The following is a 72089-nucleotide window of genomic DNA, read 5'->3' on the forward strand; positions in this document are numbered from 1 at the left end:
CCTGATGTATGTGATACTGATATGATATAGTTTTGTACAGGGGTGATGTAGCCCCTATTTGATTGATGGTTGTATGACACACTTACTACACTTTATGGTCTCGATATATGTAGCAATCGCGGTATTCTCACCATATCTGATGCACTTGATTTCTTATTTATATATTTGCAACATGGGATGTTGGGACATGGGATGTTGTATATATGATATTTGCAACATGGGATGTTGGGACATGGGATGCTGTATGTATGATATTTGCAACATGGGATGTTGGGACATGGGATGTTGTGTGTGATATATTGATAACATGAGATGTTATATGCTATTACTATTACTATATACGTATGTTTATTATGGCCTAATCGACATACGCATCTTTAGAAGATGGCACCAAGACGTCAACCGCAGCCGATGCCCACTACTCAAGAAGAACTACAGCAAGTTATCGCTAACGCCATTGATCAATATGCTGCCTCGCAAGGAGGACCAAGCGGAAGTAGCTCGAACATTAACGGCAACCAAAATCCTCCTCATGGTAACCCTAAGTCATTAAGACATACCATGGCCTAAATGGATTCCTTTAGCAGATGCTAATGCCGTTCCTATGATGTAATGTATGTGCAGGGTGCACCTACAAACAATTCTTGGACTGCAAGCCCATAAACTTCGATGGCACAGGGGGTGCTGTTGCTTTCGTCCGCTGGGCTGAGAAGACCGAGTCCGTACTTCGCATGAGCAAGTGCGCATTGGATCAGCAAGTCACTTACATCTCAGGGCTATTTGTGGATGGAGCCCTATCCTGGTGGAATCTACAGGTTCAGACCCTAGGAGAAGCCGCAGCTTACGCACTGACCTGGACTGAGTTGAAAGATCTTATGCGCAAGAAGTACTGTTCTCGCGCTGAAATCCAGAGGTTAGAGACCGAATTCTGGCACCTGAAGATGGAAGGTTCCAAGATAGCTGAATATGTTCAGAGGTTCCACGATTTGTCGCATGTGGTACCCTATATGGTTACGCCCGAGTTCAAAAGGATTGAACGCTTCATCTGGGGATTGGCTCCTCAGATAATCAGCATGGTGACTTCTTCCAAACCTGCAACCATCACAGAAGCCATTGATCTGAGTGTGGCTCTCACCGAAGAGGCGATTCGGTTGAACAAGTTTGATGAGGTTGAGCCCAAGAAGAAGGAGACTCATGTGGAGTCATCTGGTGGTAATAAGCGAAAGTTTTCGAGTTTCAAGCAAAGCACCGGGATGGTGGTTAAGAAGGGAGAATCGAATGCGCCAGCTCAAGATACGGCTGGTGGTAGAAAGAAAGGGAAGGGATACATGGGTGCACACCCCAAGTGCAACTCATGCCAAAAACATCACTCTGGTCGTTGCAGCCTGAGAGTTTGTGAATCATGTGGGAAGACTGGTCATACGAAGGATTTCTGTTGGGCTAATGCTGGCCGGGGAGGCCAAGGAGGAAATGGGAATAGGAACAACCGTGGTGGTGCTGGGAACCACCCACAAGGAAATCAGGGAGGTGATGGGAACTGTGTTAATAATGCTAACCAAGCGGGCGCCATGAATCGGAACCAGGGAAACCATCAAGCTGGAAACAATGGTGGAAACGGGCAGAGGCCCGGATGTTTCAATTGTGGAGATCACGGGCATTACAAGAGGAATTGCCCAGAATTAAACCAGGCACGTGGAAGAGTTTTTAACATGGAAGCCAGGGAAGCGCGCCAGGATCCCAATGTTGTCACTGGTACGTTCCCTGTAAACCAACGCTATGCATCCGTTTTGTTTGATACTGGTGCCGATTATAGCTTCGTATCGCTAGAATTTAGAAACATGCTTGGTTTAGCCGCTAGTAAGTTAGATATTCCATACTCGATCGAATTAGCGAATGGGAAGTTAGTAGAAGCAAACGAGGTGATTCGAGGTTGCGTAATCGAACTGGGAGAGCGTGAGTTTGCTCTCGATCTACTACCAGTCCAGTTAGGAAGCTTCGACGTGGTAGTAGGGATGGATTGGTTATCGAGTAACAAGGCAGAGATAGTTTGTCACGAGAAGATAATTCGTATCCCGACCAATAATGGTGAGACCATTGTTGTTCACGGAGAGAAGCGTGAGACGCCGTTAAGGATGATTAGCTGCCTGAAAGCGAGAAAGTGTTTGCGGAAAGGATGTGTTGCTTTTCTGGCACACATTGTGGATAAAAAGGCTGCTGAGCCGAAGATCGAAGACATCCCTGTCGTGAGGGAATACCCAGAAGTCTTTCTAGAAGACTTGCCTGGCTTGCCACCTCAAAGGCAAGTGGAGTTTCGCATCGACTTAGTTCCAGGCGCTGCGCCTGTGGCTAAGGCACCTTACAGACTTGCTCCGTCTGAGATGCAAGAACTGTCGACACAACTTCAAGAGTTGTTAGACAAGGGTTTTATCCGACCAAGCTTCTCGCCTTGGGGAGCTCCAGTTTTGTTTGTGAAGAAGAAGGACGGTAGTTTCCGTATGTGCATTGACTACAGAGAGTTGAACAAGCTGACAATCAAGAATAGGTATCCCCTGCCAAGAATCGATGATCTGTTCGACCAGCTTCAAGGTTCAAGCTTCTATTCAAAGATCGATCTTCGATCTGGATACCATCAGCTACGGATACAGGAAGAGAGTATTCCGAAGACAGCTTTCAGAACTCGATATGGACACTACGAGTTTCTGGTTATGCCGTTTGGTTTGACAAACGCACCTGCAGTGTTCATGGATTTGATGAACCGAGTTTGTAAACCATACCTGGATAAGTTCGTGATCGTATTCATCGATGACATCCTGATTTATTCGAAGACAAAGGTTGAGCATGAGCAGCATCTTAGAGCCATTCTGGAGCTACTAAAGAAGGAACAATTGTACGCCAAGTTCTCTAAGTGTGAGTTTTGGCTACGTGAGGTGCAATTTCTTGGGCACGTGGTGAATGGAGATGGAATCCACGTGGATCCCACCAAGATCGAGGCGATCAAAAACTGGGAAACGCCAAAAACGCCAACCGAGATTCGGCAATTCTTGGGTTTGGCTGGCTATTATCGAAGGTTCATCGAGAACTTTTCAAAGATCGCTCAACCGTTGACACTCCTCACACAAAAGGATAAGAAGTTTGATTGGGGAATCAAACAGGATGAGGCGTTTCAGATATTGAAGGATAAGCTTTGTAACGCGCCAATCTTAGCTCTACCAGAAGGTACTGATGATTTTGTGGTATACTGTGACGCATCGCATCAAGGATTGGGTTGTGTGTTGATGCAACGCCAAAAGGTTATCGCCTACGCATCACGCCAACTGAAGGTGCATGAAAAGAACTATACCACACATGATTTGGAGCTTGGTGCAGTGGTTTTTGCCTTGAAGATCTGGAGACACTACCTTTACGGTACAAAGTGCCCAATCTTCACAGATCACAAGAGCCTCCAGCATATATTCAACCAGAAGGAGTTGAACATGAGGCAAAGACGATGGGTCGAGTTGTTGAACGATTACGACTGCGAGATCAAGTATCATCCAAGGAAGGCGAATGTGGTCGCTGATGCCCTAAGTCGTAAAGAGAGAATCAAGCCCATAAGGGTTAGGGCTATGGAAATGATAATTCAAACCGACCTTTCCTCACGCGTTCGTGCAGCACAGAAGGAAGCTCTCAAGGAGGGAAACCTTGAGGAAGAATATCTCCGTGGGATGGAGAAGATTTTGGTGCCAAACAGGGAAGGAACGTTGTGTTTTGAGAAAAGGATTTGGGTTCCTCTGTTTGGTGGTTTAAGAGAGATTATTTTTGATGAAGCTCACAAGTCGCGGTACTCTATCCACCCTGGAGCGGATAAGATGTACCAAGATCTTAAAGATTATTACTGGTGGCCTAGGATGAAAGGCGATGTTGCTATTTACGTGAGCAAATGTTTAACTTGCGCCAAAGTTAAGGCGGAATACCAGAAGCCTTCGGGACTTCTGCAGCAACCAAAAATTCCCCAGTGGAAGTGGGAAGAAATCTCCATGGATTTTATTACGAAGTTGCCAAGAACGCCAAAAGGCCATGACACTATCTGGGTGATAGTGGATCGCTTAACAAAGTCAGCACACTTCTTGCCTATCCGCGAGAAGGATCATACAAGCAAATTGGCTGAAATCTACATGAGAGAGATTGTTACACGCCATGGAGTACCTCTCTCGATTATTTCTGATAGAGATGGGAGGTTCGTATCGAGGATATGGCAATCCTTCCAGGAAGCTTTTGGCTCAAAGCTGAATATGAGCACAACTTTTCACCCGCAGACCAACGGCCAAAGTGAGCGGACGATTCAGACGTTGGAGGACATGCTGAGAGCATGTGTTATGGATTTAGGCGGTAGCTGGGATAAGCATTTACCCCTGGTTGAATTTTCATACAACAACAGCTACCACACCAGTATTGGTGCCGCGCCATTCGAAGCCTTATATGGACGCAAGTGCAGGTCGCCGCTCTGTTGGTCTGACGCAGGTGATAGACAATTGGTAGGTCCCGATGTAGTTCAGGAAACTACAGATAAGATCGCGCAAATACGAGATCGCATTAGTGCGGCTCGTGACCGTCAGAAGACCTACGCAGATCTGAAAAGGAAACCTCAGGAGTTTGAGGTTGGGGATATGGTTTTGTTGAAGGTATCACCCTGGAAGGGTGTGGCACGATTTGGGAAACGTGGGAAGTTGAATCCACGCTACATTGGTCCTTTCAAGGTTTTGGAAAGAATTGGGACCGTAGCATACAAGTTGGATCTACCTGCCGAACTGAATAATGTTCACGATACATTTCATGTATCCAATCTGAAGAGAAGTCCAACTCAAGTTAACGTTGCCATTCCTACCGAGGAAATTCATATTGACGACACGCTCCACTTCGTTGAAGAACCTGTCGAGGTCACGGATTGGAAAGTAAACAAGACCCGCCGGAGCAGTGTCAAGCTCGTCAAAGTTCGCTGGAATGCTAGGCATGGTCCTGAGTTCACCTGGGAGCGTGAAGACCGAATGAAAGAGAAATACCCCCACTTATTTCCTGAGAACCCTGCTTCTACAAGCAGAATTTAAAATTTCGGGACGAAATTTATTTAACGGGGGGAGAATGTGACAACCCTCACAAAACCAGGTATCCGTACGACTTAATTAACTATTAATTGTTGCCTAATTACTGTGCTTAACTGAGATTTCTGATAAACTTCTACTTGATTGTTGATACTTGTACATATCTGCATCATACTTTGATTTTTCCGTCACTACATTATTTACTTACTGAACTCTAGTGACAAACATGATGCACAAAAGCACAGTAGCATTTGAACGGATAACCTATTGAACATGTTGATATAGCCAGCATCAGGCAAACACTGCCTCTAAAGGCCTGTATGAGCCAGAAATATTTTACTACACCCATAGTGTGTGTAGGGATACAGGGGTTGTATAATTGCGTCTCTAGGAATAAGATACAGAGATTGGATGTGCCTAAAACGTACTCTAAGCACGAAACACAGCACTTTTATCAACACACTAGCTTCTAGCTAATTAATAAAGTGCCAAAAACATGAGGAAATATTCCTGACACTTTGCAGAATAAATTGTGTCGCTGAAAATATTAATTACAACGCTTAAAGGATTACTTAAGCACTTTAACGGATTACTATCCAACCGAACAACCGGACTATACCCGGAACATAAAAATATTGCCAGAAATATTATTGGTATTTTTCTGAGCCAGTTAGGGTCCCTGATTACCCTAACACCCGCATTATAACGCGTTAAACAACTAACGGGGTTAAACTCTAAAAGTAACTAACTTAACTTAACTGAACACTAACTGAACATTCAAGATCCAACCGGGTACCCCCCCCCCCTTTGGGCCGGTTTGGTCCCTTTGTAACTAAGGGTACACCGTTTGATTATTATAATAGATTACGTGGATATCTAGACGACATAAACCGATGGACGAAGGAGCATGATTTTCTCTATATAAACCCACACCCACATGAGACTTGTCACCATTTCACAACCAACATCACTCTCTCTCTTGCTCCCTCTCTTCTCGGCCGTAACCCCCCACCCTCAACCATCCATCTTCGAGTTCTTGTCTTGCCATTCCAAGCTCACACAAGTGTCAGGGATCACGTACGAGGAAGCTTGAAGCAAGCGGAAGTTGGAGGACCTCGTTTATTTGCTTTTATCCACGCCATTTTCGCCAAAGATCTTCCCTAGCCCCGAGCTAGAGGTATAACATTTAAAACTCGCTCTTGATCGTATCTAAAGTGCTTAAAAGGATTTTTAACGGTTAAAAGTCGGTAACCCATCTTTTGAATCTTTAAAGTCTACAAAAACTCGAATATTGTTGGTTAAAAGCATATAACGCGTGTAAAAGTCGTAGTATTGGAATATGTTGATTATTGAGGCCCGATCTACGTTGTGGTGGCTCTTATCATCGTTTAACCCGACTTTGTTAAGATCATGAATCTTGACATACACTTGTTTCTTTTGGTACAAGGGTTAAAAGGTGAAACTCCACCACACGAGAAGCATGAACTTGTGTAAAAGTATTTTGACTTGTAAAATAGTGTTTAAAACGAGCCGATCTACGTATGTACAAGTGGTACATTCGTAGAACCAGGTGTCGAGAAAATCATGTTTTATATAAGTTGGATAACATGCTAACAAAGATGATTTTTAAACTACAAGTGTATAGAAAATTGTGAAACGAAAGATCCGACAAAATAACAATTTTTATAAAAGTTGTCGGGAAGTTGTAAAGAGTGATTTGTTCCAAAAACGGGGTTTTTGCAAGACTAAACTATTTTATACGTAGATCCACTAAATATAAGGTGATCTACACTATAGTTTTCGGAAAAATTACAAGTTCATGTAATAATGTGATTTACATACTAGTCTACAAGTTTAATGTGTTGGAACTAGTTTGAAGTATCGGAAATTGATTTGGTTGATTAAAGAAAGTGTTGAAATGATTTTGTAAAAGAAAATGATACGCTTAAAAGCGTGGCCACCTCCAGTTACAGGGGAAACTCTGGCGAAATTTTCTAAAATCTAACACTTAGAATTATTTACAAGTGTTAGACTACTTTTGACATATTTTCAAATATATTTCGCCATGACTTTATTTACAAATATTCAAAGGTGGGGTTTTCACAAAAATAAACGTGATAAATATTTATTCGATAGATATATTTTTCACAACACTGTTTATGATTATTTTGTAAAAATGTATAAATATTATTTTTAGAGTAAAAATAATATTTACTAACTTTGTCGAACCCAAAATAATACAAACGCTTATACGACAAACATATAAGTTACAACGGTAATTACTATTACCACTAAATCGCCAAAACGTAACTTACGCCTTATCCGGAAATATTCATAAATGCATATCTTGTCGACGTATTATTTTGGAAAGTATTATGCGAAGAGAAAATATATTATTTTTGAGAAAAATAACTATATTTTGGAATGAGAAATAAAATACATTAAGTGAGACTTAATATTATAAACACGCATGTATTAATTCCCCCATCCTTGGGAAGGAGATTTTCTACCAAGTATATACACGGAACGGTTGTCTAACCGTTTCCCGAAAAATTAAACTATAAAGCTAAGGCACGGCCATCCGTCTAATAGAATTAGCACATGTAGGTCGTTGCGCAGCAGTTGGATATTTGGATTACTTGGTATTGTGACACACTCACTGTGAGTTCATGTCCCCCTTTTCTCTTAACTGTTTTCAGTTTTATAAACTGCGGGGGTGAAATACATGTTACTATGATTATGAATACTTGATACATGGTATGGTTAGCGTAAGGAGGGTTACTACTTAGATCATGTGAGTGGGTAGGCGCAACTTGAGGCCATTAATCCTCGTAGTAGGACCGAGGGACAGGAGCGGTAGATCTATCTGGGTGTAGCGAGCCCAGCCCCAGGTCCAGCTGAACGGACCTCGGGGTGACTTAGTGCCCGACGCATAAATCCGCTAGGTTTGAGTCATCCCTACTTGCACTTCACACATATCAATGGCCTTGCAAACCATTAGTGATCTCTTTTTCCTTATTTTCTACATACCAGGTTTTTGATAAAGATAAAGGTTTGTTTACGCACTATCGCATGAACTCGCTCAACATTATTGTTGATTTTTCAACTTACATGTATTTCAGGAAACTAACGATCTGGCGCGGTATGGCTTGTTTTCCGCTGCATTAGGCCCGAGGTCATCCAGGGTTCGAGGCTTGTGACTCTTTCCTGGACAAGTCACAGTCCCTGAACCATGTTTACTTTAAGTTTGCATTTGTAATGTTTAGACAAGTTATGGTTGTTGGGTGTTAACCCGTTAAGACAATGTTTTACTATTTTTACTTTTAATGGATGATCTTGCATATTTTAAATTCACATAGCTTGTTATGATTAAGCTATGGTATTAAGAAGTCACACCAATTAACCACGCTTCCGCAAAGCCAGGGTGTGACACTTGTATCCCTACACTCACTATGGGTGTAGTAAAATAATTCTGGCTCATACAGGCCTTAGAGGCAGTATCTGCCTGATGCTGGCTTTGTCAGCATGTTCAATAGGTTATCCGTTCATAGTGCTACTGTGCTTTTGTGCATCATGTTTGTCACTAGAGTTCAGCATATATATAATGTAGTGACGGTATGTAAAGTATGATGCAGGAATGTACAAGTATCAGAAATCAAGTACCAGTTCATCAGTAATTTCAAGTAAGCACAGTAATTAAGCAGCAATTAATTATTAATTAAATAGTACGGATACCTGGTTTAGTGAGGGTTGTCACATATACATATCATCAAATTTTATCGCTTTTCAAATGATTTACAAAACAAAACATTTTACAAGGTTCATGACTAACTTTTATTAAACACTTTTCTTAAATTATAAGTCATGAATCCTATTTTCACAAAACCTATGTTACTCGCCGGCATTTTTATGCTGACGTACCTATTTTCACATGTGTTTCAGGAGATGATGCATAGGATTGATCAAGATACACATAGGCGGACTTGGGCCTTAGTGACAATAAAAGATGCAAGACTAGTTAATTATGTTATTGTGACAACCCATGTTTTCAATACTTCCTAATTCCTTCGAAGCTTAACGTGTGAGCACGGAATGAACTTGCTTAAATAATTACCTGACTTTAATTGTGTGCGGTATATATATATATATATATATATATATATATATATATATATATATATATATATATATAATTGGATGCATGGTCATATTTGTTGGTTATGGAAGTTAGGAACCGTAATTGTTAGATGCTTTGTGTTTATGTGTAATGAACCGCACCCTAAACTTGGGCCTAAGGCCGCACCCCTCTCACATTAATTCGGCCCGTGAATTTTAAGCCCAACCAGTCCAAGCCTTTTTCCCAATTGCTTGTTTGCGTGAATTATGTATTAGAACACATGTAGCCTTGCAAACCCTAAACAACCATCACTCCACCCATACATTACGACGGCAGACCCCCCCTCCCCTTTTATCGAAGCCCTCTCTTCTCTTGTATCCAGGTAACCATGATTTCACTTGTACAGTTAATTGTTCGATGAGCACGTTTGTGCATATATGTTTCTTGTGTACGTAACTTGGTATAACGTTATGAACGAATTAGTTATGTTGATTAATTGGACATGCTGCATGAATAACGAGTACCATGATGTTTTAATGCTTAGATAATTACGTATCAGTGAATGCTGAATGTTATTAAGTAACATGTTGAATCAGTCAAAGTTGCAATTATAGTGTCTGTCACATTAAATGCTTATGAAAGGTGAACCCATGTGGGTTGTTTTGAACCAGTAATAAACAACTTGCGAAATTCTTATGAAGGTCCAATTATATAACAGGTTTAAGCAAGGGTTGTCGGCCATTAGTTCTTTTTAATTCAATATTTTAATATGTATTCTTATTGCTTGACGTGAATGGGTACCATCACATGACGTACTGCGTGCAAAATGCAAGAGTTGGATAACTATGATCTGAACTCGATAATATCATGCTCTAATCGATAGGTTGATAATCCAATAAATGAAGTAGTTGTTGTGATCAGAAGCATGTGTTTCATCATCTTGGCCTTGATATATGGGAATCGGATTATTAAATCTTGAACAATGATGTGTGCTTGATATTGATTTATGCCTGCAACAATTACATCATAAAAGTCATACATATCAGTTCACATGAAACATATTGTCAGTTCAAAAACATTCGGTCCAATTAGAATTGTGAGATTTCATGTGAAGTCATTATTGTTTGCATGTGAATTAGTGATATAAGTTAGTGGACCGAAGCCTTAAAGTACACGGCCTAGTTATCAGTGCTCGAATATGCATGTTTATATAGTGGGTGGGGTAATCCAAAAGAAATATGGGCTGCACATCGAAGCCCAGATACACAAACACACACGGATTTGTCTTGGGCCCTGTCGGTTGGGCTATGATGTTCAGTTAGATTGTGGGTTTTGTAAAACTTGGGCCACACATGCACAAACTTAGCAAAGTGGGCCACGGGGCTGCTGGGTTGTAAAGGAATGTTGTTTGTGTGTACATATATGGAATGTGTTAATTTAGATTGGTGATAAGACACGTGCATGGTTAGTTGATTTACATATAGGATGATTAGGGATAATCAACGTGATAGGTGTAAACATGATTTTATATGTGCAAAGATGTGTAAATAAGTGTTCACGGCAAACTGATTGCTCTATGATAATCACACTAGGGTTTGGTTGATCCATTTGGAACGAATAACGAAACGTGACATACCGAGCAAACCATAGGTGAGTTCACTGCACTTTTCTAAGCATGCGTCCCGGTGGTTTGGGACATCTGGTAAACGTTTCTAAAGGGAATACTTGGGACATCTGGTAAAAGTTTCTAAAGGGAATACTGGGTAAACTGTTTATTTGGGATGTTGGTTATTGGACACAGTATAAATCATGTAAGACCCCATACATCTACCGTGTTGCTGAAGAAGCAACGAGGTATTTAGTTGATAGCGCTATTAGGATTGGCACCCTCACACCGGGCCGAAAGGACGGGCGTGAACTAATTACCTGGACTTCATGACCAATGCCTAGTTAGAGGCACTGGGGTTGGGCATTCACATCGTGTACATATAAGACCCCTTACATCTATTCAAGGTTGTTTGATACCTTGACATCATGACCAATGCCTAGTTGGAGGCATTGGGGTTGGGCATTCACATCTAGTCGCCACATACGGTAATCGAGTAATAACAACATCAAATCAACTTGGTAAACTGTTTTGTATATACATCTGGTAAGCTAAACTCGGTAACAAAACCTTGAACTCACCAGCGTAGTCTGACACACTTGTTTGCATGCTTGTAGGTCGTTAACCTTGGAACATGGGCTTGCTATCTGGGAGTGCTGGAGTGGTCATGGATCGAGACTTTTGGATTGACTTATAAACGATACATTGATTTTGATTATTATCATGAAACTATTGCTAAACGATTTATTACATGCTTCCGCTACACAACATCTTGAGAATTGATATCATGTTTAACAATTTCTATTGGTAATTAATGGCATGTTTTATTAAGTATTTACTATTGGTTCAATGTGATTGGTGGCTCGAACTCTGATGCGTAACACGCCTCGCGGGGTTTCCGCAGGTGGAATTTTGGGGGTGTTACAGTTGGTATCAGAGCCACTGGTTATAGTGAACTAGGTTTTAAAACGTTTTGTAAAACCAGACTATAACCGAACAACCTCGAAGATCGATCATGACACTCAGCTCCAGATTGCAAGGTTCGTCTTTCGTATACTCATTGTACTATGTAACTAGTGGACACTTACATATGATATTGCATGATGGTGCACGTTAAACACGATAGTATGAACTTATGTATCCCTTGCACGTGTTATATGACTGATAGGGTGGTAATTCCCTAAACATTCGTGACTTATGTTATGTGATGCTCTTTGTTTACTATTCGAGTTGGGGGAACCATTCGACATGAGTTAGGAGGAGCTGAGATGAGCATGCAAATCACAATATTATTGTGGGTGCACACATAATAATTATGTGGGGTGCATGCGAGTCCCAGTGAGGCTTAACAAGTGAAGGAGGGGTTCCGCTCTGTTAATTGATCGGTGTGAAACGTAACAAACTAATAGGAGTCATAACAGAGATCGTCTCCTACTCAAATGTGACTTTCTCACCTCTCTCTGAATCTTTTTGAAATCGCAATGCTATCGAGTATTACTTGAACGTCCCTTTGGACGCCTAGCGAACTAAGTAGAATGCTAGGTGCTTGTACGAACGTCCCTGAGTGGATGTTGCAGCGTCCATGATTGATTTATACCCTTTTCTTTCCCCCTCACTTCTCTTTGTTGTTGGAACTCAATATACTCACATCTCCGACCCTGAAGGGCGGTCACACCTGCAACACTCTGGAAACCTACCGTGTTTTTACCCAATCAATTTGTAAGAACGATGGGCAAATGTAGTACTCTACCGATTTCAGCATTTGAACGACTCCAATTATTGGCAATGAACATCAACGATTTGACTCTAAACGAATCCTTAATTCTAGTCAGCAACTTATGGGGGCTGACTTCCATGAATCAATCGAAACGTAAACGATGACGATCGACCAAGATATGGACTGTGTAACTTCCAACACAACGAGTAGCACCCCGGAACTTAGCACGAAATATGAAGAGATGGACATCGTTGGTGAAGGATCGTAGAGACCTGTTTCGAGCAACAACATTAGAAGCAACAACTACCGTGACATCAAGGTACTTGTAATAGTAGCTTACAGTATGGAAATGAAGGTGCCTACGGCATGTAATGGCAGTTGATAAGTCAAGATGACAACAACCAAGGGAGCGATGATAGTATGGTAGAAATCCGTGTGATTGTAACAATAACACCGACAGTGGTGCTCGCAAAAGGATATTTAGGATTGGCGTGGGCAACGCCAGGATCATAACAACATGGTGGCCTGCATGTTCTTGGTAGCTAATCGCTTTGTCACTGTTCTGCTTAACCCTGATGCTTCTTGAAACCGAACTGGTTGTGGAATCGGCTGATGGCAAGTCAACTGAAACTTCATATGATTGTTGGGATGCAAACTCGACCTTATGGGACAAGCGTTCGACATCGACCTTCCTCTTGCTATTCTTGGTAGTTTCGATGCAGTAGTTAGTATGGATTGGTTATCCTTCCTCCTGCTATTCTTGTTATTCTTGGTAGTATCGTGCAGATATACCCTGTGAGAAAAAAAAATTTGCGTATCCTTCTTCAGCAATGAAGACCCAGAAGTATTTACGGAAGGATTACCCTGCTATGATAGCAACTGTTACTGATGTTACAGTTAAGGAAAAGAGGATCGAGGATCCACCAACTGCCTGTGATTTCTCCCGATGTTCTACCCGTAGAATTTACCGGTCTACTTCCACAACTGAAGAGAAGAATCTCAGTCGACCTCGCGCCAGAGGCAGTTCTGATTATTTGTACGCCTTACCGTCTTGCACCAGGAGGGTTGCAAGAACTGCCTAATATACTAAAGGAAGTGTTGGACAGAAGTTTAGTCGGACCTAGCTCTTTTCGCGTTGGGGAGCCCTAGTTTTATCAGTGAAGCTAAGCCTTGTCGTATGTGTATTGATTATCGAGAAACTCAGTGAGATGACAGTCAAGGACCGTCCGCTTCGACCATGTATTGACAACCCGTTGGCTAGTTGCGAGGGTCGAGCTCCCAACCGAGGGTTGATAAACGAACAAACTATTATCGAATGCAATGCGGCCATTGCAACACGGTACTCCATGACCTTTGGATTGATCAACACAACAGTTGCTTTATGGACCACATGAATTGACCGTGTTTACTGATGATGTACTAAATCATTTCCAGGAGAAAGGAACATCATGGACAACATTCGTAACTTATTTTAGAGCTCCTGGGGGAGGAGCCACTACGCGCGAAGTCTTGTTAAAGGTAACTCCAGAATTCGAGAAGTACAATTTTTGGCCATATAAACAACGAGATGGGAATACGCGAGGATCTCGCTAAGATCCATTTTGGTTCCGGACGGAACAACACCAAAGATCCCTTCTAGGGTACAACAATCTCTTTAGCACAACAGGGTGCTGTGCTCGTGGAAGACAAAACAGGGGAACGCCTTTTCAGTGTTCGAATCCCAACCCTGCAATGCACTGAACATCGCCTTTACGCGGGGATGCGGGTGAACTAGCGGTATACCCTGATGGTTCGAATCAGAGACCCAGTTACACGCCGATGTAACACGAGGATATGGTGACGCACGTAGTGGATTTACCGAAAGAACTGCACGACTCACGACCTGAGGAGGAAGCCGTAGTCTTTAGATTTAAATTGGAGGCATTACTTGGACGGTACTGAATGCACCACTTAGACCGATCACAAGGGCCTCCCGTGTACCCTGGTTACGAGAGAGTTAAATCAGTTAATGGCATCACTGGATGGAACTTTTGAATGAATACGACTGTGAAACCTGGGCGTGCACGAACTTTGAAGCTCGCTATCCACTCTAACATACCTGACCAGATTCACCTTGTTCAAACTGAAGAACTGAAGGAAGGGAGTTCACAAGATTGACCCATGCGGGGCATGGGGGAAGCAACCTTTGGCAGGTCGGACGATATATGTTACCTCATGGAACGAGTGTGGGCCTCATTATGCGGCTACTGTAGGGAACTCGTGTTGAGCAAAGCGCACCGGCTTCGACATTCTAGTCGTCTAGATTTTGATGAGGGGCATTAGGATTTATAAACTTTGTTCTTGCGATCGGGCATAACGACCTACCTAGCTAGGTATGGGAATGATGTTTGACTTGTGGGAAAGTCAAGGTGAAGTGTTAGCAACTAGAAATACCTATATGGAAAGCGAAAACAGACTGTCATGGAATTGGTCGCTAGTCTACTTACAACTCGAAACGGAAACAATATCACCTGGATGATCGTTGATTGTCACACGTAACCAGCAAACTTTCTAGCCATCAAGGAAACGGATAAGTTTTCTTTTTACTCTTACAGTCATCTACCTGAAAGAAGTGGTTGCTAGGCACGGGGTGCCAACCTCCATTATCTCTGATCGCGACCCACAACTTGCAGCTGATTTGTGGCAAGCGGTGCACAAATCATTCGGCTCGCGTTTAGACATGAGCACAACATATCATCCGCAGACGGATGGACAGACTGAACGCACCATCCAAACTTTTGAAGACATGCTTCGGGCACGCGAAATCGACTTCGGCAAAGTTCGGGGAAGACACCTCCCTTTAGTGGAGTTTTCGTATAACAACAGTTACCACACCAGCATTCAAGTTGCTCCGTTCGAGGCATTGAACGGACGGAAGTGCCAACCATCTCTTTGTTGGGCAGAAGTTGGAAACGGCTAAATCACTGGACCAGAACTCGTCGTAGACACAACAGAGAAGATTGCTCAGATGCGACAACGAGTGGCGGCAGCTTGTGACTGCCAGAAAAGCTATGCTGATAAGCGCAGGAAACCACTCGAGTTCCAGGTTGGGGATCGAGTGCTACTAAAAGTCTCACCTTGGAAAGGTGTAATCCGTTTTGATATTTGAGACAAACTCAAACTGCGATATGTTGACCCTTTTGATATACGGAGAGAATTGGTAGGGTGGCCTACAGATTGAATTTACCCGAAGAACTCAGTGGAGTTCACAACGTATCCCGGGGGTCGAACCTGAAGAAGTGTCTGTTAGATTAAACCCTCATAGTTCCTTTCAAGGAGCTCACCATCGACGATCAGTTGCGATTTGTCAAGGAACCAGTGGAAATCTTGGAGCGGGAGGTCAAGATTCTCAAACGCTCCAATATACCCATAGTGCGAGTTCGTTGGAACTTCTGTAGTGGCCCAGAGTTTACCTGTGGACGAGAAGACCAAATGAAAAACAAGTATCCCAAGTTGTTTGAGAAAAGTGCAACAATTGCTGAGGCTGAAGCTACTGCGGAATTTCGGGACGAAATTCCAAACCAACGGGGGGATGATGTGACACCCCAGGAAAACCAGGAAAAACACGCAACATAACTAGCTTCCTCAGTAACCACGTGCTAAATTTCGGGACGAAATTTCTTTCAAGTTGGGGATGATGTGACAACCCGTGTTTTCAATACTTCCTAATTCCTTCGAAGCTTAACGTGTGAGCACGGAATGAACTTGCTTAAATAATTACCTGACTTTAATTGTGTGCGGTATATATATATATATATACATATATATATATATATATAATTGGATGCATGGTCATATTTGTTGGTTATGGAAGTTAGGAACCGTAATTGTTAGATGCTTTGTGTTTATGTGTAATGAACCGCACCCTAAACTTGGGCCACCTACTTGGGCCTAAGGCCGCACCCCTCTCACATTAATTCGGCCCGTGAATTTTAAGCCCAACCAGTCCAAGCCTTTTTCCCAATTGCTTGTTTGCGTGAATTATGTATAAGAACACATGTAGCCTTGCAAACCCTAAACAACCATCACTCCACCCATACATTACGACGGCAGACCCCCCTCCCCTTTTATCGAAGCCCTCTCTTCTCTTGTATCCAGGTAACCATGATTTCACTTGTACAGTTAATTGTTCGATGAGCACGTTTGTGCATATATGTTTCTTGTGTACGTAACTTGGTATAACGTTATGAACGAATTAGTTATGTTGATTAATTGGACATGCTGCATGAATAACGAGTACCATGATGTTTTAATGCTTAGATAATTACGTATCAGTGAATGCTGAATGTTATTAAGTAACATGTTGAATCAGTCAAAGTTGCAATTATAGTGTCTGTCACATTAAATGCTTATGAAAGGTGAACCCATGTGGGTTGTTTTGAACCAGTAATAAACAACTTGCGAAATTCTTATGAAGGTCCAATTATATAACAGGTTTAAGCAAGGGTTGTCAGCCATTAGTTCTTTTTAATTCAATATTTTAATATGTATTCTTATTGCTTGACGTGAATGGGTACCATCACATGACGTACTGCGTGCAAAATGCAAGAGTTGGATAACTATGATCTGAACTCGATAATATCATGCTCTAATCGATAGGTTGATAATCCAATAAATGAAGTAGTTGTTGTGATCAGAAGCATGTGTTTCATCATCTTGGCCTTGATATATGGGAATCGGATTATTAAATCTTGAACAATGATGTGTGCTTGATATTGATTTATGCCTGCAACAATTACATCATAAAAGTCATACATATCAGTTCACATGAAACATATTGTCAGTTCAAAAACATTCGGTCCAATTAGAATTGTGAGATTTCATGTGAAGTCATTATTGTTTGCTTGTGAATTAGTGATATAAGTTAGTGGACCGAAGCCTTAAAGTACACGGCATAGTTATCAGTGCTCGAATATGCATGTTTATATAGTGGGTGGGGTAATCCAAAAGAAATATGGGCTGCACATCGAAGCCCAGATACACAAACACACACGGATTTGTCTTGGGCCATGTCGGTTGGGCTATGATGTTCAGTTAGATTGTGGGTTTTGTAAAACTTGGGCCACACATGCACAAACTTAGCATAGTGGGCCACGGGGCTGCTGGGTTGTAAAGGAATGTTGTTTGTGTGTACATATATGGAATGTGTTAATTTAGATTGGTGATAAGACACGTGCATGGTTAGTTGATTTACATATAGGATGATTAGGGATAATCAACGTGATAGGTGTAAACATGATTTTATATGTGCAAAGATGTGTAAATAAGTGTTCACGGCAAAATGATTGCTCTATGATAATCACACTAGGGTTTGGTTGATCCATTTGGAACGAATAACGAAACGTGACATACCGAGCAAACCAAAGGTGAGTTCACTGCACTTTTCTAAGCATGCGTCCCGGTGGTTTGGGACATCTGGTAAACGTTTCTAAAGGGAATACTGGGTAAACTGTTTATTTGGGATGTTGGTTATTGAACACAGTATAAATCATGTAAGACCCCATACATCTACCGTGTTGCTGAAGAAGCAACGAGGTATTTAGTTGATAGCGCTATTAGGATTGGCACCATCACACCGGGCCGAAAGGACGGGCGTGAACTAATTACCTGGACTTCATGACCAATGCCTAGTTAGAGGCATTGGGGTTGGGCATTCACATCGTGTACATATAAGACCCCTTACATCTATTCAAGGTTGTTTGATACCTTGACATCATGACCAATGCCTAGTTGGAGGCATTGGGGTTGGGCATTCACATCTAGTCGCCACATACGGTAATCGAGTAATAACAACATTAAATCAACTTGGTAAACTGTTTTGTATATACATCTGGTAAGCTAAACTCGGTAACAAAACCTTGAACTCACCAGCGTAGTCTGACACACTTGTTTGCATGCTTGTAGGTCGTTAACCTTGGAACATGGGCTTGCTATCTGGGAGTACTGGAGTGGTCATGGATCGAGACTTTTGGATTGACTTATAAACGATACATTGATTTTGATAATTATCATGAAACTATTGCTAAACGATTTATTACATGCTTCCGCTACACAACATCTTGAGAATTGATATCATGTTTAACAATTTCTATTGGTAATTAATGGCATGTTTTATTAAGTATTTACTATTGGTTCAATGTGATTGGTGGCTCGAACTCTGATGCGTAACACGCCTCGCGGGGTTTCCGCAGGTGGAATTTTGGGGGTGTTACAGTTATACTTATTTGTTTGTTAAGACATTGAAACTCTTTTAATCAATAAAACAATATTTCAATTTTCCATGTGTTATGAAACAATGATTCTGTTACAACACTCCCCGACGATTCCGCCACGTTTTGTTGTTTTACGTGGTCGGGGTGTGACAGAAAAGTTGGTATCAGAGCTCATGGTTATAGGGAATTAGGTTATTAGTAATGCTTTGACCTAGTCTATAACCTTCCTAGGACCCTAACGCGAGTTTACTTGCGTTTAGTCATAAAACAATACCGTCACTTATCCTTAGGTGACAACCACAACAAGAACATAAATTTGATCCGCTTTGAAAACTAATCATCTGTTCTAGGATGATTGATTACTAGGTTTTAAACCCTTGTTATAAGGTTTTGAACCCTTCCAGTTTAACTCATATTTGGCTTAGTGCCTTTCGAGTTTTCAAAAATCCCGTCAAAGTTTGGGTCTAAATGATGTGAACACGTGCAAACTGGAAGAGTGAATGCCTGTACTCTGAGTTTTCTGTCTAAGGCTAGAGTGTTCATACAAATCCGCAGTATCGGACCAGTCACTCTTACCTCGGAACTCTAGGGGTGAGTGTTCACTTATAGGCGAGCATGTCTTCAGCGATGCATTATTATGACCCGCTTACTTTGATTCTTCACCATCTCATTTGTTTGCCTTAGGTAACAAACAAATGATCGCAATTTCTATGCGTTGTCATTTTGTTTTGATCACCCGATAACCTTTCACTTGTTTCTTCCTATGTCTTTCATTTTCTTCTGAAATGTCTCTTTATCTCAGCAACGTTCAGATGTCCGAGCAAACAGCAAGAGTTTGCCCAGCTGCAGCAACACCAAATCAAGCTGGCAACAATCCTACACAAGCTCGTTCTTGCTACAACTGTGGTGAGACGAGCCATTTCAGGAACAAATGCCTGAAGATTGTCAATGCAAATCCAACCCTTGGATGAGCATTTGGCCGAGCAAAAGATGTTGCTGTCTTATGCCTTTGTTTCTTTTGTTTTCTTGTATTGTGAAACAATCTGTTTTGTTCATAAATAAAAGTTGTTATTTGCAATTCTGGTGTACAAATGTAGTTACATGTGTGTATGGCATTTTCCTATGATACCTACATCAAGGAACTATGTTCCTTACAAACTACTCTTGTGATTCTCCCTTTCAAGTGATCGCTCATGATTTCCTCAAAATTTTAAGTACTCGTTTCATTCTAGGAGACAAAGTACAAGAAATAAAGCAAAATATGAGTAATCGTGCTTCTGCACATTTGTGCCTTTGAATCCTTGGTTAGATAACTAAGGGTATTTTCAAACCTCATACTCGTTACGTTCTGATTTTTCAACATGCATAACATAAGTTTTCAAAACAACCTCCATGATTTCAAAAACAATGTCTATGTTTTCAAAAACGACCTTCATGATTTCAAAATATTATTAATATAGTATAATTACTTATATCAAGTGCATGATTTCAAAAGCATCACTCATGTTTTCAAAAACCTTATACATAATTTCAAAATTCATCCCGCATGATTTTTAAACATTTTTATAAATATACCTACCTAATGCACCTACTTTATGATTTCAAAAGTATTATATATAAGGTTTCAAAAACATTGAACACATTTTTTTTTTAGAACCCCATGCATAGTTTTCAAAAATATTTTCTTCATTCATTGACTTAACCTTCAAATTTTGCTTCATATGTCACCTTGACATATCCAGCATCTCATCTTTATAAGCATTTTTTTTACTTCATGTTTTGACTTAAAGCACATCCAGTGCAAGGTTTCAAAACATATTCAACTTCTAAAATCCATATGAGATCTTTTTATCTTTACAATTAGACCCTTGCGGTTAATTATCTTTCAAATGAGAGTCCTTAATTGGATTCCTTGTGTACCTTAATTTGAACATTTCGGTTCTTTACAATCGAAATCGAATTTCCTATTTAAGATCTTTCTATCTTCATAGTTGGATTCTTGATAATGTTTAAAGCACCAATCAAAATCCACTGATTGGATACCTGGTGTGCTTAAATACATGTGCTCAGTTAACAGAACAAATTAAATCATGACAAAATTAAAATCAAGATAAGCAATTTTGTGGTTATGTGATTATGTGTTTATGCAATTTATGTTTTCTTTTATGCATTTTTGTGTTTTTGAATACTCTGGATATTCGTTATCCAAATCCTCATAGAACCTTCCATATCTTCATATGAGGGATTCGTAGTAGGATATTCAAAAAGGTACTACCTTAATTCCTTATTGGGCTTCTACGTGATAGTCAAGACCCTTGGATTATATAGTACCATTCCATGATTCAAAAAGAGACCCTTTGAGTGGTCTAGTCAAAGGTTTGATTCAAGATCTGGTTGAGAATGACATGTGATGATATAAGCTGAAAAGACTTCTTGGCGGTCTGGAGATCATTTATTGACTCAATTAAAAAGGACCCCAGTGTGGTCAAATCACAATCATCACAGGCTCGTTCATTGTTTTCCTCCCCTACACATTCTAAGATGCACTATGTGACTATGCAAGGGATTACGTAATTGTGGATGCATATATAATTACGAAGTTCAGTGCACAAGAAACCGTGGTAAGACTTACTATGTGTAAGAACCGATAGTGACAACCATAACGAAATGTGAACAATGTAATAGAGGTACGGTGGACACACCAATAACACTTTATATACTTGTATATAAGTGACCCTCTCACATTGCAAGCATGATGTTAATTAAAGTTACTAGAAGTTCAGGATGTGACAACCCTCACTAAACCAGGTATCCGTACGATTTAATTAATAATTAATTGCTGCTTAATTACTGTGCTTAACTGAAATTGCTGACGAACTGCTACTTGATTTCTAGTACTTGTATATTCCTGCATCATACTTTGATTTCCGTCACTACATTATTTGCACGTTGAACCTTAGTGACAAACATGATGCACTAAAGCACAGTAGCATTAGAACGGATAACCTATTGAACATGCTGATAAAGCCAGCATTAGGCAGACACTGCCTCTAAGGGCCTGTATGAGCCAGAAATAATTTACTACACCCATAGTGAGTGTAGGGATACAAGGGTTGTAGAACTGCGTCTCTAGGAATAAGATATAATTACTGGATGTGCCTAAAACGTACTCTAAGCACGAAACATAACACTTTTATTAACATACTAGCTTCTGGCTAACTAATAAAGTGCCAGAACATGAGGAAAATATTCCTGACACTTTGTAGAATAAGTTATGTCACTAAAAATATTATTAACGACGCTTAAAAGCTTACTTAAGCTCTTTAACGGATTTCTATCCAAACGAACAACCGGACTATACCCGGAACATGAAAATATTGACAAAAATATTATTGGTCTTTTTCTGAGCCAGTTAGGGTCCCTGATTACCCTAACACCCGCTATAGAACGCATCACACCACTAACCGAGTTAACCCTAAATCTAACTTGGTTTAACATAACTAAACTCTAACCATGTGATTGAAATCGAACTAGAAACCCCCCCCCCCTGGGCCGATTCGGTCCCCATGTAACTAGACAAGTACCCTTTTGATTATTTTATACTATTATGTCTAGTATCAAGAAGACATATAATCCAAGGGTTAATCACTTTGATTTTTGTCTATAAGTATGAGCTTAAACACACTAGATCATTCTCATAACTCTACACCACAACTCTCTCTCTTTCCCCTTGCCATAGCTCTCGGCCGAACCCCCTCCCCCTTCTACATCCATTTTCGGCTCTTGTTCTTTCCATTCCAACATCACACAAGTGTTAAGGATCTCGCATAAGGAGTCTTGGAGCTAACAGGAGGCGAAGGACCTCGTTATCTTGCTTTTATCCACCACATTTTCGCCTAGATTCTTCCCTAGCCCCGAGCTAGAGGTATAACACTTAAAACTCATACTCGGATCATTCTAAGGTGGTTAATAAGATTTGTAACGGTTAAAATGCGGAAACCTATCTTTTGAATCTTTAAAGTCTACTAAATACATGAATATTGATGGTTAAAGGCATAATACTTGTGTAAAAGTTGTAGTATTTGAAAGTTGTGAATATTGAGGCCCGATCTACGTTGTGGTAGCTCGGATCATCGTTTAACCCGACTTTGTTAAGATCATAGATCTTGACATAAGCTTGTTTCTATTGGTACAAGGGTTAAAAAGGTGAAACTCTACCACACGAGAAACATGAACTTGTGTAAAAGTATTTTTACTTGTAAAATAGTGTTTAAAACTAGCGGATCTACGTATCTGCAAGTGGTATTTTCAAAGGACCAAGTGTCGAGAAAATCATGTTTTCTAAAAGACAGATAACACACTAACAAGTGTGATTTTTACAAACCACAAGTGTATAAACACTTGTGAAATGAAAGATCCGACAAAATGATAATTTTTGCAAAAGATGACGGGAAGTTGTAAAGATAGATTTATTCTAAAAATGAGGTTATTTACAAGTGTTAGAATTATTTACAAGTGTTAGAATTATTTTTGACATGTTTTCAAAATATATTTCGCCATTACTTTATTTACAAATATTCGGAGGTGGGATTTTCACAAAACTAAACGTGATAAATATATATTTGGTAAATATAATTTTTCACAACACTGTTTATGATTATTTTGTGAAAATACATAAATATTATTTTTAGAGTAAAAATAATATTTACGAACGTTGACAAATCCAAAATAATACAAACGCTTTCACGATTAACATATAAGTTACGACGGTAATTATTATTACCACACGATTACTAAAACATAACTTACGCATTATACGGAAATATTCATGAACGCGTATTTTATCAACGTATTATTTTTGGGGAAAAGTTATGTGAAATAGAAATATAATATTTTTGAGAAAAATATTTATATTTGGAATTAGAAATGAAAATATATTAAGTGAGACTTAATATTATAAATTGAACACACATGTATTAAATCCCCCATCCTTGGGAAGGATATTAACTACCAAGTACATGCAAAATATAAACGCGAAATAGTTGTCTAACTATTTCCCAAAAACCTAAACTATAAAGCTAAGGCACGGCCATCCGTCTAATAGAATTAGTACATGTAGGTCGTCGCACAGCAGACATTCGGAGTACTTGGTAGAGACGCACTGACTGTGAGTTCATGTCCCCCTTTTCTCTTAACTGTTTTCAGTTTTCTAAACTGCGGGGGTGAAATACATGTTACAATGTTTATGATTTCTTTATACATGGTATGTTTAGCGTAAGGAGGGTTACTTTTTAGATCATGTGAATGGGTAGGCGGAAATTGAGGTCATTAATCCTCAGGGTAGGACCGAGGGGCAGGAGCGATAGATCTATTTGGGTGTAGCGAGCCCAGTCCCAGGCCCAGCATAACGGACCTTGGGATGACTTTGTACCCGACGCATAAATCTGCTAGGTTTGAGCCTTCCTACTTGCATTTCACACATATCAATGGCCTTGCAAACCATTGGTGATCTCTTTTTCCTTATTTTCTACATACTAGGATTTTTGATAAATACAAAGGTTTATTTACTCACTTACACATGAACTCGCTCAACATTATTGTTGATTTTTCAACTTACATGTATTTCAGGGAATTAAAAGATCTGGCACGGTATGGCACGTTTTCCCGTTGCACTAGTTTCCAAGGTCATCCGGGGTTTAGGGAATGTGACTCATTCCTGGACAAGTCACAGTCCTTAAACTGAGTTTATGTTATGTTTAAGTTGTATTGTTTGATGAACAAGGTTATGGTTGTTAGGGCGTGTTTCCCGTTAAAACAATGGTACTGTATTTTGTTTTAAAACTTAATGGATGATTCTTGCATATTTTTAATTCATATAGCTTTGTTATGATTAAGCTATGGTATTAAGAAGTCACACCAAATTAACCACGCTTCCGCAAAGCCAGGGTGTGACAGCTTGGTATCAGAGCTCTGATCATAGCGAACTAGGATTCCTTCTCGAGTCTAGACTATGATCACTAGGGCTCTCACGAAAACATTTTTACTGCATACCACCTAAGTCCAGATCCAAAACCTTTTTATAAACAAATGTTGAGCGCATTTTATTTATTATTTTTAGGCTCAGTCTGGGAGGCTGAGGCTCGGTCTGGGATGCCGAGGCTCGATCCAATGGATTGAGGTAGTTGTCTAGTGGGACTAGGGAGTCAGTCTGGGAGGCTGGGAGAATTGACTAGTGGGACTAGGGAGTCAGTCTGAGAGACTGGGAGGCTAGTGGGACTAGGAAGAGTCAGTCTGGGAGGCTGGGAGATTTGGCTAGTGGGACTAGGGAGTCAGTCTGGGAGGCTGGGAGAATTGGCTAGTGGGACTAGGGAGTCAGTCTGGGAGGCTGGGAGAATTGGCTAGTGGGACTAGGAAGAGCAGTCTGGGAGGCTGGGAGGCTAGTAGGACTAGGAGAATTATGTGATTTTTACTTGGTGACTTATGTGATTACCTGATTGTATGACTGATTATTTGTGCATATTTGTGTTTGTGTTACAGACACATGGACTCACCAGGCACAGGTGACTCAGACACCACCGGACCCCTACCTATCGTATCTGATGACCTCCCATCTTCGGAGCATGAGGTGCATACATCTGATTCGACCAGCACGGACGACGACGATTTCCAGCCCTTCGCACTACCCGAGGGTGCTGATGAGCCTGCGGATGGCCCCCCTGCTGAGTACCTACCTCTAGTTGTGATTCCGGCTCCTATACCTTTAGCTGTTTATCCCGCATATGACTTACTACTTGACGCCGAGGCTGACGGCGATATCGACCTGTTTGAGGATGAGCCTATCGAGGATGAGATCCCGGACGCAGCCCTACTTCCTGCTGGCGATCTTCTGATGATCGCTGATGCCCCTGCCGAGGACTCACCCGCACATTCACCGGTCCCAGACTCCTTTGAGTCTGTGGCCTCCACGCCTTCTCACGAGGTGAGCGCACAACACTTTGCACACGATTCGGATCCTGACCAGGCATCCTCTGCTGCACCTATTCCGAGCTTTGCATTTGAGCATGACGACATAGAGGATTCTGATCCCATTTTTCCTCCGGGATTCGACCCGGATCATGATATTGAGTTTATCCCGATGGACCAGCCCATGGAGGATCCCGCCGATCCAATTGATCCTATTGATCCCGATTTCGATTTCGAGATGGCTTTTGATGACCATGAGCCTGCCTTGGCTCCTGAGCAGGCAGCTGCTCTAGATCCTATGCCCGAGCATGACCCCGTACATGCTGGCATCCCAGTTGAGCCCGTTCTAGCTGACCCGCCTGTTGATGATCATCTGGAGGATGATCATGTTATTGCTGTCGATCCTGTTGTTCCCCCACCTATTGTTGATATCCCGGTTGAGCACATTGCACCAGTTGATCCTATTGTTGCTCCCCCATTTGATCCCATTCCACTTGAGCCTGAGCACGCACTATTTGCGGACCACATGGATCCACCGGATGAGCATGCACAGCACGGTTGGATACCTGCTGATGAGGACGTTCCACCTTTGCCCCTCAGATCCCTGTTACACGACCTGTTGATTTCACTTTTTAGGTTCCTCAGTTTGTACCTCCAGCGAGGCTTGGAGAGGGTTCTTCAGCCCATCCTTTTAGGCACGTACCGACGTCTATCCCCTTCATGCCCCAGATGTCATCTGTTCCACCCTCTACTTCACCGTTTCATGTGGCACCGTTTGACCCCACCAGTGAGCCTTTGCTTTGGACGACACCACCAGTCATGCCACCTACTGATCCTTACCATCCATTTCATGTGGGACACACTATAGAGGATGTTTTGATGTCCTTCGTTCACCAGCACGAGTCACACACGCAGCGTCTCCAGGAGCTTGAGAGAGCTCAGCTGCCACCATGTTCATGCCATGGACAGATACACTCTCCTCTTCAGCCATGTCGATCATTACCCCCAGATTATGCTGCTCGTCTCTTTACACTAGAGCAGCGGGTTGCTTCTGTCATCCGTACTCAGCAAGCTATGGAGGAGGAATGGCTCCAGTTACGTCACTTGCTTTACACTTACTTTCCCCCTCCTCCACCGCCATCTGTATAGAGCTCATCAGTACTGCTTGTGTAGACGTTGGTGAGAGGACCGCAATTGCTTTTGGTTGCATAGCATTTTGGAGACTACATGATGATACTGACTTTTGACACATACTTGATGTATTTGACACTGATTTGATATAGCTTTTGGACAGGGGTGATGTAGCCCCTAGTTGATTGATGATTGTATGACACAGTGATGTACTGATACACTTACGTTGTGGTCTCGATATATATGGCAATCGCAGTATTCTCATCATATTTGATTCGCTTGATTGCTTATTTACATTTTTATGACATGGGATGTTGTGTGTATATTTTTATGACATGGGATGTTGTGTGTATAATATTTGTGACATGGGATGTTGTGTGATTAGTATTTGTAAAGTATTGATAACATGAGATGTTATGCGCTATTACTATTACTATATACGTACGCGTTATTATGGCCTGACCAACGTAAACACATCTTTAGAAGATGCCGCCAAGACGTCAACAACAGCAGATGCCTACGACTCAGGCCGAACTACAGCAAGTCATTGTTGCTGCCATTGCTCAATATGCTGCCTCTCAAGGAGGAATGAGTGGAAGCAACTCTGGCAACACTGGCAACAACAACAATCCACCTCATGGTAACCCTAAGTCATTAAGACATACCATGACCTAAATGGATCCCCTTAGCAAGAGTGCTAATGCCAATCATGCGTTATAATGTATGTGCAGGGTGCACCTACAAACAATTCTTGGACTGCAAGCCCGTAAACTTTGATGGCACAGGAGGTGCTGTCGCCTTTGTCCGCTGGGCTGAGAAAACAGAATCCGTTCTTCGCATGAGCAAATGCGCATTGGATCAGCAAGTCACTTACATCTCTGGGCTATTTTTGGATGGAGCCCTATCCTGGTGGAACTTGCAAGTACAGACACTTGGCGAAGCTGCTGCTTACGCGCTGACTTGGGCTGAACTGAAGGAACTCATGCGCAAGAAGTACTGTTCTCGCGCCGAAATTCAGAGATTGGAGACCGAGTTCTGGCATTTGAAAATGGAAGGTCCTAAGATAGCATAGTATGTTCAGAGGTTCCACGACTTGTCGCATGTGGTACCCTACATGGTCACTCCTGAGTTCAAAAGAATCGAACGCTTCATTTGGGGATTAGCTCCTCAAATCATAAGCATGGTAACCTCCTCCAAACCTGCGACTATCACTGAAGCCATCGATTTGAGTGTGGCTCTTACGGAGGAGGCAATTCGTTTGAACAAGTTTGATGAAGTGGAGCCTAAGAAGAAGGAGACTCATGTGGAGTCATCTGGAGGGAACAAGAGGAAGTTTTCAAACTTCAAGCAGGGCACCGGGGTGGTGGTTAAGAAAGGAGAGCAAAACGCACCAGCACAAGATATAGCTGGTAGTAGGAAGAAAGGAAAGGGATACATGGGCGCCCAGCCCAAGTGTAATAACTGCCAGCGCCATCATTCTGGCCGATGTGGGTTGAAGGTTTGTGAAGCATGCGGAAAGACTGGCCACCTGAAGGAGACTTGTTGGGCTACTGCTGGCCAGGGAGGCCAGAGAGGATTTGGAAACAGAAACACCAACCGGGGCAGAAATGGAAATCGCCCCCAAGGGAACAATGGAGGTGATGGAACCCGAGTCAACAACGCAAACCAAGCGGGCGCCATGAATCGTAATCAGAGAAACAACCAAGCGGGAAACAATGCTGGGAACGGGCAGAGGCCCGGATGTTTCAATTGTGGTGACCTTGGGCATTACAAGAGGAATTGCCCGGAGTTGAACCAAGCCCGCGGAAGGGTTTTCAACATAGAAGCAAGGGAAGCGCGCCAGGATCCCAATGTTGTCACTGGTACGTTCCCTGTAAACCAACGCTATGCATCCGTTTTATTTGATACTGGCGCCGATTATAGCTTCGTGTCGTTAGAATTTAAGAATATGCTTGGTTTAGCCGCTAGTAAGTTAAATATTCCATACTCGATTGAATTGGCGAATGGGAAGTTAGTAGAGGCTAATGAAGTGATTCGAGGATGCGTAATCGAATTGGGAGAGCGTGAGTTCGCTCTAGATCTACTACCAGTCCAGTTGGGAAGCTTCGACGTGGTAGTAGGGATGGATTGGTTATCGAGTAACAAGGCCGAGATAGTTTGCCATGAGAAGGTCGTTCGTATCCCGACCAATGATGGTGAGACCATTGTTGTTCACGGAGGGAAGCGTGAGACGCCGTTGAGGATTATTAGCTGCCTGAAGGCAAGAAAGTGTTTGCAGAAGGGATGTGCTGCCTTTCTGGCACACATTGTAGATAAGAAGGCTGCTGAGCCAAAGATCGAAGACATCCCTGTCGTGAGGGAGTACCCAGAAGTCTTCCCAGAAGATTTGCCTGGCTTACCGCCTCAAAGACAAGTGGAGCTTCGCATTGACTTAGTTCCAGGCGCCGCGCCTGTGGCTAAGGCACCCTACAGACTTGCCCCGTCCGAGATGCAGGAACTGTCGACACAACTTCAAGAGTTGTTAGACAAGGGATTTATCCGACCGAGCTTCTCGCCTTGGGGAGCTCCAGTTTTGTTTGTCAAGAAGAAGGACGGTAGTTTCCGTATGTGCATTGACTACAGAGAGTTGAACAAGCTGACGATCAAGAATAGGTATCCCCTGCCAAGAATCGATGATCTGTTTGACCAACTACGGGGTTCAAGCTTTTATTCAAAGATCGATCTTCGATCTGGATACCATCAGCTACGGATACAGGAGGAGAGTATCCCAAAGACAGCCTTCAGAATTCGATATGGACACTACGAGTTTCTCGTTATGCCATTTGGTTTGACAAACGCACCTGCAATGTTCATGGATTTGATGAATCGAGTTTGTAAGCCGTACTTGGATAAGTTCGTGATTGTATTCATCGATGATATTTTGATTTATTCAAAGACGAAGGCTAAGCATGAGCAGCACTTAAGAGCTATTCTGGAGCTGCTAAAGAAGGAACAGTTGTACGCCAAGTTCTCTAAGTGCAAGTTTTGGCTAAGAGAAGTGCAATTCCTTGGGCACGTGGTAAATGGAGATGGAATCCACGTGGATCCCACAAAGATCGAGGCGATCAAGGATTGGGAAACGCCAAAGACGCCAACCGAGATTCGGCAATTCTTGGGTTTGGCTGGCTATTATCGAAGGTTCATCGAGAACTTTTCAAAGATCGCTCAACCATTGACGCTCCTCACGCAGAAGGATAAGAAGTTTGATTGGGGAATCAAATAGGAGGAATCATTTCAGATATTGAAAGATAAGCTTTGCAACGCACCAATCTTAGCCCTACCAGAGGGTACAGATGATTTTGTGGTATACTGCGACGCATCGCGTCAAGGATTGGGTTGTGTGTTGATGCAACGCCAAAAGGTTATTGCCTACGCGTCACGCCAACTGAAGGTACACGAAAAGAACTATACCACCCATGATTTAGAGCTCGGCGCAGTAGTTTTTGCTTTAAAGATCTGGAGACACTACCTTTATGGTACGAAGTGCACAATCTTCACAGATCACAAGAGCCTCCAACATATATTCAACCAGAAGGAGTTGAATATGAGGCAAAGACGATGGGTAGAACTGTTGAATGACTACGACTGTGAGATTAAGTATCATCCAGGGAAGGCGAATGTGGTCGCCGATGCCCTAAGTCGAAAAGAGAGGATCAAGCCCATAAGGGTTAGGGCTTTGGAGATGGTTATTCGAACCGATTTTCCCCTGCGCATTCGTGCCGCACAAAAAGAAGCTCTCAAGGAGAGAAACCTTGAAGAAGAGTATCTCCGTGGGATGGAGAAGATATTGGTACCAAACAGGGAAGGAACGTTGTGTTTTGAGAAAAGGATTTGGGTTCCTCTGTTTGGTGGGTTAAGGAAGGTTATTTTCGATGAAGCTCACAAATCGAGGTACTCTATCCATCCTGGAGTGGATAAGATGTACCAGGATCTTAAAGATTATTATTGGTGGCCTAGGATGAAAGGCGATGTTGCTGTTTATGTGAGCAAATGTTTAACTTGCGCCAAAGTTAAGGCGGAATACCAGAAGCCTTCGGGACTTCTGCAGCAACCAGAGATTCCCAAGTGGAAGTGGGAACAAATCTCTATGGATTTTATTACGAAGTTGCCAAGAACGCCAAGAGGCCATGACACTATTTGGGTAATAGTGGATCGCTTAACGAAGTCAGCACACTTCCTACCTATCCGAGAGAAGGATAATACGAGCAAACTGGCCGAAATTTACATGAGAGAGATTGTTACACGCCATGGAGTACCTCTCTCGATTATCTCTGATAGAGACGGAAGGTTCTTGTCAAGGATATGGCAATCCTTCCAGGAAGCTTTTGGCTCAAAGTTGAATCTGAGCACTGCTTTTCACCCGCAGACCGAAGGCCAAAGCGAGCGGACGATACAGACTTTGGAAGACATGCTGAGAGCGTGTGTTATTGATTTGGGCGGTAGCTGGGATAAACATTTGCCTCTGGTTGAGTTTTCATACAACAACAGCTACCACACCAGCATTGGTGCCGCGCCATTCGAAGCTTTATATGGGCGCAAATGCAGATCACAGCTCTGTGTGGCTGACGCTGGTGATAGACAGTTGGTTGGTCCTGAAGTAGTCCAGGAAACCACCGACAAGATCGCACAAATCCGAGATCGCATCAGTGCGGCTCGTGACAGGCAGAAAGCCTCCGCAGATCGGAGCAGGAAACCTCTAGAGTTTGAGGTTGGTGATATGGTTTTGTTGAAGGTATCACCCTGGAAGGGTGTGGCACGCTTTGGGAAACGTGGGAAGTTGAACCCGAGGTATATTGGACCGTTCAAGATCTTGGAGAGAATCGGGTTAGTAGCATACAAGTTGGATTTACCTGCTGAACTAAATGGTGTTCACGATACATTCCATGTATCCAATCTGAAGAAGAGTCCAACTCAAGTTACCGTTGCCATTCCCACCGACGAAATTCATGTTGACGACACGCTCCATTTCGTTGAAGAACCTGTTGAGGTCACGGATTGGAAAGTAAACAAGACCCGCCGGAGCAGTGTCAAGCTCGTCAAAGTTCGTTGGAATGCTAGACATGGTCCTGAATTCACCTGGGAGCGTGAGGACCGAATGAAAGAGAAATACCCCCACTTATTTCCTGAGAACCCTGCTTCTACAAGCAGAACTTAAAATTTCGGGATGAAATTTTTCTAACGGGGGGAGAATGTGACAACCCTCACTAAACCAGGTATCCGTACGATTTAATTAATAATTAATTGCTGCTTAATTACTGTGCTTAACTGAAATTGCTGACGAACTGCTACTTGATTTCTAGTACTTGTATATTCCTGCATCATACTTTGATTTCCGTCACTACATTATTTGCACGTTGAACCTTAGTGACAAACATGATGCACTAAAGCACAGTAGCATTAGAACGGATAACCTATTGAACATGCTGATAAAGCCAGCATCAGGCAAACACTGCCTCTAAGGGCCTGTATGAGCCAGAAATAATTTACTACACCCATAGTGAGTGTAGGGATACAAGGGTTGTAGAACTGCGTCTCTAGGAATAAGATATAATTACTGGATGTGCCTAAAACGTACTCTAAGCACGAAACACGGCACTTTTATTAACATACTAGCTTCTGGCTAACTAATAAAGTGCCAGAACATGAGGAAAATATTCCTGACACTTTGTAGAATAAGTTGTGTCACTAAAAGTATTATTAACGACGCTTAAAAGCTTACTTAAGCTCTTTAACGGATTTCTATCCAAACGAACAACCGGACTATACCCGGAACATGAAAATATTGACAAAAATATTATTTGTCTTTTTCTGAGCCAGTTAGGGTCCCTGATTACCCTAACACCCGCTATAGAACGCATCACACCACTAACCGAGTTAACCCTAAATCTAACTTGGTTTAACATAACTAAACTCTAACCATGTGATTGAAATCGAACAAGAAACCCCCCCCCCCCTTGGGCCGATTCGGTCCCCATGTAACTAGACAAGTACCCTTTTGATTATTTTATACTATTATGTCTAGTATCAAGAAGACATATAATCCAAGGGTTAATCACTTTGATTTTTGTCTATAAGTATGAGCTTAAACACACTAGATCATTCTCATAACTCTACACCACAACTCTCTCTCTCTTTCCCCTTGCCATAGCTCTCGGCCGAACCCCCTCCCCCTTCTACATCCATTTTCGGCTCTTGTTCATTCCATTCCAACATCACACAAGTGTTAAGGATCTCGCATAAGGAGTCTTGGAGCTAACAGGAGGCGAAGGACCTCGTTATCTTGCTTTTATCCACCACATTTTCGCCTAGATTCTTCCCTAGCCCCGAGCTAGAGGTATAACACTTAAAACTCATACTCGGATCATTCTAAGGTGGTTAATAAGATTTGTAACGGTTAAAATGCGGAAACCTATCTTTTGAATCTTTAAAGTCTACTAAATACATGAATATTGATGGTTAAAGGCATAATACTTGTGTAAAAGTTGTAGTATTTGAAAGTTGTGAATATTGAGGCCCGATCTACGTTGTGGTAGCTCGGATCATCGTTTAACCCGACTTTGTTAAGATCATAGATCTTGACATAAGCTTGTTTCTATTGGTACAAGGGTTAAAAAGGTGAAACTCTACCACACGAGAAACATGAACTTGTGTAAAAGTATTTTTACTTGTAAAATAGTGTTTAAAACTAGCGGATCTACGTATCTGCAAGTGGTATTTTCAAAGGACCAAGTGTCGAGAAAATCATGTTTTCTAAAAGACAGATAACACACTAACAAGTGTGATTTTTACAAACCACAAGTGTATAAACACTTGTGAAATGAAAGATCCGACAAAATGATAATTTTTGCAAAAGATGACGGGAAGTTGTAAAGATAGATTTATTCTAAAAATGAGGTTTTTACAGGATTAAGTTACTTTACACTGAGATCCACAAAATATAACGGGATCTACACTATAGTTTTCGGAAAAACTACAAGTTCATGTGATTATGCGATTTACATACTTGTCGACTAGTTTGATGTGTCGGAAATTGTTTGGTTGAATCAAGAAGTGGTTGAAATGATTTTTGTAAAAGAAAATGATACGCTTGAAAGTGTGGCCACCTCCAGTTACAGAGGAAACTCTGGCGAAATTTTTCTAAAACCTAACACTTAGAATTATTTACAAGTGTTAGAATTATTTTTGACATGTTTTCAAAATATATTTCGCCATTACTTTATTTACAAATATTCGGAGGTGGGATTTTCGCAAAACTAAACGTGAAAAATATATATTTGGTAAATATAATTTTTCACAACACTGTTTATGATTATTTTGTGAAAATACATAAATATTATTTTTAGAGTAAAAATAATATTTACGAACGTTGACAAATCCAAAATAATACAAACGCTTTCACGATTAACATATAAGTTACAACGGTAATTATTATTACCACACGATTACTAAAACGTAACTTACGCATTATACGGAAATATTCATGAACGCGTATTTTATCAACGTATTATTTTTGGGGAAAAGTTATGTGAAATAGAAATATAATATTTTTGAGAAAAATATTTATATTTGGAATTAGAAATGAAAATATATTAAGTGAGACTTAATATTATAAATTGAACGCACATGTATTAAATCCCCCATCCTTGGGAAGGATATTAACTACCAAGTACATGCAAAATATAAACGCGAAATAGTTGTCTAACTATTTCCCAAAAACCTAAACTATAAAGCTAAGGCACAGCCATCCGTCTAATAGAATTAGTACATGTAGGTCCTCGCACAGCAGACATTCGGAGTACTTGGTAGAGACGCACTGACTGTGAGTTCATGTCCCCCTTTTCTCTTAACTGTTTTCAGTTTTCTAAACTGCGGGGGTGAAATACATGTTACAATGTTTATGATTTCTTTATACATGGTATGTTTAGCGTAAGGAGGGTTACTTTTTAGATCATGTGAATGGGTAGGCGGAAACTTGAGGTCATTAATCTTCAGGGTAGGACCGAGGGGCAGGAGCGATAGATCTATTTGGGTGTAGCGAGCCCAGTCCCAGGCCCAGCATAACGGACCTTGGGATGACTTTGTACCCGACGCATAAATCTGCTAGGTTTGAGCCTTCCTACTTGCATTTCACACATATCAATGGCCTTGCAAACCATTGGTGATCTCTTTTTCCTTATTTGCTACATACCAGGATTTTTGATAAATACAAAGGTTTATTTACTCACTTACACATGAACTCGCTCAACATTATTGTTGATTTTTCAACTTACATGTATTTCAGGGAATTAAAAGATCTGGCATGGTATGGCACGTTTTCCCGCTGCACTAGTTTCCAAGGTCATCCGGGGTTTAGGGAATGTGACTCATTCCTGGACAAGTCACAGTCCTTAAACTGAGTTTATGTTATGTTTAAGTTGTATTGTTTGATGAACAAGGTTATGGTTGTTAGGGCGTGTTTCCCGTTAAAACAATGGTACTGTATTTGGTTTTAAAACTTAATGGATGATTCTTGCATATTTTTAATTCATATAGCTTTGTTATGATTAAGCTATGGTATTAAGAAGTCACACCAAATTAACCACGCTTCCGCAAAGCCAGGGTGTGACACAGGACTCTAACCAGCGATTGTTCGATCCTTTCAACTTCATGTTTCAAGCTTTCACAAGTTTCCTCTAAATAAAATTTCGGGACGAAATTTCCTAAAGTAGGGGAGACTGTGACAACTGTGTTCTGTAAGCACCGTATAATGTAAAACAATGTTGGTTATCAATAAAACAATACGCTTTGGTGTTATTATATGTGTTCTTGTGTTTAATGATTTTACAATTTGATCCGATTTCGACTTCAAACTTTAAATCACTTTCTGGAAGGTTATACGCAAACTGGTGCTTAAACGCAATCAGTTTAACGCGACGTACATTCCGGAACTGTGACGAAAGCCAAACATACCCTAAATATCCCTTTCATAACTTAGAAATAAGTTTCGAAGGATTCGGTATGGCGAAAACATGTTTATATTAAAATAAAGAACTAATTACGACAAAACTGCGAAACGAACGTTGGTGACCGCCCGGATAATATTTAAATCCCACAAATATTCTGTTATGATTAAAATCTTATTTTAATCAGGTTCGTGTTGAAAAATAAATTAAAACGCTTAAAAACGTTATTTTCCAAGTTTAAGCACGTACCGCGTGTTTCTGCGCGACACAGTGCTTTTACTGCGAAACGCGGACAACGCAGCCAGTCTTGGCAACTGAAATTTATTTCAGTAATACTTTGGTGAGTTTATTTTTATAGAATAATAAAAATAAATTGGAACGCCATAAATCAGGATTTAAACGCTAGATAAAATACCCGGTACCCGATTAAACACCTATTTTTATCTAATATACCATCGAATTTACACTTTACCCCCCATCTAATTTCCGTTCAAATATTATGAGGACCCCACCATATATTTTGTCAAGATTTTCCAAGATTTGAATTGATGTTTCTTGGATTTCTTTAGATTTTATTAGATTATGTTTAGATTTATGGGATTTTTCTTTTATAAGTACACCATACTTCAATCTACACCTCACTCAACCTCCTTCCATCCCTCCTCCCAAATCGTCCCATCTCTCTCTCTCACCATATTCATACCTTCAACTTTGTTCTTCAAGATTTAACCCCATTCCAAGCCAATTTCAAGTTTGTGTGAAGATCTAAAGAAGTTTCCAAGGTATTTTCAAGTGATTTCAAGCTCCATATCATCAAAATCTCATCAACAACTTACTTGAATCTTGAAGGTATAAAATTTATGTTTAAATCATACTCTTGATTCTTGGTTGTTCTTGATGATTTGAAGTTTCTCTTGAATCTTGGAATTTTTCACAAACTTGAAATCTAAAAAAAAAGAAATGGGTCTTGAATCAAATAAAAAAAATGGTGATATATATATGTGTGTGTATAACCGTATATATAGTTATGTATGTGTATGAAATTTGAGCTTGATCTTTGGTAAATACTTGTTTAAGTTGTTGCTTGTTCTTGAATATAGTTAAAATGCAAGTATTTGATGATTTGTGCAAGATATGATAAATAATCAATTAAATCAGCAAGTAAACATGAATAAATCACATGTTTGATGCACCTAAACTCATATGAAAAGATGATGATATGATAGTGTGCTTTAGACACTTGTGCATGAAGGAATATGTCGATTTAAAGCTCAAGAGATGATGAAAAATGGTTCTATGACAAAAATGTTTTAGATCAGGTTACAAGCACTAAAAATAACATTATTTGGTGTAATATAATGGCATAAAACTTTGACATAGGTTTGGTAGCATTGCATGTTGTACATATAGCTTAAAAAGTGATAAAATATGTGAGATTTGCATGATATATATACTCTATTTAAGACCTGCACTATTGTGAGTATAACCATTATTTTATTCAGTAAATAACATGGGTTGTGTCAAAATTTCAAGTCGTTTCGATTTGGATGGTTCGGGTAACGTTTGATGCAAAACTATGCGGTAAAACGGTTAAAAATCGCCTTTTCGGAGGACTTTTACAAAACTGTTTTAGATCAGTAACCAAACTGATATTTTTGGTATAAAAATAAGTATTTTAACTTATGTTAAGTTTACTTTGTGTTTGGTTAGTCATACGTGGCTTCCGACGTCCAAAAATGTTACCGAAACGCTAAAATAAGTGTTTTTCAACATAACTAGAATGGGTTGTTCATAAGTAAATTTAATGTGTCACAATGTGCTATGTGTTTTACAATATGTGTATGATGATGTGTTAGTGTTGACAAGATTATGCGTATAACGCTTAAGTATATGTATATATACAAATACACCAAAATAATCAAAAATAATAACTTTTCGAGAAAACTCAAAGTTATGTGAAAATTCTAAGTATCAGAGAAACTTCGGTATTTATGTGAATTTTGATTATTAAAAATCATCCTTACTTTATTTAGGACGCATAAACAATTTGAGGGATTGTGTTAGCATATAGAAACGCACCCAAAGGTGAGTACATAGACCCCTCTTTTACTGTTTTCCAAACATTTTGGGGTGAAACACATGTGCCTACTCGTTACTTTCGTGCTTTCTTGTTTTCACATCATATGTTGCTATGTTCTTTAGTACACTTATAGTGCATGATTTCATTACATTGTTTTGCTATGTATGTTAACTTAGCATGCTAGCACATTGATCTACATTACATTACTTTGCTATATATGTTTACATGGCATATTAGCACATTGTTTTACATGACTTTTCTGCTTTGTATGTTTACTTAGCATACTTAGTACATTGTTTTCACATAACCTGTTTACATTTGGTATAACATTTGGTTTGCATAAACGGTTCTTTACTACATTCATTAACACCGATCATGCCGCTCGGTAGTAGGTAGTGGTACCATAGGACTTGACAAATCCCGTTTCTGACACCCTAGGTTTGTTTGGGTGAAAGGAATGACTGAATCCGTGAACATTTTTACTTTGATAACCTTTACTCTAAGGTTATCCTGCTGTCTCAAGGCTTGAATGTAATGCGTTATCTTACCACATAAATGTTTGTATCAATAAAACAAGTTTTCTACTTGGCAAAACATAACTTTTTGATTTATTCAAAATACTTTGTTTTGTTCCTTTTTTTTTACTTATGGTTAAGTATTCTCATTTTGTTACTTACCATACATAACTTTTGTTTACACATAACTACATAACTACATTTTGGACTTTTAAACATTGACAATGGTTTAGACAAGAACATTTGATGATTGGTTTGAACATGAACTATATGCTTTGGTGGTTTGTTTAAGTGACTTAAGTAACGATATGTGTGTAGTATGCTACAAGCATGGTGGATACGCCGCTGGTACTTCCTATATATAAGTGCTTGTATTGTGTTGGACTGTGTATGCCCAAGACACATATTAAATTGATGTGGCTAATGCGTTATGATCCAAGTCGAGTCATACCCAATAACAAGCTAGACAAACACTTATATTATTTATTTGTGATATGATCAAACAAATAAATATTAACACTTACAATATTTAGAAATTGGTTTTCTAAATAATTACACTTGAGAAACTAATAAATTATATGGATAATTTATTTTGAGAGAATATTTTATTTTGTTATTTGATGGGTTAAATAACAATTTTAAAGGTTGTATAAAGTCTTGCATTTATGTAGTGTTATATTTATAAAAGTTATAAGTATATATATATAAACCAAGACTTAATTTTATAAAAGAAATTTATTTTTTTTTTATAAAAACCCACATGGGGCCGCCCCCCCCCCCCTTTTGTCTCTTTCCAAAGTTCTTGTTCCAATCACATTTCATGCATATGCATGGATTTAGATTGGGTGGTCTATCCAAAGTCTTTGGTCCAATATCTTTTCATGCTTTTGCATGTGGAAGAAGCCTCTTGATTGGGCAAAAGGGAGGTGGCTCTTCTCTCAACATTTATATATTTTTTTATGACAAAATATATAGAGATTATTAGAGATAATAAAATGTGGTAGAGCTGAATTTTTACTCTGTAATTTTCGGCCATAAGAGGGTTCTTTCAAGTGTTCCAACTTTGATTTTTAAGTGTTAAAATCCTAGCTAAACTTGTGGTGTTTGTTGGAAGCTTGGGGTATACAAGCTTGAGGTCTTCTACTCTTGAAGACAACCATTCTTGGAGCATCATCCGTTTCATTCTCATTACTCCAAGAAGGTAGTTTTTCTAAACACCCTATGGTTATGTTTGATAGTATGCATCTTCATATATGGATCCGGGTTTTGGGATTTTGCATATAAATGGTTTTATATCTTATAAAAGTAACATGTTTTAAACATTATTTCCGCTGCGTTTTTATTTCATATGGATGAAATTGCTTTGATAAACATGTTAAAATCCCATCAATGGCATCTAGAGCCGCTTATGTGAGTGCATACTTCAATAGATTAAAAATTTCGGGTTTCGGGTTTGAATAAAACCCTATGGCCGAAAATTTTAACATGGTTAACCCTTTGTTTTTCAAGATTATTTTCTTACATGCATAAGAGAATCTTGAAAAATTTATTTCATATGGATGATTTGTTTGTTTGGACAAAACTTACCTTTTCGGTTTTTTGAACATAGCCGAAAATGTTTATAAAAGGGAACCATTTTTTTATGCTTCTTGAAATTAATATATATATATATATATATATGGATATATATTTTGGTGCATATGACCTAGCCATGACCTTGCGTTGAATGATTGTGTTGTTTTTTTTATTATTTCAATGGGTTGTAATAATTATTATTTTGTTCTTCCATTAGAAGATATGTAATTTACTTATTTTCATTTGGTATGTAAAATAAATAGATTAGGTGCATTTTATTTTACTAGAAAAATGTATTAGGATATATTTTGTAAAAGAAGATGCACACAAAAATGAGCTTTTGGTTTGGACCATAATATTCGGTCCATAGAACTTCATCGTTCTCAACGGGATTTTAACCCGATAACCAAAACTCATTTTTTTTGAGTCCAAAGGAGTTTGGAGCTGAATATAAAAGATTTTTGGAAGCCCAAAGAAAGTGAATAAATCACAACACAAGAAGGAGACTTGAAGCATTTGGATGCGGGATCAAGTGGGAGTTCAACGACACATCGCTTGTGTCATTTTTCACCCCTTAGGAAGGACCTTTTGGCACACTTGTTTCGGCTAACAAGTGTTGTCAAAATAGTTGGCTATGGTTATGCACCTATTATTATGAATGATGTGCTTGTTTGGTTGCTTATTTTGTTGTTTAGATGATATGTCGATATGCATGACTTAACAAACTAATAATCAACAACAAGCGTAAAATTGGTTCTTAACAAAATCATTAAAATGGTTAATAAAAGGTTTTATTAAAAATTAATGATTTTTATAATAAAATGGGTTTTATTAAAAAGAACCTTGAAAATAGTTTTCACTAAAGTACCATTAATTTGAATGCATGCAAATGTATGGTACATAATATTTTCTAACTAGAATTTTGAAATATTGAAAACCCTTTTATAAAACAAGTCAAACACCATCCTTTTATACAACACTCGAAATACTTGGGAACTCTTATTGTGGGATAAAGGTCACCTAACCACATTTGAGGGAACTTGTATGTTCGAGGTGGGCTTACCATGTTTGTGGGATAAAGGTCACCTAACCACTTATCTGTATAAACTCACATGTGTGTGTAAGTTGGACGACTTGATTTGGAAACCATGAACTTAGGGTCACCAAAGCATGGGGAACAAAGGTGTTGATGGGATTAAACATGCCAACTAAACATAAAGATGTTTAACCGATCCCATATGGCTAGAAATTGCAAAGAGTTGCAATTGTCAAACGTTGACTACCTTGTTAATTTAAATAGAGGGATAAAGGTCACCTAACCAATATTTAAATATAACGTTGGATTCTAGATTTTAATTATTAATTGTCTTTAAGACACAAAAGGGTATTAATAATTAAAATATAATAATATCGAAAATACTAAAATTGAACTTGTTAAATTTTGTAGATGGCCGCTAACAATGCAAACCCGATTACCCAAACCGTCCGAAACCTATCACTAAGAACCATCCTTGAAAAGGATCGTCTCAACCATAACAACTTCATGGATTGGTTTCGAAACTTGAGAATCGTTCTCAAGCAAGAGAAGATATCCTATGTGTTGGACGATCCTATTCCCGATGAACCTAATGTGGAAGATGTGGAAGCCTACAACGATTGGGTTAAGTATACCGAGGACTCCATGCAAGCCTCATGCCTCATGTTGGGAACTATGATTCCCGAAATTCAAAAGGATTTTGAACACCACGGGGCATATGACATGATTACCCAGTTAAAGGAAATGTTCCTACAACAAGCAAGGGTAGAACGCTTCGAAACTGTTCGGGCGCTTCATGCATGTCGAATGGAGGAAACCCAATCGGTATCATCTTATGTTCTCAAGATGAAAAGCCACATTGATCGCCTCGAACGGCTAAATTGTCCCGTCTCCAAAGAGTTGGCTACGGATTTGATCCTCAACTCTTTAACAAAGAAATTTGAGAGCTTTGTTATGAATTACAACATGAATGGATGGGACAAGAGCATTGGTGAGCTTCATGCAATGCTCAAAACGGCTGAAGCAAGTATGGGCAAAAAGGCTTTACCCGTCCTTGCGATCAATGAAGGAGGAAATAAGAAAAGGCCCCACCCCGACTCTAAAGCAACCTATGCTAAAAGAAAGGGACACGTCAAGGGAAAGGGAAAAGGAAAAGCTAAAGCAGAACCCACCAAACCAAAAGAAAAGAAGCAAAAGGTTGCTACGAATGACCCATGTTTTGAATGTGGTGAGATAGGACATTGGAAGAGAAATTGTCCGACCTATCTCAAAGAGTTGAAAAACAAGAGGGATGCAGGGCAAACCTCAGGTACTATCTTTATGATACATGTTGAGCTTAATGTTATTTCTTCTAACACGTGGGTACTAGATACCGGATGTGGAACTCATATTTGCAATTCGTTGCAGGGGTTCAAAAGAAATAAACATTACAAGAAAGGGGACACTAGTCTCTTCATGGGCAACGGAGCAAAGGTTGATGTCGAAGCTCAAGGAGACTACGTTTTAAAGCTTCCAAGTGGTTTGGAAGTTATTTTGAAGAATGTTTTGTATGCTCCTAGTTTGACTAGGAACATAATTTCAGTTTCCCTTTTAAAACAATCTGGTTTCAATTTCGAATTTGTTAACTATAACATTTATGTTTCTAAGAATGATGTGTTTTATTTTAAAGCTATGTCTTTAAATGGTATTTATGAATTAGATCATGATAACGCATCATATGATAGCTCAATGTACCAAGTAACCAACAAGAAACTCAAAATGGATTTGAGTGATTCCTACCTTTGGCATTGTCGCCTTGGTCACATAAGCAAGAATCGCATGCATACACTTCAGAAAAATGGTCTTTTAAATACAAATGAAGATAATTCATTTGATGTATGTGAGTCTTGTTTACAAGGCAAAATGACCAAGACGCCCTTTAGTGGAACATTTGAAAGGGCTAAAGACTTATTAGGTATCATAGATTCAGATGTATGTGGTCCTTTTAAGCCGATGACTAGGAATGGTGAAAGATACTTCATTACCTTTACTGATGACTATAGTCGTTATGGTTATGTGTATTTACTAAAACACAAGGATGAAGCATTTGAAATGTTCAAAGACTTCAAAATTGAAGTAGAAAATCAACTCAAGAAAACAATCAAAGTCCTTCGCACCGATAGAGGAGGTGAATACCTTAGTGGTGCCTTTCAAGATCATCTTAGGAGTTGTGGGATTATCTCACAACTTACTCCACCTGGAACACCACAACACAATGGTGTATCTGAAAGGAGAAATCGAACTCTATTAGATATGGTTCGATCTATGATGGCTAGAAGCACATTGCCTCTATCATTTTGGGGTTACGCTTTGCTCTCCGCAGTCCGTATATTAAATATGGCCCCAACCAAGAAAGTGGAAAAGACACCTTTTGAAATATGGCACGGAAACCCTCCATCATTATCATTCTTAAGGGTTTGGGGTTGTGAAGCTTATGTTAAGCAATACACTCCAAATAAACTGGAAGTCCGATCTACTAAGTGTATCTTTGTAGGTTATCCTAAAGATGATATAGGATACTATTTCTACGACCCAACTGAGCAAAAGGTATTTGTTGCTCGAAAGGGTAAGTTCTTAGAAGCTAAGTTCCTTATGGAAGGAACCAGTTATAGAACAGTGGAACTTGAGGAGGATCAAGAACCACAAGACGATACACGTTTGGTTGATACTAGCACTCAACAAGAGGTTGTTGAAAACGATCAAGAGGTTGATCGAAATACACAAAATGTTCGCAGATCTGGTAGAATTAGCAATCCACCTGAAAGATATGGATTTTTCATGGATGGATGCTACGTGGTAGATTCAGATGAACCAACCACATACCATGATGCAATGTCAAAATCCGATTGCGACAAATGGCTTGAAGCCATGAACATAGAGATGCAATCCATGTATGACAACCAAGTTTGGGAATTGGTTGTGCCACCACTTAACTCTAAAGTAGTTGGAAGTAAGTGGGTTTTCAAGAAGAAAACTGATATGCATGGTAACTTGGATACTTACAAAGCAAGACTTGTAGCAAAAGGTTTCACTCAAACTCAAGGGATTGATTATGATGAGACCTTCTCGCCTGTGGCGATGCTAAAGTCAATCAGGATATTATTTGCCATAGCCGCATATTATGACTATGAGATCTGGCAATTGGATGTCAAAACGGCATTTCTTAATGGATATCTTGATGAAGATGTCTATATGGTTCAGCCTGAAGGTTTTGTCGATCCAAAACATCCTGACAAAGTATGCAAGTTAAAGAAATCAATCTATGGATTGAAACAAGCATCTAGAAGTTGGAATCACCGTTTTGATGAAGAAATTAAGAATTTTGGATTCATCAAGAACGGCAATGAAGCTTGTGTGTATAAGAAGGCTAGTGGGAGCATCATCACTTTCTTAGTACTGTATGTCGATGACATTCTACTATTTGGGAATGACATTCCAACCATGGAAGGTGTAAAAGCTTGGCTTGGAAGTTGTTTTCCCATTAAGGATCTTGGTGAAGTAGCCTACATTCTGGGAATAAAGGTCTATAGGGATAGATCAAGGCGCTTGATAGGTTTAAACCAAAGTGCATACATTGACAAAGTCTTGAATAGGTTCCAAATGGAGAACTCTAAGAGAGGTTTTGTACCTATTCAAAAGGGGACAATTTTGAATACATCTCAATGTCCAAGCTCAAAGGATGAGCAAGAGAAAATGAAAAGAATCCCATATGCGTCAGCTATAGGATCCATCATGTATGCAATGATATGCACCAGACCGGACGTCTCATGCGCCTTGAGCATGACAAGTAGATACCAACAAAATCCAGGTAGCAGTCATTGGATGGCTGTTAAAAGCATATTGAAATATCTTAGGAGGACTAAGGATATGTTCTTAATATATGGATCTGGTGAGGAGGAACTCGTTGTAAAGGGTTACACGGACGCGAGTTTCCAAACCGATCGAAGTGATTCTCGATTGCAATCGGGGTATGTCTTCATTTTAAATGGAGGAGCAGTCTCCCGGAAGAGCTCAAAACAAGACGTGGTAGCATTGTCCACTACAGAATCAGAATACATCGCCGCTTCATTGGCAGCCCAGGAAGCTGCATGGCTGAAGAAATTTATAGCCGACCTAGGGGTGGTCCCTACCATTCAAGATCCCCTAGAGATCTTTTGTGATAACGAGGGTGCGATTGCTCAAATCAAGGAACCTCGTGCGCACCAAAAGACTAGACATATCGAGCGGAGATTCAACTACATAAGGGATGAAGTTGAAAAAGGAAAGATATGTATCCGCCAAGTTCACACCGATCAAAACATTGCGGATCCACTCACGAAGCTCCTTGACAGAGGAAAACATGAGGGTCACACATGTTCCTTAGGACTTCGATATTCTAGTGATTGGATTTGATCAAATTTTGTATTTGGATATTGAAACAATTGTTATTTTAACTCATTTATGGTATTTTGAGTTACGTTTCATATTAACATGTTTAAATCCGTGAATAACTTAATTATTCTAAATGTCCGTAGTCAATCATAATTGTAGGAACAAATATGAATGTAAGACTATTATGAACTTGGATTGGTGGATATTCATTTAGAATGAATATAGAGCAAAGTGTTGCTGCCAAAGTTCATAGATATTTGTGGGATACAAATATTGGACTGACTCGCTCTCAAATATTACTGCATGGAATCATTTGTGATTGATCATAAGTAAATTTGAGTTAAGGCGAATATCATAGTATCCTCTGACCTGAGATACATATTGGGTCTTGATATTCACCAAATATTATGCCTTGACTTATTTCTTCGTTGTCAGTAATATGACAGTACATAAGGCTGAGCTCAGGTGTGGTACAAGGTGGTTGTGAGAGACGTATGTAGTCAAGAAGGGATTTGTTCCTCTTATTCGTTGAGAGTAAGATGTCTAAGGCCTGATAAAGTTAAATCAACAGAGAGTGATCACTCTATGTCTCTGGATTTAACATGACATCTGTAACGAAAGGATAAATGATAGATTCACCTAAATCATGTTCAAGTAAGGGACTTGAAAGGGATGATGTTATTGAATGGCAAATATAGTCATACGTATTGGGGGTAGTAAACCGTAGTTAGGCGTCATTTACTGCTTGCATCAATCTTCTATGTATCTTGTGCAAGTGGGAGATTGTTGGACTGTGTATGCCCAAGACACATATTAAATTGATGTGGCTAATGCGTTATGATCCAAGTCGAGTCATACCCAATAACAAGCTAGACAAACACTTATATTATTTATTTGTGATATGATCAAACAAATAAATATTAACACTTACAATATTTAGAAATTGGTTTTCTAAATAATTACACTTGAGAAACTAATAAATTATATGGATAATTTATTTTGAGAGAATATTTTATTTTGTTATTTGATGGGTTAAATAACAATTTTAAAGGTTGTATAAAGTCTTGCATTTATGTAGTGTTATATTTATAAAAGTTATAAGTATATATATATAAACCAAGACTTAATTTTATAAAAGAAATTTATTTTTTTTTATAAAAACCCACATGGCCCCCCCCCCTTTTGTCTCTTTCCAAAGTTCTTGTTCCAATCACATTTCATGCATATGCATGGATTTAGATTGGGTGGTCTATCCAAAGTCTTTGGTCCAATATCTTTTCATGCTTTTGCATGTGGAAGAAGCCTCTTGATTGGGCAAAAGGGAGGTGGCTCTTCTCTCAACATTTATATATTTTTTTTATGACAAAATATATAGAGATTATTAGAGATAATAAAATGTGGTAGAGCTGAATTTTTACTCTCTAATTTTCGGCCATAAGAGGGTTCTTTCAAGTGTTCCAACTTTGATCTTTAAGTGTTAAAATCCTAGCTAAACTTGTGGTGTTTGTTGGAAGCTTGGGGTATACAAGCTTGAGGTCTTCTACTCTTGGAGACAACCATTCTTGAAGCATCATCCGTTTCATTCTCATTACTCCAAGAAGGTAGTTTTTCTAAACACCCTATGGTTATGTTTGATAGTATGCATCTTCATATATGGATCCGGGTTTTGGGATTTTGCATATAAATGGTTTTATATCTTATAAAAGTAACATGTTTTAAACATTATTTACGCTGCGTTTTTATTTCATATGGATGAAATTGCTTTGATAAACATGTTAAAATCCCATCATATTGTACTACATGTCATAGCGTTATTTAAATCATTTAGTTTGGACTTATACATTTTTACACAAATAATGCATTTTTCACAAGACTTCGTTTTACAAAAACAACTTGCTTTATACAACTTATTTTACTTGGTTATTCTTTAACCATACATCATTCTTTTATTTATACATATCATCAAATTTTATCGCTTTTCAAATGATTTACAAAACAAAACATTTTACAAGGTTCATGACTAACTTTTATTAAACACTTTTCTTAAACTTATAAGTCATGAATCCTATTTTCACAAAACCTATGTTACTCGCCGGCATTTTTATGCTGACGTACCTATTTTCACATGTGTTTCAGGAGATGATGCATAGGATTGATCAAGATACACATAGGCGGACTTGGGCCTTAGTGACAATAAAAGATGCAAGACTAGTTAATTATGTTATACTTATTTGTTTGTTAAGACATTGAAACTCTTTTAATCAATAAAACAATATTTCAATTTTCCATGTGTTATGAAACAATGATTCTGTTACAACGCTCCCCGACGATTCCGCCACGTTTTGTTGTTTTACGTGGTCGGGGTGTGACATGTTCCTTTGAACATAATTTCAGATAGAGATGCTCGCTTCTCTTCTCGATTTTGGAGAACCATGCAATCTGCTATGTGGACCCAACTTAATCTGAGCACAGCATATCATCCACAAACAAATGGCCAAACTGAAAGAACAATCCAGACGTTGGAGGATATGCTTAGAGCTTATGCGATCGATTTCGGTGGTAGTTGGGATTCACATCTTCCATTGATTGAATTCTCCTACAACAACAGTTATCACTCCAGCATCAACATGGCTCCTTTCGAGGCTCTCTATGGTCGAAAATGTCGTTCACCAGTCTGCTGGAATGAGATAGGTGAGGCTCAGCTTACTGGACCTGACCTCATTCTAGAGACAACTGATAAGGTTAAGAAAGTTCATGATAACCTACAGCCAGCTCGAAGCCGTCAAAAGAGTTACGCGGACCGACGACGCAAGCCCTTGGAATTTCAAGTCGGTGATTGTGTATTACTTAAGGTCTCACCTTGGAAAGGTGTGATCAGATTTGGTAAGAAAGGAAAACTTGCACCTAGATACGTTGGACCATTCAAGATCGTCGAAAGAATCGGTAAGGTAGCCTATAGACTTGAGTTACCTCCTGAACCTGGAAATGTTCATCCAACTTTCCACGTATCCAATCTCAAAAAGTGTTTAGCTGATGAGAACCTCCACATACCACTTGACGAAATTCGAGTTCATAAAACACTGCATTTTGTTGAGAAACCTGTGGAAATTATGGATCGTGAAGTCAAATGGCTTAAACGCAAGCGCATTCCGTTGGTTAAAGTTCGCTAGGAATCTAAATGAAGGCGAAGTATCCACATCTTTTCCCACGAGTTACCTCTAAACAAATTTCGGGATGAAATTTCCACAAGTAGGGGAGACTGTGACATCTGTGCTTGTAATCATTGTAAACAATTCAGTTATTAATGAAATAAATTTATTTGATCCCTATGTTTGTTTTTTTATGTTTGATGTTTTTCATGTTTTGACTTTTATTCAATTTCAAACTCTATATCGCTTTCTGGAGAATTATACGCAAACTGGTGCGTAAACGTAATCAGTTTAACGCGACAAATACTCCGGAACATCAATTTACGCTTAACATACCTTAAATAACCTTTACATAACTTAGAAATAAGTTTTGAAGGCTTTGGTATAGCAAAATCAAGTCTATTCGCTTACAGGGACTAAAATTGACAAACTGTGAAAGTATGCCGATTTGAACTGTAACAAACATTCCAGAACACGATCATAAGTTAAACACACCCTAAATATCCTTTACAAAGCTTAGAAATAGTGTTTGAGGGGTTCGGTGTGCTAAAATAAACTTTATGCTCATTCAGGGACTAAAAGTGTCAAAAAGTGCATAAGTTTGCATTTTCGCGCATAACTTACGTTCTGAATACATCCGGACATCCAAAAATTTATGCAAGCATTAAAATATTTTATTTTAGTGTTTGGCATGAGAAAAATCCATTCGTCGTGCAATTTGGATAGTTTTTCGCGCTTATGCGCATTCCGTCGTAACTAAGCGAACATCGCGATCGTACGACCAAACGAACCGATATCCGGCATATTTTTGAGCATGTTTCATGTCCAAAATGTTTAGGCATCATTTTAGGGTTGGCTTGACGAGCCTTAAACATGTCAGAAATGGCCTTAAAAGCATGCAGGGACCAAAACAGTCATTTGTGAAACTGTTGCTGATCTGAGATCCCCAGGCGGGGCGCGTAAACCCCTATAGGTACCTTACGCGGGCCGCGAGGCCTCCCCAGACCTGCAAAACCAGTTTACCCAGCTGTAAACTGTGACAACTGTGCTCTGTAATCTCTGTACGATATAAAACAATGTTGATTATTAATAAAACAATGTGCTTTGGTGTTATTATATGTGTTTTGGTGTTATTTTGTGTGTATTTGTGTTTGGTGATTTTTCAACTCGATTCGATTCCAATTTCAAGCTCTAAATCGCTTTCTGGATGGTTATACGCGCACTAATGCGTAAATATAACCAGTTTAATGCAACAAACACTACGGAAAAGTGAAATAGGCTTAACATACCTTAAATAACCTCCACATAACTTAGAAATAAGTTTTGGATGGTTTGGTGTGTCGAAAACAAGTTTGTTCGATCGTAGGGACTATTTGTGTCAAATTGCGAAACTATACCGATTTGTATAGTAACGAACACTCCGGAACTTGATCATAAGTTAAACATACCCTAAATAACCTTTACATAGCTTAGAAATAGGCTTTGAGGGGTTCGGTATGCTAAAATAAATTTTATTGATCAATAGAGACTAAAAGCGTCAAAAAGTGCACAAGTTTGCATTTTCGCGCATATCTTACGTTCTGAATACATCTGGACATCCAAAAATTTATGTAAGTATTAAAATATTATGTTTTAGTGTTTGGCATAATATAAAAAAAATTCGTCGCGCAATTTGGATCGTTTTCGCGTTCGTTACGACTCCCGTCGTAATTAACCGAACAACGCAATCATACGACCAAACGAGCCGACATCCGAGATATTTTTGAGCATATTTCAAGTTCCCTACACTTTAACTTCATTTTAGAGCCTTAAAATGGGTTTGACGGGTGTTTGAAGTGCCAAAACTCGACCATGCGCGCACAGGGGCCAAAACTGTCAAAATGAAAACATAGTTGGTTTGCAGGTCCCTTACGGACCGTATGGGGTTGCTTACGGTCCGTAAGCCCCTCCCAGATCAGCAGAAATGCTTTCCAGCTATTCCCAGCTGTTACACACTTATGCACATGGTTTCTCCTAAACTATGGGCTGGTTTTGGGTGCCAATGGTTTTGTAAATCAGTGGGTACGAGGTGTAAGGCTCAGATCGAAGCTCGGTTTCCAAGAAACGATCCTAACGGTTGTGGATTTCCTATAAATACCCAACCCAACTTCATTCATTCCCACATTTGATCTGAGTTTTTCTCTAAGTGGTTGTGTTTGTGCACTTCCTACCTGAGATTTACTTGGAATCAAACCTTGCGGGGACCTTCTGTAAGTATTCTTTCGCGTTTAGCGTTCGTTTTAGCGTTAAAGTCAAACTGTGTTTGACTTTCTGCTTTGACCAGTTTATGGTCAACGCGAAGTTCGTTTGAACTTCATAACGTGAGCGTAATCACGATGGTTATAGTCCCTAGTGACTATACCTACTGATTACCACGTTATCTAGGCTCAGTAACGAGTCGTAGTTTCTGCCAAAATGCGTTTTCTCGCGTATTTTGTAATCAAACTACTCTAGGATGTAAAAACCGTTTGTTTTGATATCAAAACCTGTTTTCTAACTTAACTAAACATGTTTCGACATGTTTAGCTCGTCGCTTTTTAGTTTAGTGCTTATGTAGAGTCGTAAGTCAAGCGGACTAAACACCCGCTTAGACTTTCGAACACGACCCGTTTGGTCGATCATTAGGATCTGACCAAACACTTTTAGTGACCATAGTAGCGTAGGGAATAACCTTCCGAGGTTATACCTTATGGCCACTTAGGTTTAATTAGTCGCATGATGAATAGTCTATATGCCCTTGGTAAATTACCAAAAATACCCTTTTCATACATAATTGGTAATTAAGCATATGCAACCTAAACTTTTGACACATAACTGATTATGTAACATAATTAAACATGTATGGGCATATAATACTTGTCATAGGACTAGTTAGACGTCTCGAACGCGCTTTTGCGTGCACGACGCGTTAAAGTAGGGTAAGCTACCTTAATGGGTCGCGATGGGTCGAAAGCACTTAGGTTAGGTTCCGATTTAGAATGTAGGCTTTGTTAAACCATATCACATGAGTTCCAACACTCGTTTGGTTTACAAAACCTCATTCTGTCCGATCTCCCGATTTAGGCGTCTATTGTTTGACTAGTGGTTCGATTATTAGGAGCTACTTGATTTCTCTGGTTTGCTCGAGTTTGTTGAAGTTCTATTTGATCGAGGATACTTTGCACTACACGTGAGTACATAGTTCCCCTATTTTACTGTTTTTAAATGTTTTGGGGTGATTCATATGTACGAAATGTTTTCAAAGTTTAAACGATGATTTCAAAAACGATTAAAACGATTTTTACTAAACTAAGAACGATTTCGATAAAGTGAACGAACTTGTTGGTTGTAGTTACATAACGAATGACATTCATTAGCATTGATCAAGCCGACCAGTATTAGGTTATGGTACCATAGGATCTGAAAAATCCCGTTACTTTACTACACCCATGGTTATGTGTGGGGGTTGTGGGTAGCGACTGAATCTGATGTTTGTTAACTTACCCTTTGGTGGTTTGTTAATACGAGAACGAGTTGAACGATGGACGAGTCACAAAGGTTTGAATTTTATTAACAAGACGACCATATATAAGTTTTTCACAATTAAAACGAGAACGATATGGAAACGATTTGGGAACGAGTAAGCGATTTGGGAACGATATGTAAACGATTTTGAAACGATGTCACACAATGATGTTTTTCTAAGAGATATAAACTATATGAGTTTTTAACGATTTTTTACAAGATGTTTTACAAGTTGTTTTTTTCTTAAGCAAATGTTTTTGGGTTAAGAATCATGGCTACGAGGTTTTATATACTATAACCCGCTTGATTTGAGTTGGTTAATTAAGTTGCAATATTATACTCTTTTCAAATCAAAGTTTTTAATAAAGTATTGCAACACTTAAACTAGCCATGAATTCGACACTCCTATAAAACCTATGTACTCGCCAGCATTTCTTTGCTGACTAAGTTTTTACATATGTTTCAGGTGTTGACGCTTGAATGACTACTAGGATGCATGCGTCACGTAGGATCTGGACGAGGCCTTAGTGATATAATAATAGTGATAGACGATGTAAAACTTGTTTATTCTATTTTGTATCCATGGTTATGAAACAATAGCTTCTGTTGCAACGCTCCCCGACGTTTCCGCCACGGTTTGTTGTCCTACATGGTCGGGGTGTGACATAAACAGCTGTTACACTCACAAAAACCCATTGCAAATGGTATTTCTTAAACAATGGACTGATACTAGGGGCTCTAATGGTTTTCCAAAACAAGGGTTACACATGGATGGTTGAGATTGAAGCACGTTTCTTGATGAACGATCTTAACGGTTCTAGGAAAACTATAAATACCCCCACCCTTTTCACCCCCGACTCACTTGAATTCTAAGATTTTCTCTAAGTTGGTGTAATTATCACTTCATACCTGAGAAATACTTGGAATTCAATCTTGCGGGGACCTTCTGTAAGTATTCTTTCGCGTTTTTCATTCGTTTTAGCGTTAAAGTCAAACTGCGTTTGATTTTCTGCATTGACCAGCTTATGGTCAACGCGAAGTTCGTTTGAACTTCATAACGTGAGCGTAATCACGATGGTTATAGTCCCTAGTGACTATACCTACTGATTACCACGTTATCTAGGCTTAGTGACGAGTTGTAGTTTCGGCCAAAATGCGTATTCTTGCGTATTTTGTAACCAAACTAATTATGGGTATCAAGACCCTCTGTCTTGATATCAAACCTATTTTGAAACCTCGTTAAACATGTTAAAACATGTTTAACGAGGTTTGAAAACAGGCTTGGTATCAAAACAAAGGGTTTTGATACCTAAAAGTAGTTTGGTTACAAAATACGCAAGAATACACATTTTGGCCGAAACTACGACTCGCCACTATGCCTAGATAACGTGGTAATCAGTAGGTATAGTCATAAAAGACTAAAACCATCGTGATTACGCTCATGTTATGAAGTTCAAACGAACTTCGTGTTGACCATAAACTGGTCAATGCAGAAAGTCAAACAAAGTTTGACTTTCGTGCTAAAACACGAAAAGAATGAAAGAATACTTATAGAAGGTCCAAGAACGGAAGTTTTGATCCGATTACTCTCAGGTATGAAGTGTATACTTCAACTTAGAGGGCCAAATCATATCAAAGTGTGAGTTGAGAGCAAATGGGGGTGGGGTATTTATAGGAAAACCAAGACCGTTAGGATCGTTCATCGTAAAACGAGCTTCGATCACAACCGTACATGTGTACCCATGGTTTTATAATACCATGGGCACCTCAAAAATGGCCCATAGAGTCAGAAATACCATTTGCAAGGGTGGAAAATGGCTGGAACAAGCTGGATACAGCTGGAAATCATGTTTTCCTCCCTAGTATGTCATGATCATCCTAAGCAACAGCTCCTGAAAACACATGTGAAAATAGGTACGCCAGCATAAAAATGCTTGTGAGATACATAGGTTTTGTAAAAATAGGATTCATGACTTGAGTTTAAAGAAGATGTTTAATAAAAATTAGTCATGAACCTTGTTAAGTATTTTCTTTTATAAATCATTTGAAAAACGATAGCAAAATCAGATGATAAGTACTTGTAAAAGAATAACGTATGGTTAAAAGAGTAACCAAGTAAAAAGAGTTTGTATAAATCAATGTTATTTGTAAAACAATGTTTAAGTGAAAAATGTGTTGTAAAAGTAACATGTCTAAACTGAATGGCATAAATAACGCTACGATATGTAATATCATACAAGCACTTATATATAGGAAGTACCAGCGGCGTATCCACCATGCTTGTATTATATTACACGCGTCTCGTTATTCAAGTCACCCAAACAAACCACCAATGTATAATGTTCATGTTTAAACCAATAGTCAAAAGTCATAGTATAACCCAAGTTAAGCGTAAGTCATGTAATGTGTAAACAAAAGTTATGTATGGTAAGTAAAAATGAGACTACTTAAACCATAAGTAAAAATGAACAAAACAATATTTGAAATAAATCAAAAGTTATGTTTTGTAAAATGAATGCATGTTTTATTGATACAAACACTTATGTGGTAAGTTAACGCATACATCCAAGCCTTGAGATAGCAGGATAACCTTAGAGCAAAGGTTATCAAAGTAAAATGTTTTCGGATTTAGTCATTCCTTACACCCAAACAAACCTAGGATGTCAGGAACCGGATTTGTCAAGTCCTATGGTACCATTATGTAACACCTCGAAATTTTGCGTCCAATGACGTAGTGACACGTGTCATAAGTATACACGTGGTATTAAATACTAATTAAAGGACTAAAGTTGACAAACATTGGAACTATATAAATTCGAGGGTTAAAAATGTCAACGAGGGATAAATATACTGTACAGTAACCCTAAATGATGCTAGAACCTTCAAACGAATGAATCATAGATCGTACGGAATGAATTGTGAAAGAAAGTGAGGAATTACAAACTACAGGCGCCAAATGTGTCAACATGTTTAAGTTATACCTCTGAGTGACCTTTAGGCATACCCGAGGCTTTGTAATGGTAAATTATACTCACTAGAAGGCGTGATTTAACTTTCGCGAAGTTCCGTTTTAAAACGAGAAAGTTATGATCAAATTCGTTAAAAAGGGTTGAAAGCGTCAAACATTGAAAGTTATGACTTTTCGGGTAGTAATAAATTAACCAAGGGTTAATAAGCTGGGTAAAAGTTCCGAGGCCCTTATTCGTAAATAAACGAGGCCCTAAAACGCAAAGTTACCCCTTTGAAACCGAAAGGCCAGGGCAATAATGGCAAAAGATTTGAAAATCTTGAAAATCAAGTCTCAAGCGGACCGCGTTAGAGATGCAAGTGATCTTACGCGGGCCGCGAGCCATGTGTAGATACGGTTCCTGACATTAGGATTCAGGCGACCCGCGTAAAGGTAGCCTGATCCTTAACGCGGGCCGCGTTAGACCGCCATATGCAGAATACGGGGACAGGAGCACTGTTTGCTGTTTTAACCGACTTATATGGCAATTATGGCAGCATGGGTGCCCCCTAAACGTCCCTTAGCACTCAGGGACAACTGTTGATCATCCATGAACAATTATAGCCCTCGTTGTAATGATCTTATGCTTCCATTTTCACTATAAAAAGCCATGTAGTGCACACTTAGTAAACACACCTCAATCTGCTTTCTTGAATCACATCTGGAGCTCAAGAGCACTCTTCTAACATCTCTGGTCGTGTACCAAGCTTCTGTAAGTATGCCTAACCCTTTGTGGTTTAGTTTTGCTTAGTTTTAGCCCAAAAGTCAATCCGTCGTAATTAACGATTGACTTTACGATAAATCACAAATGGTCAGTGATTTGTCGAATCAAAGGTAGTTATATGTTGGTAATCATGTGGGCATTAAACCCCTAAAAGGGCACCCTCTGATTCCCACTCTAACTAGTCCGAACGTCGAGTCAAACTTGCTTAGAAAAGTCAGCAGAATGCTATTTTGTGATTTTATGCATAATCAGTAATGTAGATAGCATGTAACCTGTTTTAACACTCATATAACATGATAATAAGTATATTAACTAGTCTAAGCTTGTTTGATCCGACCATTTACTGTTTAGACCCGGTTCGGAACCGAAAGTCGCAAAACTTTGACTTTTGCTTTGACTTCAGTTCTGACCCGTTATGGTATGAGTTAGATATGCCTTAGGACTCTCTTAGGACCAGGTTACATTATGGTATAACCCTCTGTGACCGGTTCGTGGTTTGTCCGAGTCTTTAGCACATTTCCGTTAAAAGCTTAAAAGTTGACCGTAACGCCCTTTTTACTTTAAAAAGAGAATTTTGGACACGTGAAAGGACAATAACCTTAGTTACTGATTTCTAAGCATGTCCCCAAAATTTCACGTCAATTCGAGATCTAGAATGGGAGTTATGCTAATTAGCGCAATTACGAAAACTTTAGTAATTAAACGGCGCAATTAGCATAAAGCCTACCAAAACCTAAATTTCGACACCAAACCTTTTGTAGGATCGGTTTCGCGACCTGAATGAGTCATTCGGAAGAGCTCTCGTACGTTTCAGAGGCGGAATACTAAAAAACGCACTAGAAAACAGCTTGAATACACTTTAAACCTCTTTTCTATTGATATGACAGTGATTACAGTATAAGAAAATACCGGCAGCACCTCGGTATCAAATATCCAAATCATTACTAATGACAACCACTTGAAAGGTATTTATAGGAGATGTATGACCGTTTGAACATGCTCAAACGGTCAGCATAACATTCAAACGAGCAGTCTTCAAACGGACAACTTCTCTTCAAACGGCCAGCTTTCCTCTCAAACGGCCAGCCTTCAAATCTCTTGATTTCTTGCCCAATCTGATTTGCAACGAACCTGAGACTCGACATAAGATGAAGATGACAGATGACTGCACCAACAGACTCCCCCTCAGATGTTGACGAGTCTTAAGTGTCGAGTCTTTACAATCTTCAGTCTTTATCAGTCCTCTGAGCTTCTCTTTCTCTCTATCTTCAGACTTCCCCTCTCGATTTGCTGGTATTTCTTTGTTCTTCAGCAACATCTTCAGGATCGTTGTCTGGCTTCCCAAAATTTGATTTCCAGGATCAAAACTTGGCTTTCTTCAACGGATATTGTAACGTGTCTTTCTATCTTTAGATCCAAGATTTAAACCTGGCAATTCCTGCATATTCTTAACCCAGAAATAAATTTTCTAATTTTAACAATTTGCATCACTAACACTCTCTCAAATTATTCACATATGATGAACCATTTGTTGATTTAAAAACTATATCTTGACAATTAGAAGCACTCCCTCTCACAACAATGTCATCATATTTAGCACTCGGAATTTTGATAATCAACTTTCCAACATCAGTTTGTCGAAAATCTTTTTGAATTTTTCAAAATTTATGCTAAAACACACACAAAATCTTTTTGGATTTTTCAATGTAAAGAAATGAAATGTAGACAATGAAATATTTACAAACAGATTTTTGTGAGTTCGTGTAAGAGGTTCATATCAGTTTATGAGACATGTCACTAACACCGTTAAGCTAGATTACATTTCCAGTTCTAAACAATTTACCTAGATTGTCAGTATATCTGTCCACTGAAATTTTCACACAAAGTTCAATTGATCAGAGATACGATATTAATGTTTTAAGAACTTAAACTTATCCGTGTGTCCCACTACTTGAATATACTCCCGTATCCAGATCCTAATATTCAGTCTTACAGGTGAGTATACCACAGCTGATATCTGTATAGGGGTTAGATGCGAGGGCCGAGAGAGCTCAGGCCGATACTTCCGTATACGCAGAGAGATGACGGCTTCGACTTTTGGTGTGTCCCCTTTAGAGGATCTTTTAATTTCAACAGCAGCGACTATCAATTTTATTGTTTCATCAGCATGCTGAGGGTGAAGCTATGTTTCAAGCTTTTTGCAGAAAGCATTATCCGGGGACTAGGTCAGTACTTCCATACAGCAGAAGTCCCGGGATAATACCCCAGATATCACTGAGCATAAAGACCTAGTATCTCAGAATAAGGGACCTTTCAAACAAGATTTCAGGGGTTACCTATATATCCAAGTTTGTGTTAACCCACAGAACAAGCAAGTTTGAAATTTAGGTTTATATCTCGTCACAATTTACTAAATGTGTAAAAACCTACTGACATATCCACAGTAAGACTGTTTATCACATATTATCTTTCCAATTCTTTAGCATGTTGTGACGGCCTACTGACGTACTATCATTTCTTCTTTTCACAACGAAACTCATTTTTGAAATTTATCATGTTTTTGGCTTTTTTTCAAATTTTTCTAATGTTTTTGGATTTTCTGAAATTTTCTACTCCCCCTAAAATGCAAACACATTTCAAAGAAAATTTGAAAACTACTAGACTCTTGACCCACTTGAAAACATAGAAAACAAAACAAACTGTACAGAAACTTGACAACTGATATCGAATCACATCAAATCTCCATTCACTCGGCATAAACAATCAGAACTCCCCCTTTCAACAAACCATTTTCTCATTTAGATTTCAAAACACTTAAGTTTGTTTTAATCAAAATGATTTTTCCGGAAAATGAGTTTGTTTTCACCACTAGTAAGTTTACCACTTGTTTAAGTACGGGGATATGGTTCATCATCTTGTCAGTTTTATCAAATGTAGTAAATCAAGTACAACTTAATGTCCTTGATTTACCATTTGCAATCAAGCAACCTCTAAACCAATTGTAAAACTAACCACTTGTAAAAATATTACATCTACATCACCATTTTACCAATCAGGATGCCGATTCCTGCTTCGCACTTACCAACCTGGAAGCTCCGGCGTAGTCCTTCAACCTGTAAACATTCAAACACTATTCAAAATCTTTCAAACACTAGAATGATGTCGATTCCTGATCCACGATATAAACTTGGGATCTCCAGCGTAGTCCTAAGACTATCATGGGAAGCAGACTTCCATCCAAGTCTTTTCAGACTTGATGGATTTCAACTCTTGAGCAGTAGGGTTGTATGTTGCCTTTTTAGTTGCATAAAAATCTTTTACCCCCTTAGCTCTCCCACTCAACATTTTCCCAAAAATCTTTTTAACATTCCCGTTGAATGTTTTCTCGACATCAAATTCTTTTTCTTCATTGTAAAATTGATTTGAAATTTCTGTTTTACCAACTTTCTTTTTAATCTCCTCAAATTTCAGCGATGGAAAATCATCATCATTTACTGAAATTTTCTCCTCAACCTGTGGCTCTTCTGGCTTTGTGGAACCAGATTCATCGCCGACATTCACATCACTCTGCTTAGCAACCCATACTTGGTTGTCTTTTCCTTTCTTTTCATACCTCTTCTTTGTAGAACATTCACCAACCTCAAAAGTTGAATTTTCAAAAACTTTAAGTTTTTCTGTTGGTGGTTCAGTATCAACAACCTTTTCTTTTAGTTTCTGAGAAACTCCCTGTTTTGTTTTAATATTTTTCGGACAATTCCATGCAATATGACCAGCTTTATTGCATTTGAAACAGGTTCGAGTTTCTCTCGGATGAAATACTCCAGTACCATTCCTTCTCCTCTCAGTAAGAAACTCTTGATTCGATTGTTTCCAGAATAGTTTTTGCTGTTCATCTTCCGAGCTTCCACCTGACACAAATTATGTTTTTGTTTTAGAATTTTTCTCATTTTTATACTTTTCTGGTGGAACAAAACCAAGTCCTTTCTTTTTGTAGGTACGATTTTGGTTTGGTTTCTTTTGAAAACCCGAACGAGAATTGTAACCCTTTTTCTTGTTTAGCCGTTGTTGAACTCTTGAAGTATACTTTTTAGATTTTTCAAAATTTTTCAAAACATTTAATTCAGGAATATTAATCTCTATTAGTTTGAAAGTTTTGTTAATCAATTCTGTTTTAATACTCATAATAGGAAACTCTTTGTTGTAATATAGTTTGTCAGAACCATTCAAAGTATAAACAACTTCGAATGTTTCATCATTCAAATCTGCCTTTGATAACAAAAATTCTTTACTGTAAGACCGTTTGACTGAGGACTTTTCACTGTTGACTGACGAATTTGACTTTCCAGATTTAGACTTTGACTCAAACTCCTCATCAGTATCCAACACCTGATCGACCACCTTTTTAATAAGCTCAGACTCATGATCAGTATCGGACGAGGTAAATGTGACATCAATGTTATCTGGTAAGACGTCAGTTGTGTCGGTTTTAAGCTTTATATTGACTGCTTTCTCAAGTTGTTCCTCGTTTGGTTTCCTAGGAGAATACCCATCCCAAATCGGAGGCGGACACTTGTTATAGCTAACAGTCGGTTTCTTACCACAATCTTTCTTTTCCTTAGGCTTCTCATCTTGAAAAGCTTCCATACCTGCAACAGTCGGGTAAATACGATCAATGAGATAATCAGAACTAGAATAACTTTGTAGTAGACGTCTAATTCTCTCATTCTCAATCTTTTCCGTTTCCAAGTCTTGCTTCCACTTAGCACTCTCTTCGCTGTAGAAGTTTATCGCCTTTTGCGTTGACATCATGACTGCATTCATCATCGTCAGTGCTTGTTCTCGTTCTGAGTTTGTCTTTTGAAGACCAGTTACTGTTTTGTTCAAGACATCGTACGATTCTTTCACATAGTTGAGGTCAAACAGTAACTGTTCCTTCTTCTTCTCGTACTCAGCTATAATGTCATCTTTTGCTGCACATTCCTTGCAAGCTTCCAAACACTTCTCGCAAGGCTTGACGACTTCAACAACCTTTTCAGCTTCAGTCAACTTCTCTTCTTCTTTCACAACTTCGGTAATCTTCTCAGCACCACTTTCAACATTTTGAACATCACTTTCAGATTCCTTTTGTCGTCCTTTAGCTGCTCTTTTCTCCTTCAATTTCTTCATGCGATCTGCAAAATAGAAATGAAAACTTTCAGGAGAAAGATGAGATTTAGCAACATTTATATGTTTCTCTTCCTCATCATCACTGTTACTGTGGTCTGGTGATTGATCAAATTGAACAGATTTTTCAGAATCAGCATCTGAAACACCCGAATCAGACGGTGTTTTGTCAAATACAACTGCTTTTTCTGAAACAACCTCATTCTGTATACTCTCATCAGAACTCGATAAACTCTCATCTGAACCCTCTGAAATTTCTCCAGATCTTTCTGAAAATTCATCGGTACTTTCTGAATTCCCATCAGACGCAGCAGACTTTTCATCCTCACTAGACACATTCACCCCAATAGATTTCATCCAGGTAGCAAACAAATCTGGCTCTTTGACAATCTTGGCAATGAATGCTTTGAATTCTCCTTTTTCATCAACGAACATATCCCAACTAAAACCTTCTGGTAGTTTCTCATCATCTTGATCGATTATGTGTGCTGCTTTGCCTTCAGATGATATGTGATCACTCCAGCTGAAATCTACCAAACATGCTCTCTTGGGATCTTCAATCTTTCTTCCATGAGCTGTCTGTGGTTCTTGAGATTGACCAACTTGCTGATAGATAGCTTTACGGTAGTTGTCATCTTTTCCGAATGGATTCTGTGCTCCACTAGCTTCTCTACCTTTACACTCCCGTTTGAAATGGCCTTTCTCCCTGCATCGAAAACAAGTAACTTTAGATTTATCAAAACCTAAAGTAGAAACATGAGCATCAAGAAAGTCATTTCTCCCGGTGATGGTTTTGAACTTCTCAGCACGTCGAAGAACACTTGCAAGACACCATTTGATATCCATGAGTTTCATCTCTTCGGCGTCTATTTGATCGTAATCCTCTTTAGTAAGCATAGGATTTCCGATCCGACCAGCAACAAGACCTTCATAGGATAACAGTACAGAACCCAGAAGTGCCATGTGGTCTTTCGCGGTGTCTTCAGAGAAACTTTGACCTTCTGGAAGGTTGAGAGCTATGTTGCATTGAATAACATATCCATTTCCCATCTTTGCTCCCTGAGACTGAAAACTTGTCTTCGACTCTTTGGGATTGACACTCGGAAATGATGAGAACCCACTACTGCTGTTGTTCGAACCCTGATCAGCTTTTTCAGATGAATCCCCAGCACTGAACGCAGTTTGTATTTTCGGACTTTTCTCAGCTTCAGGAGCCGGAATACTACCTTTGTAGTACATTTTCACATCCTGTTGACCACTCGGACTGTTCATCCTAGCGATCTTTTGCTGTTCCAGATTCTGACTCTCAATCTTTTCGATAAACTGTCCAATTGTTAATCCTTCATAAACACCAGTATTCTTTAGAATCATCAAATACGTTCCCCATCTTTCCGTGGTAACGCATCAGCCAGCTTGTCTACCCACTCATCTCTATCTTTCTTTATACTAAGCATCGACATGGATCGTACTAAATGACAATATCGTTCAATAAGATGCTTTGTGTCTTCTCCGGGTAAACTATTAAAAAGATCAAATTCTTTCTTTAATAATGCTTTCTTGCTCTTGATCATGTTTTCACTGCCTTCAAACTTAATACGAAGAGCATCCCAAATAGACTTTGAAGTTTTATCATGCTGAAGCAGTATGAAGATGTCTTCTTTGATGGCTTGTTGAAGCAAACTGATCATCATCTTTTCTGCTCTGTACATAACACGTTCTTGATCCGTGAATTCTGATAATTCCTTTTCAACATGCATATCAGTACACGGTAACACATATTTCTTTAATATACACTCCCATTATCTTAGATGGTTGGCTTGAATCCAGTTTTCAAACCTGTCTTTCCATCCATGATATTCTTCGATACTCATCAATTTAGGAGGTTTTTGGGTTGTTCCTGTCTCATTATCTAAATTCATTGCCTGAACAACTGCAGCTGGACTTGAAGGTGTTGCAAAAGCGTTGTAGAACTCGGTACTCATGTTTCACACAATGAACAGTTTTCAAACGGATAACACAGTTTCAAACGATAGTTGGTTTCAAACGGTGAACTTTTCAAACGGCAGAATGCTTTCAAACGAAATGATATGGTACAAATGACAGGATCACTTTTCAAACAGTAGGTTCAAATGGAGGATGCTTTCAAACGATATAAACCAATTTCAAACGATAGGATCCTGATTCAAACGATTGTGTCAAACGATAGACCTTGTTTCAAATGACAGGAGCTGATTTTTCAAACGGAAGATCTATGACGTCATCATTTTGTCGAACAATTTCAAACGGACAGGCAATTTTCTATCTGTTTTACTTCGATTTTCAGTCTGAAACTTTCAAGGCTTTGTCAGTTATCAATTCCGAACACAGTGTGAAGTTTTGAGCTGATTTTGACCGTGAAAAGTATCGGTTTTGAACAGAAGGTGTAGAAAATCAGATTTCCAAGCTGAATATGGCAAGAACTCCTCGTCCTGAGCTCTGATACCAATTGTAGGATCGGTTTCGCGACCTGAATGAGTCGTTCGGAAGAGCTCTCGTACGTTTCAGAGGCGGAATACTAAAAAACGCACTAGAAAACTGTAGGATCGTTTGGCGACCCGAATGAGTCAATCAGAGGCGTTTTCGTCAATTACAGGTGCAGAATAACAAGTAATCAACGTAGGAATAGCTTGCAATACACTTTAAACACTTTCTGTATTGATTTGACGGTAAATACAATGAGTTCTCGACCCGACAGCACTTCGGTACGAGATTCAACCAACCGTTTTAACTGAGATCGCCCCAAGGGTATATATAAGGATCTGGAACCGCTTATTGGACAGGCCCAATAAGCGGCCCACACATGTCATACGAGCGATCCACATATGTTGCCACTCGAGCGGTCCACATACAACCGTTCGAGCGATCCACTATCCTAATGGACTAATGAGCGATCCAACTATCTAAACTCTATACATTTTCACATTTTCTCGTATATTGTGCCCAAATCTAACATCTAAGACTTATGACTCGATACAAGACGTAATCAGCAGATGTAGTGCACCAACAGACTCCCCCTCAGATGTTGATGGAGTCGACTATTGAGTCACACCATTGCTGTGTCTTCACATCTTCAGTCTTGATCAGTCTTTGAGCTTCTAGCTTTCTAGCTTCAGACTCCCCCTCTCGATTTGCTGGCATTCCTTTGATCTTCAGCAACATCTTCAGGATCATTGTCTGGCTTTCCTGTATAAACTCTACCTCAAAGTAAATTTCTTTCACATATATATATCAAACATATAACCCTGCACCAATTCAGATTCTCATTCAAAACAAACACAGATTGTGACGAACCACTTGAAAAGGTTAGATTATGAAATCAATTAATTTCACACACACACTCCCCCTCAAGTATTGCTCATCATGTTTAGCACTCGGAATTTTGAAAATCAGCTATTCAACATCAGTTGTCGAAAATCTTTTTGATTTTTTTTCAAAATTTATGCTAAAACACACTAAAAATCCTTTTGGATTTTGAAATAAAGAAACTAAAATGCAGAAATAAACTATTTACAAACAATATTTTTTTGTGAGCTCGTGTAAGAGGATCATATCAGTTTTGAGACAAATCACCAACACCGTTAAGCTTTAAACATACTCAGTTATAAACAATTTACCTAGATTGTCAGTATGTTTGTCCACTTAAATCTTCACACAAATTTCAATCGATTCGAGATACGATATTAATGTTTTAGAGACTTAAACTTAATTGTGTGTCACTCCACTTGAATATACTCCCGTATCCAGATCCCAAAAATTCAGTCTTACAGGTGAGTATACCACAGATGATATTTGTAAAGGGGTTAAATGCGAAACCGTGAGAGCTCAGGTCAGAACTTCCGTTCAGCAGAGAGATGACGGCTCGACTTTTGGTGAGTCCCCTTTAGAGGATCTTTTTGCATTTCAACAGCAGCGACTATCAATTTTATTGTTTCATTAGCATGCTGAGGGCGGCGCTTTTTCAAGCATTTGCAGAAAGTATTATCCGGGGACTAGGTCAGTACTTCCATACAGCAGAAGTCCCGGGATAATACCCCAGATATCACTGAGCTTAAAGACCTAGTATCTCAGAATACGGGACCTTTCAAACAAGATTTCGGGGGTTACCCATATATCCAAGAATAGTTACCCACGAATCAAGCAAGTTTGATTTAGGTTTATATCTCGTTTCAATTTACTAAATGTGCAAAAATCTACTGACACATCCGCAGTAAGATCGTTTATCACATTTTGACTTTCCAATTCTTTAGCGTGTTGTGATAGTCCACTGATGTACTATCATTTCCTCTTTTATGCAACAAAAACTCATTTTTGATTTTATCATGTTTTTGACTTTTTCAAATTTTCTGATGTTTTTGGATTTTCTCTAAAAATTCTTACTCCCCCTAAAATTCAAATACATCTAATGAAAATTGAAAACAAACTATACAGAACATGACAACTGATATCGAATCTCCTCAATTCGCCATTCACTAGGCATAAACAATCAGAACTCCCCCTATCAACAAACTATTTTCCCATTTAGATTTCAAAACACTTAAGTTTGTTTTAATCAAAATGGTTTTTCTGGAAAATAAGTTTGATTGATTTTACCAATTGTAGATTATCATTTGTAGAAATATCCAACAAATGTTCGGGGTTGTGGTTCATCATCTTGTCTTTCGACCAATGTAGGAAAATACAAGTACAACTTAATGTCCTTGATTTACCATTTTCAGTTCAGAAACCTCTGTACCAATTGTAAAAAATACACAAACAAACCTCTTTACCGTTTGAATGACGTTACCGAATACAACTCTAAGAAAGATGCCGATTCATGCTCCACGCTTACCAACCTGGGAGCTCCGGCAAGTCCTGAGACTTACTGTTCAAAATATGTACCATCCCAGTCACAAACCAGGGATGGTTCAACTTTTTCCTTCTTTGTTTTCTTCTCATAAAATTCCTTAACCCCTTTGACTTTTCGATCAATCATCTTGCCAAAAATGTGTTTTACCCTGGGGTTAAAGACCTTCTCAGCATCAAATTCCTGTTCATCATGATAAAATTGGTTAGAAATTTCAACTTTACCAATTTTCGTTTTATAATTTTCAGCACTAAGTGATGGAAACTCATCATCACTAACACTCGGAACTGAGTTCTCAACTTTTTCATCAGCTTCACATTTTGAAATAACATGTGGCTCCACTGACTTTGTGGAATCAGTTTCATCGCCTGAAGATAGCTCCTCTGATTTCGACCTATCAGAATCATCGCTAGAGCTTTCACCAACCTTCTTCACAACCCATTTCTGGTTTTTAGATTTGGCTTTCTTTTTGTAAAACTTGTTCGAACTCTCACCAATTTCAAAAATAGAATCTTTGAACAATTTTGTTCTATCAAGTGGTGATTCGAACGCAAACACCTTTTCTGAAAATTTTCGAAACACTCCCTGTTTTGATTGTATCGCCTGAGAACAATCTTTGGCGATATGTCCAACGTTGTTGCACTTGAAACAGATTCTCGAGTCTTTCTTTAGTTCAGCTTGTTTCTTTTTCAAAAACTCACTGTTCTTTTCCCTCCAGAAACATGTTTTTTCTTCTTCATCTGTTGATGTACCTGAAACAAAGGACATTTTGGATTTAAAATCACGAACATATTTTTCATTTTTCTGTTTTTCTGTCGAAGTAAAACCTAATCCTTTCTTTTTGAAATTACCGCTATGGTTTGATCTCTTTTGGAAACCAGAACCGGAACTGTAATTCTTTTTCTTGTTTAATCTCTGTTGTACTCTTGAGGTGTATTTTTTAGATTTATCATTAAAACATAAGCCTTTGATTTCAGAAATATTGATTTCCGAGAGTATAAAAACCTTTTTAATCAGTTCAGTTTTGACACCTCTTAATGGAAATTCCTCATCAGAATATAATTTGTCTGAATTATTCAAAGTATAAGCAACTTTAAACAACCCATCATCCAAATTAGATTTTGATAACAAGAATTTTCTATCATAGACTAATTTTCCCTGTTTTACTGTTTGCCCCAGAGTTTTTGACTCAGATTTCGACTCTGACGCTGACTCCGACTTTGACTCTTCACTGTCATCACTATCTAACACATGATCCACGACTTTCTTCATCAATTGAGACTGTTGATCAGTGTCAGATGATGTGAACACAACATCAATACTTTCTGGAAGATTGACCGATGACTCTGACTCCCACTGAAAATTTGTAGCCTTTTTGACTCTTTCATCGTTAGGATGTCTAGGCAAATATCCGTTTTCCAGTGGAGGTGGACATCTGTTATAACTGACACCTTTCTTCTTACCAGATGACGCCTTTTCAGTATCCTTTTTCTTGTCACTCTTCCTCTTGTCAGCAATCTTTTCTTCAATACTGACTTCAGCTGCTTTTTCTTCAGTTACCTCATCCTCTTCCCAGGCCTTCATGCTCTCAACAGTCGGATAAATCCTGTCAATCACATAGGAAGTACATGAGTAACTTTTCAATAAACGATTTACTCTTTCAGTTTCTATTCGTTGCAGCTCAAGCTTCTGTTCTAAAGCAGCACATTTTTCAATGTAATTGTTTACAACTTTTTGTTTTGTCATAAATGCTCCCTGAAGAGTCTTCATTGCTACAGCTTGCTCTTCACTAGTTTGATTGTACTGATTCATTGCCTTGTTCAGCACATCATAAGACTCCTTTAGTCTGTTTAAGTTGTTAATCAACGTGCTGTTCTGCTTTTTCACAATCTCACAATTTTCACACTTTACCGGAACTTCTTTTGCATCAACTTGTTCTTCAACTTTAAACTTAGGCACTTCTGTCATCTTTTGCCTTCTTACCACCGGCACCTCTTCATCATCACTACTCACCGGTGTCTTATCTTCTTCTTTTTCTTTTCCTTCTTGACTTTTTCGTCTTCGCTATCACTCTCAGCAAGAAGCTTCATATCTTCTTTGTATTTTCTCGCCCAATACTCTGTATCATCATCACTATCATCTACAATCTTTGCTGTAAATGCAGTGTAAGCTGTAGTTTGATCAGGAACATAATCATCCCAAGTGAACTTTGCCCAGCTAAAACCTTCTGCAAGCTTTTCATCTTCTTGATCAATCAAACAAGCTTTTCCATTTTCTGGTAGTCTGTTTAAGTTGTTAATCAACGTGCTGTTCTGCTTTTTCACAATCTCACAATTTTCACACTTTACCGGAACTTCTTTTGCATCAACTTGTTCTTCAACTTTAAACTTAGGCACTTCTGTCATCTTTTGCCTTCTTACCACCGGCACCTCTTCATCTTCACTACTCACCGGTGTCTTAATCTTCTTCTTTTTCTTTTCCTTCTTGACTTTTTCGTCTTCGCTATCACTCTCAGCAAGCAGCTTCATATCTTCTCTGTATTTTCTCGCCCAATACTCTGTATCATCATCACTATCATCTACAATCTTTGCTGTAAATGCAGTGTAAGCTGTAGTTTGATCAGGAACATAATCATCGCAAGTGAACTTTGCCCAGCTAAAACCTTCTGCAAGCTTTTCATCTTCTTGATCAATCAAACAAGCTTTTCCATTTTCTGGTATGTAGTTATCCCAGGTAAATGATTGCTTTTGATTTGGATTAACCACACAAGCTCTTTTTCCGGTATCTTCAATCACATCTGTTCCATGTGCAGTCTGAGCTTGATGTTTTTGTTGTTGAGATGATTGACCAACTTGGTGATAAATGGCTTTGCGATAGTAATCGTTGTTGTTGTTGAACGGATTTTGAGCTCCACTTGCTTCTCGGTTTTTGCACTCCCTCTTGAAGTGTCCTTTTTCCCTGCACCGAAAACAAGTGACTTTAGATTTGTCAAAACCTAAAGTAGAAACATTCGCATCACGAAGATCATCTCTCCCCGTGATTTGTTTGAACTTCTCAGCTCTCCGTAAAACACTAGCCAAACACCACTTTATATCCATCAACTCCATCTCTTCAGCATCTATCTGGTCGTAGTCTTCTTTGGTTAGCATTGGATTGCCGATACGACCTGCAATAAAACAAGTGTAAGATTCCAAAACCATTCCTAATAAAGACATTTGGTTTTTTGCAATATCCTCAGAATAATCTTGATCATTTTCAAGATTCAATACAATGTTGCACTGTAATTTTCTCCCGTTTTTAGTTGCAGAGATGTTCGGATCAAATGATGGAAATGAAGTAAAACTGGTCTTGCTGCTTGATCCAGATGATGGGCTTTCAGAGAAGCTCTTGGCACTCATACCAGTCACAATCTTTGGAGATGAATTCGACGATTTCTCATTTACCTCAGCTTTATAATATAATCCGATATCTTGTTCACCATCGAAATCTTTCATTCTAATCACTTTTCTCTGTTCCATTTCTTGAGCTTCGATCTTTTCGATGAACTTACTGAGCGTTAGATTGCTAAAACCTTTCTTGTTTCTGAGCATCATCAGGTATGTGCCCCAACTCTCATATGGCAACACATCAGCAAGTTTGTCGAACAATTCTTCATTACTCTTTTCAATACTTAATCTTTTCATATTTGCAAGCAGATTACAATAACGTTTAATAATCTCTCTCGTACTCTCATTTTTCAACCCACGAAAAAGATCAAATTCTTTCTTTAGAAGCGACTTCTTGCTTTTAACCATCTCTTCACTTCCCCTAAACTTCGAACGTAACGCTTTCCAGATTGAGTAAGACGTTCCATTATGCTGTAGCAGAACCATGATATCTTCTTTCACTGCCTGTTGAAGAAGACTTAGCATCATTTTCTCATTTTTGTACTTCTTCCTCTCATCATCTCTGAGATCTTTGATTGGAACTGGCTCTTCATCACTATTCAATGGTCGAATATACTTTGTTTCCACGCATTCCCAAGCGTCAAGATAATTCGCTTGCACCCAATTCTCAAACCGACCTTCCCAACCTTTGTATTCTTCGATGTTCATTAACTTGGGAGGTTTTTGCATCGTTCCAGTTTCGTTTTCGAGCATTGTGGTTTGAATAGCGGTGATCAGGGTACTTGGAGTAGCGAACGCGTTATAGAAATCCTCGTCCATTTTCAAATTTTCAAAAAATATTTCAAACAGCCCTTAAAAGTGATCCAGAATATCAATAGTACACAAAAGCGGTTTAATTGTTCAAATAAGTGGACCGGGTGAGACCAAATAAGCAGTGTTCAAATGAATGGTCCAATAAGTGAATGGACACAAGAGCGGTCCAGACAAAATGCTATTCGAGCGGTTCACACCAAGTCCGGAAAAGCGATCCAAAGATTTGGAGCGGTTCAATTAAGTCCGAACGAGCGGTTCACAACTGTTGTTCGAGCGGTTCACAGAGAAGATTTGGAGCGATTCAAGGACAATCCGACCGAATAAGCGGTCCACACAACTAGTTTCGAGCGGTCCAGAACAGTTCAAATAGGCGATCCATTTTCGGACATCATTTTGGCACACTATTTCTTCGAATTTTGACACCAAACTTTCAAGGGTTTGTCTTTATACTATCGTGCACAATCCCAGAGTTTTTCAGCAAATTTCAACCGTTGAAAATGTCTGAATCTGAAAAAGAATGAGTAGAAGACAGAATTTTTGACGATTTCCAGCTATTTCCTGTAGAACTCCTCCTCCCGAAGCTCTGATACCAATTGTAGGATCGTTTGGCGACCCGAATGAGTCAATCAGAGGCGTTTTCGTCAATTACAGGTGCGGAATAACAAGTAATCAACGTAGGAATAGCTTGCAATACACTTTAAACACTTTCTGTATTGATTTGACGGTAAATACAACGAGTTCTCGATCCGGCAGCACTTCGGTACGAGATTCAACCAACCGTTTTAACTGAGATCGCCCCAAGGGTATATATAAGGATCTGGAACCGCTTATTGGACAGGCCCAATAAGCGGCCCACACATGTCATACGAGCGATCCACATATGTTGCCACTCGAGCGGTCCACATACAACCGTTCGAGCGATCCACTATCCTAATGGACTAATGAGCGATCCAACTATCTAAACTCTATACATTTTCACATTTTCTCGTATATTGTGCCCAAATCTAACATCTAAGACTTATGACTCGATACAAGACGTAATCAGCAGATGTAGTGCACCAACATAAACAGCTTGAATACACATTAAACCTCTTTTCTATTGATATGACAGTGATTACAGTATAAGAAAATACCGGCAACACCTCGGTATCAAATATCCAAATCATTACTAATGACAACCGCTTGAAAGGTATTTATAGGAGATGCATGACCGTTTGAACATGCTCAAACGGTCAGCATAACATTCAAACGAGCAGTCTTCAAACGGACAGCTTCTCTTCAAATGGCCACCTTTCCTCTCAAACGGCCAGCCTTCAAATCTCTTGATTTCTTGCCCAATCTGATTTGCAATGAACCCGAGACTCGACATAAGACGAAGACAACAGATGACTGCACCAACACCTTTTACACACTGATGTAAAATAATATTTTGAGATTTTTAAAGATTTTTAATCATTTTTAGCCTGCTCATAACCTGCGGTTATGGCATCGGTTCGGTAAATACCGAATATACCCTTTTTGGACATAACTTGAGTTCTACAAGGTATTTTGACCCGATTCCAGTTGCTACTGATTTTAAATAATAAATAGAGTATTTTGGACTTTATAAACTGTTCGGAAAACTCAGATTTCCTGTAGAACTCAGAAACCTCTTTTATAATCTTTAAACTGACCGAAATACCCCTACGGGGCATTTATTGGATTTAAACTCATTACGGGCATTATGGAAGGTATCCTACTGATACCACAACCTCTTTAGAGCATATTAACTTAGGAAACATGTGTAGGACTCTCGCGGTTACCCGTTACGCCTTTTTGTGCGCACGATTCGGTTTATGTAACTAGTTTACATAAACTAGCCGAAATGGGTCAAACTTTATCGTTTTCACTTCAAAATCCAAAGTGTGGTTATTATACCCATATAAAACAGGTCTTCAAACTTGTTGGGTCCAAACCACATTC

The sequence above is a fragment of the Helianthus annuus genome, chromosome 6, assembly GCF_002127325.2.
Source record: "Helianthus annuus cultivar XRQ/B chromosome 6, HanXRQr2.0-SUNRISE, whole genome shotgun sequence".
Taxonomy (NCBI): Eukaryota; Viridiplantae; Streptophyta; class Magnoliopsida; order Asterales; family Asteraceae; genus Helianthus; species Helianthus annuus.